Below are 52379 nucleotides of genomic sequence, written 5' to 3'. Positions count from 1 at the left end.
GTGTGTACATTTGGCATGTTATCGTACGTCTCAATCTAGGCCGAATCTTCTGTATAGTACCGTGAAAATTGATTTTGAAACGACCTATTTTATGATTATCTTAATTTATCGAAAGAATCATGAACACATGCGATGTATCTGATCCGATGTATCGTGGTCGCGCGCTTCGTCAGCGGGCGAATCGTGCGAATGAACGTGTAGCTTATGTGCGTGGAGATGTGATTCGTAGCTGAAGCCTTCGTTACAAGTATCGCATTTGTGAGGGTACGATTTCCATAGTTCGTCCGGATAATGCTCCAACTTGTTGTGATGATGAAACTTGTACATTCCTTGAAACGACTTACCACATACTGCGCATAAAAAATCTTTGCCCTTGTAATAATACGTGTTATGCTCGACAAAATGTTCGTAGGATTCGAATAACAAATGGCATATATTACAGATTTGTTTATCTTTCAAAACGCAATCGGAATTCAACGCCAGTCTAGGATTCTCTCCAATATGGAAGTGTCGTTCGTGAATTTGAACTCTCGATTTCTTAACAAATCCTTGATTACAGAACTTACAAAAGAATTTGTAGTTCATCGAGCACGAAGGCGTATGGGTAGCGAGCATGTGAAGCTGTAATAATCTTTTAGTGGAAAACATCGTGTTGCAAACGTTACACTTTTTGGTGGCTGTTTGGCAATAGGTGCGCTCGTGTATGCACAAATTTTGAAATGTTCGGAATTGTGTCCCACAAGTAGTGCAAGGAAACTTTGTTCCGTTCATCTTGTCCGCTTGGTAACCCTTCACGCATGCTATCCCATTAAGTAGCCTTTTGTTCTTTGCAGCTGTATCGAATGACGAAGAGAAAGTATCATCCGTAATAAGCGTACTCGGAGCCAAATAATTTTCCAAAGGTCTTGTCATCCCATCCGGAACATCCAACGTTTGTTCCAAATCAGGCGACTGTACTATGCCGAGTTTCATGTCACTTGGTTCTTTCAACGACCGAGACAGATGGTTTACACGAGGTACACGTTGTTTATGTATCGAGACTTTCATTCGACGACATACATTCTCATGCTGTTTCAAACACGAGTATAGCCAAAATCGTTTGCGACAACCTTGGCATTTGTGTTGTTTCTTGAATGCCTTGCAATTTATTTCAACATCAACCGGTAGAACGTCCTTCTTTGATCTTATGGTCTTCAAACAATGCAATATCATGTGCCGCTTCAACAATGCCGACGTGTCAAACTTCTCATAACACACGCAACATTCCCTTCGTTTAAACACAATATGCTGACGTAGATAGTGAGTTAGTAACTTATTCATGGACGTGTAACGTGCGTTGCATATGCTCGACATGTAAATCGCATGGGACAATTTCACGTGCTCGCGCAAGTTCTCTTTCAAAGAAAACGATTTTTTACAAATATGACATTGAAATATTTTCTGCTGATCGACCTTAGAGTTCTTCTTAAACTCAGCCGATTCTTGTCGAGGTACGATTAGTCTATGAACGAAAGATTTTACAAATTCATTGAATCGCTTTGACGCAATCGTGCCTGTTTCCAAAGGCAAATTACCTGCCGAGCTTGTCTCACGAAAACCTTCAAATTTCTCTTTCACATTTTTCGATACTGCTTGTTTGAAACCGTCTTCGTTTTCGTTTTCCTTCTCCTTTTCATCTTTGTCTCCGTTCGACACAAAACTAGTAGGCTCCAAGAATTTGTCGCATTTCTCCAAACGGACCACACATTCTTTACACTTAGCTTCAGGTGCAGATCTTTCACTTTGGTTAAACGGATAGCGGGACTTGTTTCTTTTAAAAGATTGTCTTGATCTTCCAAAGGCCTCAAACTCCAATAAGTCGTAAAAATTATATAAAGAAGAAGAACATCTTTTTAGTGGCCTAAGGTTGTAAGATATATTGTGCGAGGTATTAGAGCCTTCAGATTCAGCTCCTATTTCGTTCTTTAATAAAGATATCATTGTTTTGGAATTCACATGAATTTGAACAAATGGTCTTTTCCTAACAGGAGATTCGATTCGCTTAACAGAAGTAGACATCTGGATAACTTCCGAAGCCGTTGATGTCTTGTTGCTAAATGTCTCGAGCGTTGAAGTTGGAATAATAGTCGCAGTAACAGGAATATTCTCCGTATCGATAACTTCTTTCGGGCTAACCCATTTTTCATTCGGTTTATCTTTGTACAGCGATATAAAGTCTGTAAGGACGGTCTGTTTCATCCTTTTCGAAGGTGTACCATACGAATCGTTTAACCATTTCGGATGCGTAGACTTGATCTTGCTGTCCGAACCCTTGGTGGGTGTATCGTTTGAACTATTAGATAGTTTCAAAGATATATTTATCGAGCTATTTACGCTTTTTGGGGAGGAATTGTGTGAAGTATTTGATTCTGCCATGACTATATCATCCGAATGATTCGACTTTCCTAACGATTCAGGAGATGTTTTCGTAATTTTGCTTTCACCAGACAATATTGCGTTCCCATGCATATGGAATAAATGAGATTGGATATATCTTTTATAGGAAAAACTTCGGTTACAAAAATTACATCTATATCCAGGCCATTGTTTCGTACGACATCGCGTCTTTAAATGACGTATCAACGCAATATGTATACTGAAGATCGCAGTGCAATTATTACACTTGAATACATTACAGCTATATAATTTATTATGCAGTTCCAATAAATGTTTAGTTCGAAAAGTTAACAAACAAACATTGCAACTTATTCTGTTGTTCGAAGGTACTTTATGTTTACTTTTTCGTTTATCAGGATCCGATTTGTTATTTTCTAAGTATGTACTCTCTCGAGGAAACGCGGATTCTCGATTTCTACAATAAACACTATCCGAAGATTCACCTTCACACATCGCTGTCTCATTTTCATTCTCTGTATTAGTATCAACTGGCGATAAATCATCGCAGATCTCTGGATCGATTGGCTCTTCCTTTATTCTTATTGCATATTCAGAAGGCTGAAAAAAATATACAAACCTAATGTAACATCCTAAAAAACGGAAATTCTATGAAACAGTTCTAGTCTAGTAATTGAAGTCAATCGTGCCATAAATATCATGGGTAGGATAAAAAGCTACGTATAGAGCCACTGCACTAGGTACTAGAAAGAACAGTTTATGACGCCATGTTTATGAGTCAGCCAGGTTCTACCATTAAAAACATGAAATACATAACTGCACAAATCTAGAATACTACATACATAACAAGAGAGGTGTAAATTTTGTATAGATTTACGGTTCCATTAGAATTACTAAGAAACTTTTCCTCAACTCCTAACATTTACCATGGGACAGGGCCGATCGATATTTTCAAACCAGTGTGTAGCGAAGTCGACTATATTCAACTATCAACTATATTCAAATGTAAGAAAAATCAGATTTGCAAACAATACTTTTAGCATGGTTGTTTAACGTTATTTCATGAGTATATTCTTCCCGGTAGCGAATTAGTAAAAAGCAACGAGCGGTCCTTCTACGTGTTTAGCAAATTGTATATTATAAGTGAGGAATAAAATGTGTACGACGGAGTAACAAACACCATGCAGAGCTCTAAAAATTCCATATCATTTGAAAATATAAAGAAACAACTGAACAGAAAAGATGTTTACAAAAATCACCATGAATTGTTTAAAATAGAAATATTTGTATCCAATTCGGTGGAAAATGTCTAAATAAATATGGTTTTTGTTCTTTTATGATGTATGTTGGCTTGCACCGATGCAGAAAATAATATATTTTCTTAATTGATAAGCAAAGCCATTGGCTATATATTGAGTATATATTGATATATTGATGTCATTTCATGAGACTTTGGTCGATGCGAAGCATCATTACAATACGTTTCAGCGTGTACATGCTGCTCAACGTACTTTCTACGCTAGACTATACTAAAACTACTGTCCCAATGCTGTTCGGACAGTAAGGGACATATGCAAAATTCCTCCCTTTCACTGTGTTGCCAATTTGTATAAGAATATATCTGTGCCTCGTTATAACTGTCCGCGGAAAAATTTTGTATATGAACTCATAGCAGCAATATCTTTCATAACGCATGAGCAAAATTAAACCTGAGCATAAGGATACACGAGCGTTAAAACGGACATACGTTTCACAGTAATTTCGCACGTACGTAGAAGTCACAGCATACGAGCGTTGCCTGTTTTGCAGAGTTGGCGGAATTACTCGCGTACTATCAGAGCGTTGGCACGCAGATGGTCGAAGCGATAAAATTCCATTTCTCAAAAATAGCGATTGTTCTTGACTGTGGCGTAAACCATGCCTAACAGAACCTTCGGGACCTTGTGTTGCAAAACTCAAAAAATATTTCTTTTTAATCTGAACCGACATCGAAGTGCGTCAAAAACTGTAAATAATTTGATTTATACAAACAACAAAGGAACTTTTTTGCAATAACAAATGATTTATAATAAACAAATCTAAAAATCTTTGCACAAAATAGAAAAGTTTTCATTCCGATCCAACTATTCGCTATAGAATAATCGCTGGACATACATAAAAAATACGTACTCGTCGAACTGATAACGAATAACTAACGATACGTTCGTGTGACCTGCTCTATTTAAGGTTATATAATACAATACAGAACATGCCTCATCTGAATCCAATGCCCGTACATACTAACATAAATACATCAGTGAAAAGGTAACGGACGCTGCCAGTGACGAACGTTTCTGGTACATGTGTGAGTTTTAATCTATTATACGGCAATATATTTTCCACAACATACGTTGTTTCAACGCTCGTATGCTTCAACGCATTAATATGATAAAAATCTTATCTGTAACATGCATCTTTTTTATTAATTCACTTGGTATCATACGAATAAATAGATAACATTTCACGATACATCAGTGATTTACATTAATATTACATAAAACATATTTATATATGCATAAATATCAATTTTATATTCTACAAGCCTAGGAAAATTAATAAAATTAATAACAGGAACACAAATGGCAAACATAATCAGTATACTAAATATTAACATACTAATGAAAACATACATTTGTAATTCAATATTCCTATTTTTATAAAATGAAATATGTAAATGAAATTTAATTGCAAAAGTAATGGCATTCGTATAAACTTATTATTCTACAACGGGGCAATCATATATTATATTGATAATAATAATAAGCAACAAGGTTGCATCGATCATAGACTTTCTGCATCACTTTAGTATTTTTAATCCACGTATTATTATTGAGCCATAATATATAAACCACAGACCCAAGAGATCATAGCGCGTTGGCCAAAGTAATCTTACAATTGAGAGATACATTATATAAAATTTTATGTACCATGATGGGAAATTCTTTCTAATTCGACAATTAAATTTCATCTCTATTACAAATCACAAGTTTGCGTCACAACAGCCAAAGAAGCAAATCTTACTTCGTCATATTGAAATAGTTACAGAAAGTGGTACATAAACATTAGCTTAATATGTTATATTAACCAAGATTTATAGAAACAAAATATATTATTCAGTACGGTCAAAGTTCTCTTATCGAATGACGTTTCAAAAGGTACTTACATCTGTTTTGCTGCCCAAGTTTATATCCATGAAGATCGCATCAACAGGGCGTGCGTAAACTAACACTCGAGCCATTTGCTTTATGAAATTATTATTATTATTAGACAAACTGCTTACCTGTGCACAAAGAAAATCTATGATTAGTGAGTACTAGACTTTAATAATATCCTCAAAGAACAATTCACGTTTTCCTTAAAATATGTCATAATTGCACAATAACAGTAGCAACTTGTAAATGAATATAGAAATTGTATGAAATACAATCATCAAATATATATTTAACAAAACTGTAATTATTTGATAAAAAGTCGTAAAATCAATGAGAAGCAGAAGACAATGGAAAATATTTCAGGTTAACGTGTCATGCATGATCTTAAAAGTTGTTTACACTCTCATTATTCACTTGTATTCAGAACATGTTTTCCTTTGTTAATAGTTCGCGTCAAAATAGAATGTAAATTTTTTTTATGCATATATAAACATGCACAAAGAGAGAAAATACCGTTCAAACTCGGACACCACCATAAGCAACACTATGGACATCAAAATGGCATCATCCACTAGTAACAAACATTTCGCTCAGTTCAGACAGGTTCGGATCATTGTCGGTAAGGAAGTAACCTTGAAAATATATTTATGGATGGAAAGTGTACAATAAAGAATCCTATATTATTTATAATACATCATTCTTCAACAGTTTACTATTAGTTTTATCTAATTTTACCTAATCCATTTTATAAATTACATTTTAATTACGAAACAATATCATATGGTACGTTTACACGTAACGGTAAATCAAAAATTGATTCGTAAAGCTACAGCGCATGCGTGTTATTAAGTAAATTTTCTGACTAACTTCACGTTATGTCCAATACAATTTTCTTGTTCACGTTTCTATATAAACTCACGTTATATACGTATGTATATCTGTGCATCTAAGAACCTACACCAACACACGTCAATGAATATCTGATTATTCCTGCATCATAAGCATTGTAAGCATCGCATTCGTATACACAGGTTTGGAAACTCCAGTAGAGGGGGTAATGCTCTTAATATTCGGAAGTCTGTTTTACAAATCGGCCGTTAGTCATAGCGCTGGCATCGTTTTGTTAACACTCCTGTCTGCCTTATCATTGAAGGTAAAGAATATAAACTGAACTGCTTTTCATAATTTTCATCAATATACTTAAAGTAAATATACACTATTTTATGTGATACAGAAGAATGTTGTTTAAATAAATGTAATTTTACATAATACAATAAGGTTTAGCTATAAACACGATCGTGCTGCTGACACAAGAAGCGCTGCACGACGATGTCTAACAAATCGATTGAAGTGCCTTACTTGAGAAATATTTTCTGGCCCGTAAGAGTCTTACCCACTCTAATGGAATTCTTAAATTTGTGTATACGAACATGGCAAATATGTGCATACATGTACATAACATGCGCGCTCACACGCACACGTATTTATTGTTGGCTCTGTCAAAGGCTTATGAAATACCACTGGTTGTTAAAATATCTGTCAAAATATCTGCTTTATACTCTAGCGTTAAGGATGAGAATCGTATTGCTCAGGAAATTAAAATGTTATTAAAGAAATGATTATCTGAATCCGATGGACCGTCAATTTTTGCGGTCGGTAAATTACCGGCAACATATTTATATGTAATATCATCTGAGATGCAATGCCACAGACGGAACGAAGTACAGAATAAACATTTATATCAGTATACATAGACGGGACGTAGAATAAACACGTTTGTCGCACGTCTCGAGGCTTTAAGACTCTTTACCATTTTAGTATTATTCCAAATGTTACCGACTCAGCGTCTCGATAATATTTTCTCTTCTCCTCGGCACAATTATCCAGTCCAGCACATTGCTAAATATATAGGTATCTCCTTACCATGCCACATCTTGGGTACCCAAGCTTTTGTGTCAATCGAAGGTCAGCCGGCGTTCTCAGAGTCTTGTCCCAATAGTAATAAAAATAGAGGGAAATATGGGACTCTTTAAGAGGCGGTGCTCTATCTTTAAATCCATCTCAATTTCTGTCGTGAAGTACTGCAGTTCCAAAGAAGTACTGCCCAAAAATTATCCTGGTAACCAAATGATTATTACCTAGCAAAGCTACAAAGGGATGGATTGGAACACACAACAATACTCTATTGAAAGTGCAACAGGTTTTCTGTGCTAAGGAAAACCAAAACTGGCGTTTTCTCGATAATGTCTAGACTAACAATAGAGGGTTTTTTTTTTCGATTTGAACTTGAACATCTGATGACGAAGATGAGGACCTGCTGAACTATGCGTCTCATTTAAAAGATAGACCGGTAGGGAGTACCACGTAAAATCTAGACTGGATGGAGAAAAGGCGGCTCTGAATCGGCGTTTCATCAAATACTTAAAATAATAACTCAAAACAGCCTTGTTACATTTGGAATTCTTCAGAACATGGTAATGGCAGTGAAATCTGAGCTGATGTAGGGTTGTCGTGGCAGTCTAGCGCGGCTTACCTCGCACAACCACATAAATAAATTAGCGAAGGTGGGGATTTACAGTATCTAACTAGGCTTTTTCTGCTAGATGAGATAACAGGCAGTAGCCCTTATGTCACGACGTACCACGACGTTCCACTACATCCCACGGCATCCTACGACGTTCCGCAACGTCCCACGGTGCCCCCGTAGGGGGTTATTAGTCCAATCTAGTTCATCCAACAGTTTTGAATAATCTAGACTAGACTAAACTATTAAAGTAGTTTTTAGCTTGATATATCCCGGAATTATTAATATATGTTATTTATCAATAGCAATCTAATCCTAATATTAAAATTACCGTTACACTTTCAGGATAGTACTTCATGTATCATTATTTGGGAAACGATAGCAATTACCTGGCCCCATCACGGGGAGGTAACTACGCTCGGATTCTATTTACGTAAAGAGCTCTTAAGCATCGGAAGCAGAAGATGTAAAATTATTTGATAGCAAAGAAGTAGCGTGTATTGAAATTTATTAATTCGGATAGGTATAGTATGTGGATCCATATAATCATATTTGAACATTGAACTTACCATCGAAGAAACCAAACCATGCGATTTACCAATTGTAGCTCTCATGAATGGGTGATGAGGTCTCGTTGCCATCGATTAAATTGCATTTGCTTCTTCAATTCCATGAACGCGGTTTGATTCTTTGGTTTTGAGCGAGCACGAAGAATTACATTTCATCCATAGACACTCTACAGTTACACTTTGCATTGGCGCTGATTTTATGTGAAACAGTTAAGTGAAAAATTAAGTACTATGTTTAAAATTAAAAAATAAAATTAAATGGAAACAAAATATCATTTCAAAGACTCGAAATCATATCATTTCATTAATACTAAGTAATTCAAAATAAATCGTTAATTTAATCGCTATGAGTTGGTGGTATTAATTTAAATGAATAGTAGAATTGCTTCCGATTAATGGTATGACTATTATAAATTAAGAGCATAATTATTTTAAATTAATGGGAGGATATTGTTATAAATTATTGGTATAATTGTTAAAAATTAATGGAGTAATTATTTCAGATTAATAATATATTGTTATTAATTAATAGTTCAACTGTGAGGAATTAATAGATCAAGCGTTGCAAATTAATGGCTTAAATGTTGTAAATTATTAGTTTAATTGTTACAAATTATTAGTTAAATTATTAATATGTTCTATTATGATCTGCACGATACGGCAGGTCGAGGGAAAATGAGCTCTCGCGCTAGTTGGAGTTTCTTATACACCTCGTACAAGTCGCAGAGAAGAAGATTCAGAAACGTAAACGATTCCGCCCGACGTTGTGCAAAGAAATGTTTGGTTGAATATTAAACCCACTCGTTACTCATGGAAATCCACAAGAGCACATCGGAAACTGCACTATGAAATTTACGAGTGGAGAGAATTAATGTTTCCTCTGAACCGTTGCCTCCACAATTCATAAATAAAAAAGCGTATGTTCAATAATGTTCATAAAAGGCTTGCACCACGCATCGTGATTGTCCCTACCACGAGTGTCCACAAAAAATACAACGAGTTACGACACATGTTCGATATGTCCTCCGTTTTGTTGTAAACAGAGCCTGACGCTTCTCTTAAAATTTTGCCATATTGAGTGTTACGTCCGACGATTCTTTTCTTAAACCAGGCCCACGCCGCAGGCAAGATGGCAACCCGATGATGCCCACATACTTGTGACGGCACTCGACAGAAAATACCACCGCTCGACATTAACTACCGTCGAACGACGGCAGCGCAGTGGTTAGCGCCTTAGGTTACGAACGTTTGGGACCCGAGTGTTCAAGTCCCGGCGATCGTAGTCCGATTTTTCTTCCACGATTCTTAAATGAAAAGAAAATGCAGCAGTACGCCAGCAGCGACATCTACACCAGCACCAGAACCTCTATCTCGGCCTCCTCCACATACCAGCACACTAGGCTTCCGCACCTATCACGACCATCCACCTCATACTCTTACTTAAACTCTCGATACAAACCTAAGGATCCACTAAGGATTCCTTAGGCTTTAATCTTAAAAAGTTCTTAAAAAGCACGGAGAAAGCGGGAGTTTTCCCATGAGCAATGTCATCCACGATCCACGTGGTAGGAGGGCTTCCTCCACCTATCTTCATTCATTAACGTTGTTCTAATAATTTCGACAAATAATTGCGACAAATAATTGCGACAAACTCTTTTTATTTCAGTTAGATATAGAAATTCTCTTACCGTCCTAGGAGATTAGTATCTGCGATGTTACGGTTACCCGAGTTGATATATTAACTTTCCTGAATTTTACAAATGACTGTACATATTGTATCTAAAGCAATGTAAATACAACGAGTCTTTGCATCCACCATCGTGACTCTATCACCAAGAGCAGTTAAAATTATTCTTCGCTAGCCGTTTCGTTCTCGATGTAAAATTGATTACCACCGTACTTACTGCATTACTAATCGTGTAGAAATTCAAATACAAACCACGATTGTAGAATTATCATTTTTGCTTATACGTTAATCCTATTATAAACCGATCAAGGTGTATAAGCAGAATGTTTAATCGGTTTCTGGCAGTGAACATTTTATTCAGAAATGTAGAAATAATGTAGATTGAATTATATGCAGGAAGTTGGTTAATTGCAAAAACCATTTTAGTTGATTAAATGAGCGAATAATTGGTTGCCTTAATGATAGGGCCGTTGATATAGCGAAAGGCTACTATCCGTGCTGCTAGTAGACCCTTTCACCGAAAAGAAAACGATAAGAGATGGAACAACGATTGTATTCTCGGGCGCATCCATTTCGTCATTGAACGACGTGTAAACTTCCTGGAGATATCCAAGTTTTGTATGTAATTAAAACCACTTAACACTATTTCATCCAACTTCCTGATAACGCAGGGAGAAATCAGTTTAAAATTGTTCCTTAACAAAAATGCTGCAATTACGACGCAATTATGATTCCTGACAATTTTCAATTATACCCTTGAAATATTCTTTGTCAGTTATATTAGGCTATGCACGTCTTACAAGGCAACCTCTCACGTCCGCGAAATCTCATTCTTTTCTGCGCATCTAGCATTCTTTTGTTTGAGGGATCATTTATATACCAGTACATCTACCTTATGCTAATTTTTAAGATGTCATTAAGTAGATAATCCCTTTTTTTATCTTACGCTTAATTATTGGCTACTGTTTCTGATAATTGTTAATTACAAAAAGCTGTTTGGAGAAACAAGACGAAAGACCTAAATACCAGAATTAAACTCTATTTGTGCCTTTCACTGGTATCGCCTAATATTGTACACCGTACAGTTAAATCTCGATACTACACCAATCTCTAGAGACTACTCTAGGATTTGATTTAATCCTTGGTGTGCTTACCTACTGTAAATCCTATTATCTCAGACCTTCGGGCACAATGTTAACTGGCACTACTTGAATCGATCGTTGGAAGTATGATATAGATAAGATAATCACATACAGCTGTAAATCAGATATTAACAGAGAGTTATCTCCTGCTCACTTTGATCGAATAACGATCGATTACGTTTTAACATGTATAAAGAGGTAGAAATTGTTTCGGACATTTTATCGTTTGCACGATAAATTTACAACACGTATAGGCTATATCTACGTACATTAATTAAGAATTTTAAATAAATTTACCGCGGATTATCTTTGTACAAATTTCTCCATTCAACTTCATTCGTTCGATTACAATAATGTATATGATGTGACAATGTGACAGCATAGCGTTCCGGTATTACTAAAAGATTGATTAATATAATACGTTGATGAAATAAGATGGATAGAGAGTGATAACAGTTTAGGTAGGTCACAGCTTTACACATGTCACAGCTTTATGTCATGGCAAAGCTATATGTCACAAAATGTGTGCCATTAAGATTGATTCAGGTCCTATGAGTTTAACTAAATTGAGGCCTGTCTTTCAATAACAGTATTCAGTGGCAAAATATATGCTGTATAATGAAGATAATGTAATAACAAGTTCTAGTAAAAGGCACTTTGATGACTATTATAATGCCTAGATGGTTAGAAGTGGTTAAGATTGACGTATAAATATGGCATGTGTGCATACGCTAATGCGTTTCTCTACAATACCGACCGTTGTTTACATTACAGTTTATTCTCATTATTACCTATGGTGCCTACACTGAGATATAGAATAAACATGATATCGAATGCTTTTTCGTGTTCCACATTTTGATGGTCACTCGGCCCCCTATACCATTTTCGTATCGCACGCGACGTTATCGATTCAGTATAGCAGTAGCACTGATTCGGGATAGGGTAGGCGTGACATTTAAACGGGACTTTGTATCTCATGTTCTGAAATATCGACTTCGAGAAAAATCGGAATGCTTCTCACGTCCTTTACGATTTATGGTATACCACCCCCTCGAGACGAATTCAATCATAGCAAAATTTTAGTTGGCGCTGGATTAAATAACCTTCTGGTCATTGAATTCATTTATCCGAATGTAAAATCTATTATATTATATGAACGAGAAATCGTTGGTACATAGTAAAAACTATAAGATCACGGCAGGTTCAAGTAAACGAACCTCTATCTATATTAAATACAAATTACAGACGTTATAAAATAAATAACGTAAGTAATTAAATTAACAATTAAAATAAAACAATACTTTAACATAATCTTATATTAAAACAGAGTTTTGTGTGTGTGTGTGTGTGTGTGTGTGTGTGTGTGTGTGTGTGTGTGTGTGTGTGTGTGTGTGTGTGTGTGTGTGTGTGTGTGTGTGTGTGTGTGTGTGTGTGTGTGTGTGTGTGTGTGTGTGTGTGTGTGTGTGTGTGTGTGTGTGTGTGTGTGTGTGTGTGTGTGTGTGTGTGTGTGTGTGTGTGTGTGTGTGTGTGTGTGTGTGTGTGTGTGTGTGTGTGTGTGTGTGTGTGTGTGTGTGTGTGTGTGTGTGTGTGTGTGTGTGTGTGTGTGTGTGTGTGTGTGTGTGTGTGTGTGTGTGTGTGTGTGTGTGTGTGTGTGTGTGTGTGTGTGTGTGTGTGTGTGTGTGTGTGTGTGTGTGTGTGTGTGTGTGTGTGTGTGTGTGTGTGTGTGTGTGTGTGTGTGTGTGTGTGTGTGTGTGTGTGTGTGTGTGTGTGTGTGTGTGTGTGTGTGTGTGTGTGTGTGTGTGTGTGTGTGTGTGTGTGTGTGTGTGTGTGTGTTTGTACGCGCGCGAAGACATATTAGAATTATTTTATGTATTTAACGATTAATTATCGAACAACGGTATATGCTTAGAATTAAGTTTAAGAAAATTAAGGAAATTTATAACTTGTAATGAAATATTTAGATGGATCGTAAAAATCGTAAAAGTCGCAAATCTAGTAAAAAAATCCCGAGACCTCTGTAATTATAGATTGGAAATTATAGTGGGATACGTGTGCGTTTTAGCCTTGATTAATTTTAGGATAAATATATCTAGGCAGAATTCATTGTGCGCGGTTTCTGTACAGACATACACGTTGTTCAGCTTGGAGCGAAAAATTAAAAACTCCTTTATGTAATCCTTTCAGGTATCAAATTATTAAATAGAGCAGTTGATTTAATAGAGTGTTCATGGTTTTAGTTTTTCAATTTCGCTTCGGTACGAAGTCTTTGATACGAAAGGCCATCAGCACGACTGCGATAATTTATCAAACAGTTGTCTAAAAATACCTTCAAATACCTACATTAATACGATATTAATGAAGAATATCCGAATGAATTAAATTCTTTCAATCTTAACAAAAATAGTTTCTATTTGTAAAATCATATAATTTTTCCGTTCTATATTTACTAATTTAATCTGATTAAACAAATTAATTTCATAAATTATAAAATAATGTAGCGTGTAATGTATGATGTAGCGTATGTGTAATATGTGTATGAAATTCGTATTTCACGAGTACTGGAGGTATGTTTTGTTATATATTTATAATTTAAGTAATATTATGCAAATACAATCAATTTATCTAAATCATCTGAATTAAATTTGCCTTGGATGCTCATGAGTGCTTTATTCCTGTATTAATTTAGAAAAAACAAAGAATACACTTCGTATAAACTCCATAAACGATCACAGAAGAATTTCACACGATTCCTTCGAACAATATCAAAGAGTTAATCGTCATTGGTGACTATTTCGAATGAAAAGGTCAATTGCTTCATTTGCTCTAGTGACGTACGTAATACCAGTTGAATTCGAATAACAACGAATACGATTGATACGTCTACTAACCGAGAACGTTTACTTTTGCCAGCGCATTAAAAAGCAAATATACATATTTCATTGTTGATCAGATAATTGTTATAGAATCCTCAAATATTAAAATATCTATGGAAAAAAGAACAAAAGTTTCCGTAGATGTATTTGAATATCCCATCAACAAATACGATTCTCTCGTTTTAATCTTTCCTTCGTAAGAATGAATATAATCAATTATAAAGTATGAAATCATTCAACGAATGGGAACAAAATAAATCGAGAAGATAACTACGTATTCTTTTAGCTACATTATATAATATTTGCTAATATATATTATGAAAATAAAATTATAATGAAATACTTGCATGCACGTATAATAATTACATACGTGTACAAATAAATCGAGATACTTTTTGAGAAGAGCTGACATACAAGAAGATGGTGCGAATCGAGTAAACAATTGTATGAGAAATTTTAGCTCGAGTTCTTTTGGTGCCAGTTGCATTTGCATAGGGTATCACCCTCTTTCAGCTCGGATCACGATCATCGCCGATACACACTGTATTTTAACAATAGTTCGTTTCAATACTATACATATACATACAGTACGTATGAGGGAATATTTTGAATATAGCTTATATTCATCCTATAAAACTCAGCTTGTAACCTTCTTTAATTAGACACTTCAAGCAAATTTCAAACAACTGTGCTAAAGATAATCTTATCCGTTAATAGTGCGATTTTTATATGCATACATATGTAGCTACTTGGCCATTGACCAGGAGATACTTGACGATAAACAGTGATCTAGGGCGTCCTTAAATTCAGAGTTATTCATTGAATCTCTCCACTAACATGGACGTACCAAATATACTAACAAGTCAGGCATGCACTTTCACTTTAAAAGCTTTCCTATACATTTCTATATCTCAATGATAATTAATCAAATGGTGTGCACTAACGTAGTCGAACAAATTTCTGGATCACACGCATGACCATGCCTGTCATGAATTGACATTCTTTTCTTCTAAATATCTCTTTTGCGTTCTTCCGAGAACCGTTATTTACCTACGTATTTCGTAACTCGTAACAGCAAGCATTTATTCACTGTCCGTTTTTCAATGAGAATCATACGTTTATCTTATAATTATAGCATAATTCTAATGTGATGTGATTCTACAATATAAAATTCATAACTTTTAATGGTTGACTCTTTCAAATTTTTCTACTTTTCTCTATTTCAATAATAGACTAATATATAGTAGAGCAATATTCAAAGTAGCTTGCAAAATGTTACCCTGTTTACTGAAGTTCTAAGGGCGTCACCAACCTTGCTAGTTCTTGAAATTACTCGTGAACGATGAAAGGAATCATAGTACATATTATGTATTTATGCATTTATGTATGTCACGTATAGATATGCTTTCAGTCAAGGAATTTTCTTTTAATTTCGATCTTGTCAGCGACGATCTTTACATTGTTTTCTAACTTCATCAGATAATTTTTTAGATGCATTTGCGCGCCACTTTATTTTGTTTAAAATTAATGATCTTAAACGTGCAAACCAAGCTAACATGGTATTATGATACACTGAATCATGTATTAAATCACTATTTATTATCTAAAAATTATTATTAAAATCGTATTATTTAGAGATAAATGAAAACATATGGTCTAATATATTTTACTCTCGACTAATATTCGATATTTTAATGAAAACTTTCTTCCGAAAGTTTTAGCAGGCTTGCTTTCACTAGAATTGTAAGTAGCCTAGATAGAAAGAAAGTTTGTAAATTTTGTTCGGCATTCGTAATGAAAGTCATATAAATTCTTCGGTCCCTCTATGAGTAAGGAGGCCATCGTAATAAGGACATACTCATTATCAGTTGCTTCCCAAACACGAGTTTATGTATGCTCGTGCATAATATATACTATAGGTACGTTCGATATTGCTACGAAGATAATCATTTCATTCGCAGTCGTGTTTGAATACGAATGATACAATAGTAGGCACAGGAGGAGACAAGTAAGCAAGGAAAAGGAATGCTTACTTACTCCGGTATATTATCGCAACGCAGTAAACCGATATCGGGTAACGTGTTTTGCTTCTTACAAGTAAAATGAATATTTTATATCAACACTGTTCTATAACGTAAAAAGGATATTTTCGTACTAGCAGAAAAATTGACTTTGCATTTTCTTCAGATGGTTTTGAAAATATAGTTTTTCTATTTCATCGAAATTGGATATAGCCGCGTGAAAATTTGCTAAAATACTAAAATCGTGAAATACTACGTTATAATTGTTCAACGATTCCGGATATTTATATGTCGGAGCGAGGTTGGCATTTTGGGGCGTTCGATGAACCTTTACTTACTTTACCGCCGCGAATGTAGCCAATATTTATCAGTACGAATGTGGACACTACAAGAGGCTACGAGTAATGGTAATAGGATGGTCGAGATGATGGTGACAACGAATTCAGGCTCGATAACGAATCCACGATCCACGGGAGGACAAGTATCAACGTACTACTCGATTCGGGTCACTCGATCGGCAATTCGTCCAACGACTCTAACGCTCTAACTCTAACTCTCTTAATCCAAAAGAGGCTGCCCTTATATACCCCTGTCCCCGCTTCTCGGGTTAATCTTTGTTTTTAAGGAGAGCCATATAATCATTTCATACCTCTGTCAGGTACATGTCCCTCCCGTGACCGTGGCTACGTCCGGTGACCTGCTATGTCACTTCGAGCCCAAACCCATCGTCATAAAGTCAGATTGGCACATTAAGACTATTTCTTACTTTTATTACTTAAGGGCGGCTATAGTAAAAGTCTGGACTAGCGTATTGGGGTTTTTCCCAACATTCCGGACGGAAAATCCCGCTGTCTTTCCATCTCCGACATATACATTTACACATGTGGAATCTTAAGTGGAATAGTATACAGAATATACATTTATAACACTTGAATCTTGGATAATAATCAATAGCCAATGTCATCATGTTAGATTAACTGTTCTTGCTTTCTCTCTCGGTTATTTTGATTTACTCTTAGCTAAGTATATTTATTAACTTGTCGTACTTTTCTTGAAATATTATACATATAAAGATCATAGTTATATCTCTAGATACATGCTTTTCAAGAAGCTTAAAGTAATCGTATATAAATTCTAATTTGTGTAAAGTGTGGTAGAAATAAAAAATAAAAAATAAGAAAGATAAAAAAATAAAAAAGGTTCGAGCAAATTTTATGATATTCATTATGCAACAACCTGATATAAAATGTAATTTTTTTAATATATGTGACAGAATATTAAAGAAACTAATGTCTACCATACGTTGCTGTTTTACACATAGAGAGATGGGAAAATAATTAGATTAGAGACAATCTCTAATAATATTTTCATTTAGAAAATAAAATTATCTTGTTAGAAAATGAAACGCACATATTCTTTTTCTTCTCAATACATATCTCTATTATTACAATATTATATAATATGTAATATAATCACAATTACGTATATAGAAATATAGGAAAATTTTTTATAACGTGTGATGGATTCGAAAAATCACAAGTATTAGGCTACGGTTTACGGTTTTTTTGCATGAAATTATATTCTTTGGAATAAAGTACTGTAACTGTGTGACTTCTGAAATAACGTTGTGAGAAGTATTAAAAATATGCTACAATTAATTCGACCATACTTTACTCTGCGTAACTATTATACTAGCTTCCTATTTTTGCTACAGATATGAATTGACTGTTTACGTTTATGCATTTATTGAAAATGTAAACATGCAAATATGAACAGAGTGCACATAATACCTAAAGATATATAAAATATCAAAAGTATACAGCTCGTTATAGTATTCGCTAGATATAAAAGAAATCCTTTCTCAGTTTCTATTTCTTTAATTGTGTTTACAAAAACGAACATACGAATATGAATTTGCATAAACTTTCGCAGTCTACATATAACATACTATATTATGAGTACACATGTACTATGTGTATGTATGTGTATATATATATATATATATATATATAAAACACATACAACATATATATATGTTATATATATATATATATATATATATGTATAAGTATTGTATTATAATCATACAAGTACATATAGGTATATATAGATATTACTATTTGTAGCTTCTTACTTAACAAGCACATATTACTTTAAAAATCGTTAACAACATAAGGAAATATTTATATATTGAAATGCGTTTTAGTCTCGATACTGTCACTAATGACGCACTATTTAAATACACATTCTAAAATCCTGGAATCTAGACGATCTCAAGACCGATCAACTATTAAAATTTTTATTTCTTGCTCACCGCTTTTTATCTCCGCACACGTAAAAGAAGTGTCGTGCCTATTTTGAGCGTCACTCGCCCGGATTATTTATGAATCGCTGATTACGCATAAGGAAACGGCTTGTACATATATCATTCATTAACGATGTATGCATAAGAAAGCGATTGTACGTCTTTCATTTATGATTTCTCGTTGTACAAGCGCACTACGAACGATGAAGATTTTAATACCAATAAGCAGCAGTTAGCGCACAGCAAAGAAATCCAACAAGATGTTATTAATTTGTTGCGCGCTAACATTTAATGATATTGACCAACTAAGCGAAATTTACACGACCATATAAATATATACATAATCTTCGTGTAATAATATTAACAAGCTAAATAAAATCTACGTTGTAATGTAAATATACATGTACAGGAAACGTTGGATAATCGCACAAATATCGGAACCCAATTATTGTAATTATGCTGAGATAAAAACGATTCTTCTATTCCTCGAAACTGAGATTTTAGACGTGCCGGGCGCAGAAAGAGGGAACGCGAATGAAAGAGAAAGAAGCAAACGTTAATGCTCGTGACAAGCTGAAACCTTTAACTCAAAAATCAAAATTTGTTATGCGATTTTACATTTCTCTGATTGAAAATAATGCCATGACTTTAATACATGATAATTAAATACATATCGATAAGTAAATATAATTCAAATTATATCGTGATTTGTCTCGTTTTAATCAAGAAGATCTCACAGATACATTAGTAAAGGTTCAATTAAAAAGAGTCAAAAGCAGAAATGTTTTATATTTTAATTAATACCTAGATACATTGTTCCAGCGATATCTGATATTAGATCAGATATTACACTGCTTGATCGCGGTGAACCGTCGAGCTTATTGGTGCATCGACGGTATAGTGGGGATAACGACTTTACAATTATGCACAGGATCTTTTTCTGCAATTATCGAATGTTTCCTGTAATGTGAAATCATTCGCCATTTACAAATGAAGACCGCACGGACAAGATAGATACATACATATGGTAATTTTCACAAACAAATTGCTTCTTAAAATACAGTTGTTCACGAAATTATTTCAAAAGTTGAGATAAAAAATTTTTATGTATACTTATTGGATGTGTTACATAAGACAATTTGGAATTTCATTAGCTGTATGATTATATTGGTAAAATTGAAAAGTGATCTGAAAAAATGTATATAGGGGTTACGAGATATTTCTTACTAATGGTATGTTTCGTAAAAAATTAATGTACAATATGAACGTATGTCTTAAAGATATGTATAATAAGTGGTTAGTGCAAGTGTATTAAATCTGCACTTATAATGGACAATTGACTGTTCAAATATATTTGTGATCTCTTCGCGTTATACGTATACCTCCTTCAAGATATCTCTTTCAATTGGGGTGATGTGAAAAACGTTTGATTTATTGGTTTTATTCAATGATATCAAGGGATCGATATGCTACAAGAATATTTTTCTTACGAGAAAATATCTTCTATCGCACCAACGATAAGAACATCTGAAAGACTCGATTGTGAAATTCGTAAGGCCTGTGAATATAATAAAATAAATAAACGTGTCTACTATCGGACTTGGAACGACCCCTGACGTTTTAAAGACGTCATTCTCAATTTCATGATAAATCATAATAATTATATGTTGATCCTTTCAATTTTTTCATTCTGATCCTATTGAAAAAAATGTAGCTAAATTAAATGTGATTGAATATTGAAACACCAAGAAATCTGTTCAAGATTTAAATTTGCATTGTAAAACCATTTATGGTAGAGAGTAGATATCTATGAAACTGAATAACACCAAATGCAATAATAACGCGAATGTCAAAACCTATCAAAATAGTAATCGAAAGATGCGATATTTCATATTATCAAATTGATAAGATTGTTATTGTAATATTGAATGTACGGGTCCTTTTAATTTGTTTTAATTGTTTTAATTTTTAAAAGTTTTGGCAATTCCCTTACAATTTTTCAGGTTTACTTAGGTTTTTGTAATCATGTTAATACTTATAAACCGCCGGATGACGGATGCAGGGTCATTTTGACCAAACGGTATTCGTTTCTCTGTTTCTCGTTTCAAAGTGCTACAAGTATGCAATAATAAATAAAGCAACATAGGGGCATCGTATGTGCACATTTGTTCAATGAGTTAGCAAGAATTATTGGCTATCTGAAAATACATTATGAAGGAAAACTGAAGCATCGAATTCGTATCTTATCACTCTAACACTCGTGTTTCGGTAATGTGTTTATCTCGCTACCATGCTCGATATGAGAATAGTGCCTCGATATGTAGTAGGCGCATGTTTGCCTCGATGCTAGATGTAGAGTTATTCCCACCATTTCCTGCAACTGCTTTAGTCGAGCGAATCTCTGAGACTTTTACGCTTTGCTGGCGACGATACTCGAGCTATCATGCGACACAAGACACCGCGACGACAATGTCGAACGACAACGATCTTTCTATTATTTCACCCAGGTTTATCGTTTCCCGCTATTGCTAAGCAGCGGCTGCATCAAAATTATCAAGAACGATGTAACACCAGCAATTCTCGGAATATACATCTATGTGCGTCTATTATCGAAACACTGTCAAATTCAATTAAAGCTGTAACATATTTATGTGTATATATGTCGCAATCATGCAACATGGACAACAATTTTATGTACCAACTGTTCTTCGATATATGTAACAAGTATTATACATATACGTCTATGATATTTTAAACCAGAATTTCCTTCTTAACACTGCGGGGAAAAGCACTTTCTTGCAATACATTCGCTCTGCCCAGTGTCGTTGTTAAACTTGATGTAAAGCTCCAAAAGTATTAAAACATCAAAAATCATAAAAATATCGAAAGTAAAGTACTCGTTGTAATGTGTATGAGATGAAACTAATCTCTAGGTTCTACTTTTTTAGTTGTACTTTTAATGATATAAATTCGCAAAAAGATTTAAGCGTTACGCTTAAATTAAAGAATATTTATTAACTGGAAAGATCCGAAAGATTAAAATTCTTCTCTGCATTTTTTTTTTTGCTTCGCTTTTTTTAATTTTTTTTTTCTTTTTAAGCGTGGAAAGATTCGTAGAAACTTCGGAGTACAAATCAATAAATACAACAAATACAGAACAATAAATCACAAGCTAAGAAACGAAAGACGCGGATGCACGAAGTTGGTAGATACATACATATAATATGATACAAAGAGAAGATTTTGCAAGAGAATTTATTGGAGGTACAGTATAAGACAAAATGATAGCTCAGCCAACATTTTTATTTTATTCCCAGTCGATTTTAGCTTCTGTTTACATTTCTTTTCACACGATTTGATAAACCATGATTCCACGAAAACTACTTTCAGTATGATTACAGATTACAATATAGAGAGTAGACGAAATATATATTTTCTTGTGTATATTTGCAAAGACACATGATAAATGAAAATATTGAATGGGCTATAATTTTGTCTTATACCGTATATCTTTGTTTCATAGTGATGAATTATCCAAATTTTTAATAAAAATAACAGCGAAAAGGACAGTGTCAGATAACTGAATAATTGTTCTCAATTATTTGCCATTAATATAGAACATATACATGCCATTAATATAGAACACATAATATTCGAAGGAAATGTCACCTCTTAAATCGACTATCTTCTCGCAATCTCGTTTTACTTCCCTCGTGTTTCTTAGATCGAGTATTTACAGTCGTATCCACCGTTATAATAAGTTATTAGCAAATTATTATCAATTGAAATCATACTTTGAGTTTTCTTAATTTTGGAAATGATTGATTTGTTTCAGAAATTTTAACAGTTGCACTGCTATTAGGTTTGATTAAAATTTGTCAAATCCTCTTTTCTAAAAGAGAGATTGATATTTGAAAATATTTCAATTACGAATCGAAGTTTGAAATCATACGATAACTGCGCAACATTAGATTACGCTACCTACGAGCTGATTCATATACAACGATATCAAATATCTCAGTACACATCAGTATCTACCCACTAATAAAAAATAGTATGTAAATAAAGTACAATTGACTTACAAAAATTAACTCATAATGAATAACGAGGTTTAAAAAGTGCGTAAATCTTAGCAGCTTCTTCGAAGAATTTTGAGTCTGCTTTCGTCGTGTAGCTTGTCGTAAAAATCAAATTACCATATTCCCAAAAGAAAAAAATCTGGATACAGTGAATATATTGACATGGATAACAGAAAATTAATGTGGTTTCGAGAAATTTGTCACACTTTGTGAATAAATATGACGTATGTTAAAACTTGGCTGGAAAATTTCCATTACGAAAGACTTGGCCGAGACGTCGTGTCGTGTCGCGTCGCGTCACGTCATTTCGTATATGCAGGATATTAATATATGCGGTAGCAATCGATCGTATGACTTTCATAGCAGTCACGGTTGACTCAACGCGATACTTTTTTTTTCTCTTCTTTTTCTTCTTTTTTTTTTTTGGAAAAGAAAATGATCAGTTTCTGTCGAGCGTTATGGGATTAAGGTTACTCTTGAGAAGAAGCTATACATCGCAACAAGAAAACCTATATCGCAAAAGGTTTCACCGGTTAACGGATTACGTGGCAATGTGTACAATTTAAATTGTATATTATATATACGGAATTAATACGACAAATACGGTAAAAAATTAACGAACATATCAACAAAATTTGAGGAAGGAAGCATCCTACCGTACACCTCACTCCTAAACATATAATCAATTATGGCAAGTGTGATTTTATTAATTGTATCATCTTATTTTATAATACATATCATGTTTGTTCCTGAACAATTTCACTTGTAATAGAGATAAAAAATAACGATTTGAAGTAATAAATTATCTTCACTGTTTTCCTATTTTTATTGTAAAAATAACATAGACAAAGTAACCCTACTTCGCGTTAGTATCAAACAAATTGTTATCAACTAATTTCCCATTTTTATTTCAGCTCTTTCAAATAAAATAACGCAGATTTTAATGTGAATTGAAATTTGAAATATTGTATTTTGCATATATATAATATAATATATAAACAATATAGCTAACTACTTCTTTAATTGGCTGATGCACTTCTATTGTCAATCGACTATTATGCTACAATATAAAGTAGCACTTGTTCTCAGAACCTTGGAAGGTTTAACGTTAATTACTCTATAAAATCCGTTGCTACCATACAATCGGAAATTACTTGAAATATTATTTCAAATATAAAAATATTAAATATTATTTCAAGAAACATCTGTACATAAATAATTTATCAAATAAAATAAAAAATTAGTACATTTGGTAGATAGACATCAAAAAATTGTTCCAAGAAAAATAATTTTCTTTTCGTTTCCAATCATTTTCTCTTATTCAAATAAACTAACAGATAATTATCTCAAAATAACATCAATTTACACAAGATAATATGTTATTTATGTAATATCGTGATATAATGTGTGTGTACAAAGGAATGGAAGATAAGAAAAGACGATTGTTGTTCAACCTGAACTATTCACGCCAAATGTACAGAAAGCAGCACAACTAGATGATTAGAATACGACTCGACTTTCGCAAAACGCAATCAGCACTCTCTCGGTAACGCCACTCGCAAGCTCTGCTTCTCCGCTCGCACGCTGCTTCTCGACTCGCACGCTGCTTCCCGACTCGCACGCTGACCGTTGTAGCATTCCGTTGTCTTTTACCAGGCCCACCGCACACGTGTTCTGCAGACGCTCGTGGCCAGGGTCACGTAGGTCTTTTCTACGAACTATGCACTTGAAAAGACCGACGACACTTTGATGGGCCCGACGGTGCCTCGGCTCTCGCGACATTGTTTATGGTTCGCCCGATATCTCTTAGGCCTTTCGTCCACGATACTACATTTAGATAAACATTTTTCAAATATTTTATATAGGCAATCACCAACCCTGATACGTACGTACATATGTATGTCGGAGAAGAGTCAGGAACAGGGTTGTGGGCGTTTGATAAACCTCCCTTGAAGTTGGCCAGCGCTTGTGGACGTTTGATAGGCCTCCCTTGGAGTTGGCCAGCGTTGCGTTATAACGAAGGTACAGAAGGCTGATACTACGAGTATGAACACTACCGATTCGACAATCAACAGCGGCGATTAGGCACTCGCGACACTAGTGATAATGGTCTTCGATAACGAACCGGCCAACGGGAGGATAGATATACTTGCTCTAACTCAAACGTGTACTAACTCCTCGTAAGGCGCTACTCCCTTCGTCAATGAGATCTCAAGAAAGAATGAATTTTCGTCCCAATGACGCTACCGAGGCCAAACTATGGTGGGGTGTCTAAGTACACAAGATCCTCGGATCGACGTCGCTGTCGATTGGTCAATTTCAGACAAAAGCTGCCTGTCCGTTTGCACAAATCTTAATTGCCGAAAGCCACAGGTTTTATAGCGGGTCCTCGGGTTAACCAGACTTGTACTGTGTACGTGCCTCAACATCAGGTATTCATTGTCCGAAGGAACCGTTGGTATGTGTTTTACTGCCTGGTATCTCTATGGGTATTTCCTTTAATGAGGGTCATAACATCACTCCGCACCTTTGTTAGACGGAGCGCCCGTCCCGTTGACTGCGGCTACGTTCGGCAACTGATGGTCGCCTTGAGCCCAAGTTTATTATCACAAATCGCAAACAAGTACAATTAGGCAGAATGACGGCAAATTGTTTAATTACAACTGTAAACTTTAATTACGATTTTACGGATTTTCCCGAAGTTCCAGGGGAAGGCTCCGGTGTCCTTTCATCTCCGACATGTATATTGAGAAAATCTACATTTTCTGAGTAGCGATAGGGCTTATTGAAAAGCAATTGTAGCGAGTCTTTTGACAAATATTCCTTTGTATGTAACGAAGAAATAAAGGTTCGAATAAATATCGGATTTTTTATATAACACGTGTCAAATTAAAGATTCGTATGAAGGTTAATTATATTTATTTAAAATACTTTGATTAAATATCTTATATTATAATATTTATTTGATTCGATTTTTGATACGGTACATGTTCAATCTTATATTTAATTTTATTTAACTAAAAATAATAAATACCGCAGAAAGTGAATTATCTCTTTATGATATATTAATCCTATATGTAGTAATCCTGGAACTTTTATATTTCAATCTCACTCTCATTTTAGCAAATAGGCAACGCAATCGAAAATACTCAGAACAATAGTAAACGCGCCATGGTACGTTAGGAACGAGGACATTCGGAAAGACCTGGGAATACCAACGGTCAAGGAGGAGATTAACAAAAGTGCAAGAAGGCACGGAGAAAGAATGGCAACGCACCCAAACCGGCTGGCAGCGGAAACGGCAGCGACACATCAAGCATAAAAAGAAGATTAAAAAGGAAACACCCAACAGATCTCACAAAGGACATAACCTAACAAACACGTATTATCTGAGATAATTAAAGAAATAAATCAATCAAATTCGAAGATGGTATCCCACTGGGGGTAGCCATCCACATGTTATAATACTATATCATTAAGCTATAATATTTTACCAAATGTCCTACTGGACAAATTGTAAAAAGGTAAATAAATAAAAAAAAAAAAAATTTTTAGCAAATGTAAAATTGAAACGAGAAACTCGCAAGGATTCTTTTTATAATAACATTACGTTCAAACTCCAAATATCTTTAGCGTCAGAAAAGTACTATTGGATTGGAAATGACCAAAAGGGAGCAGCAGAATTAAAATAGTTTCATAATTACATAGGTTTTTATTTCGTCTTCTTTTATTATTCCTGACTATTATATATAAGGTTCTTCACTTTAACCAGCAGAATATATGCATAACCTTCCCTATAAATAACTATTCATAAATAGATAGGCCAAAACTAAAAATCTTTATTGGATACTAAATTCGCTAATTCTAAGAATCTTTATCAGATTTCAGTCCGGAATATCTACATTGCATTTATAGGTCATCTTTTCGAAGCAAAGTTCTTTTTCCTTTTTCATCTTTTTTCCTTTTTCATCTTTTTTCCTTTTTCATCCTTTTTCCTGTCTTTACAAGATCCGTTGGCTCTTCGTGCGAGAATCAACATAAAACCACTCAGATGTCTAATCACAAAGCAACACAATGTATTTCTTGCCTTCCTTTTTCCCCTTTCTACCGGTGCGTGTGCGTCAAACGTGAACGGCGCGACACTCATAAACAGTAAGCATTGAATATGCATGTTGCGGCACGTGGACAAATACCTATTACCCTTGACTTTCACCAGTGTATCTTCTCTGGCGGAACCAGAGGTGACTGCACTTGCCACTTGTCGTAGCATGTGTGTACATATCTCCTGAATCTCATGCACCTGTAGATCGGCCGTTTGTCGTTTCATTATTTTAGTCGTTTGCTCGTAACGAAAGATAATTGTGAAACGGCGCGGCAAGCCGATCTCATCCGAGCTCGGTCGAAGGTTACCGAGCGTCGTGGCTACATAAATACAGCGAGTGACGGGTAGCGACCATTCGAAGAGCGACCGAGGTTAAAGTAATTTCAGTCCAGTGCAGTCGTTCAGCTAGTTTTCACTGTGAAACGTACATTCGAATTATAAAAAGTGATACGCAAGCGCGTCAATCACGCGACCGAGAAAACGTTTTCTCTTGATAAAACCGATTGAAGAGGAACGCGTATCGGAAGAGATTCGTTTCGAGTTTGAAAGTAAGCCCAAAGAGAAATCAAACATGTACACCAACCCGTTTAACCGCAAACACAGTACTATACGACAGATGTTGGACAAGTTACTCGATCCGACGAAAAGATCCATCAGAAGATCGGAAAGTGTGTCGAGTTCCGACAGTGGCAGTTCCAAGGGTAGCAATAGTTCCCTGACCAGATGCACGCACAACCACAGGGGGGTTTTACACTGGGGCAGGAAGTGAACCACCGAGGAAGATAACCAGTGAAATGCTGTGATTCTCTTCTTTCTCTCCGTTTTTGCTTTTTTGTTTCATCCTCTTTGCGTGTCCTCGCGGGAAAGCAAGCCGATAAGAGAAGTCATTAACAGTGCAAGAGATTTCGATCGAGTTTGTTAGCAGTATCAGCAAAGTATGCCGTGAAAAATACCATTGCACGGCATGAAAGGCCGACTTGTTATGACCCCATCGCCGCGGAGGTGACGCGTTTTGAACCAACGCGGGAAGTTGCGACGCGACTTGGTGAAAATACGAAGCCATATATCCACCAGCGAGACCAGGTGTTATTACACCGCGCCGCGCTTAGCCGCGCCGTCGCGTCGTCAAGATCGATCGTGGCTATTTGCTCGGATCGATGATCAAAGGATATCGTACGAGTCACGGCTACTCGAATGTACGGTAAATATCACAACTGCGATATAAACGTCATTTTTGTTTAGAAGGAATCTAAATGATATTCACTGCGATCAAAATATATGGAGTTGATCACTGAATATTGTCAAATCCATTCAAATGTTACCGAATATCGTATCGAAATACATATAACAACCATATATCGAACTGTAAATTCAGCTTGGATATACATATTACGCACGCATACAAGCGCTATATTTATTGCATATCACATTATTTATTTTGTAGACGAAATTTAATTATACATATACACGTCTATAGCATTGTTAAGACCACCATGTGCCATAATCGTTATAATTTGCAAACGCTTTTCAGTTGGCTCTTAGTTTTATGTTACTAGTCAAAAGTCAGTATTAGTCGCTGAATCTGTACATGAAAAATATGTACATGTTACATGAATCTGTAAATCGACGATAGTATGTTACTTCTAATTTATTTGCTTCGCATGATATTCGAACCAAATAAAAGATATTTATTGAAAAATTAGTTGTTTCGTCTTTCCTCAACTCTTTTCTCATTCTTTTGCATTAGATAACATCCCTCTCATTCTTCTACATTTTAATATAAAATTTTTCACACGATATATGTACTCACATTACAGTCAATAATTGTATGTTAAGCCGTTGAAGAAATATTTTCCATCTATAAATTTAATATTTTACCCATTACTATATTACAAGTTAAACTATTTAAGAAAGCATTTTCTTTTCTTCATACTTTCGCAAATTACATACTATTCGAAACGTATGAAAACCATAGGAAAGATCATGATAACTACATACATATTTGTTAATTTCTTGATTGTAATGTCACTTTGTATCTATACAAAGAAATATTGAAATATATCTCAATATAGAATAGATAAAAATAGGAAGAATCTTTTAAGTCCAATCGAAAGAATTTTTAAATAGACATTTTTTAAATAAACGACATTTTAATATCTTCTTTTTCGTATTCTGGTAACAAAATTACTTGACAACGTATTGAAATTTCAAAACTGCTACCCTATAACATACAAAAGATGGAAAATGTAACTATGTATCCCCATCTCCTCCTCTATCCCCATATCCCCTGTATCCATGTATCTGAACGTTTTGATTGACTTGCAATAACAGTGAGTAAATTTGACCAAATTCGGTAAGTATGCAAATCAAAGAGGAATTAATAACAAAGAGTTACACTATCTTTTTATGAAATTACCAGGAACTATAATACTGAATTATATATTAAAAAATATATCAATATATATATTATATATTACTATTTAGTATATAGGTATTTATATAGAAAATTATGGATAAATTAACTTTTATAAGGTAATATCCAATAATAAAATTGGTATGTATGTATCTATGTATTTTGTAGTCATCAAACTTTATAGCATAGATCTACACTCTGTTACTTAACAAACTCTTTATTTTGAAATCCTTTAATTTTCGACACGGAAGACAGATTAAAAGGGCCCCCTATACTTCTGTTTTCACTGTTATGAGTGGAAAGACGTAAGGCAACAATTTGGTATATATTCCTTTTCCCTGTCTTTCATACGATAAATTTTACACAATAAAAGTTGAAATAGCCACTACTAAACTAATAGTTTCTTTTCTATAAAAAAAATTTCGCGCTGTATCGATTAATGTATTAAAAGATACATGATTCTTTTTAAAAGAGCAAAGTTTATCCTCACATAATTCACGCCCACATACAGAATAACTAACATCACAATATGCCTGCCATCAATTCATTCAACTTCTATCTGAAACATTTTTCGCTGCGGGTAATAATAGTAACGTAAACCGATATCTCAATATCAGGTGAGATACTTGGTATGTACGCGCGCGCGTGTGTCTACGTTATATTGTATATGTACATATAAGTTGCTTAAATGTAATAGTCAAAACTGAAGTCACTTATTATTAATAAAAATCTTATGGTCAGATACATCTTTCGATCATATTGAATTACACCGTTGATTGTAAATTTCCAAGGAAAATTCAGTTGAATGTAACAAATATGCTCGATTAAATGATTTTATGTGAAGAGGCGTATACGTTGAGTCAATTAAACAGCTATAGTTATAAGTTAGTGCTCTGGAAACGTACGCAATAATAGTAATAATAATAATTCAATGCTGAAATATTTACATATTACGTTATTGGCTTAATTGGAATTCAAACCGTTGCAGACGATTGAGAGACGTTAGTGAGGTCAATAAGATTTATTGTCAATAGTTACCTATAAGTGTGCTTTTGCAACAGCAAGCAATTTTTATTCAAATGATAATTAGATAATTGTCAACTGCAGTGTTGTAAATTCTTTTGTTGTTTTTATCATGGATTATCATGGATTACAGTTGTTCACATCAGTCTTGCTACATAAAATATTGTTTCGAAATAAAATATTATCTTTTTCGAGTTTGTAAATATGCGTGTATGGTAGAATAAATATCACTGTGTTTCTCTTTAATTTAAATGTGATATGTGAATGGGATTTGATAATATAATGTTGAAAATAGCGTTTCTGTTATGGTACACAGGTTGCAATTATTTCTGTGGTCACCTATACCTAATCACCAATACATCTTTTAATAAATTTTAATAAACATTTGTCCTCCAGGCCTCCAAACAGGCCTCCTTCCCTATCGTTAATCATTTTGTCAATGAAGATAATACAAGATAATGAGAAAGGAAGAATTTATGCAATTACACATTTTTATAGGTTTAATTAGAGAAATGAATTTTAAACAGAAATTCACTACTAATCGTAAGTATTACAGTATAACAGTAAATTCATTTATACACATATTTTTGCACATTATGTACATTTTGGTAACTTTGAATTTTCTACAAATACATAAACATTTCCAATCTAATTATAGGGTAGCTATTAAATTAAAAATTTTAATTTCGTTGTATTAAATTTTGATTCGGAATAAATTCACGGTACATTGGCAGGAAATACAGCGAAATATGTAATCTAAAATTCTTATTACATTTATGCATGCATAATACATATTCATACGTAGCAGTCTCCATATATTATACCACCTACCGTTGGACATAGAGATAGAAATCAGTTTTATATGAACAGAAAATTCTGCTTAAATATTAGAAAAATTGTATCGGTCCTACCTAAGAATGTGTTACGAAATATTGAAGAACAAAATTTCATGGTACGTACGAAGGAGATTTTTTGATAAAACATGGTATTGATCCAACACACGTGTGTAAAGGTTCACTTTCCCGGCACATTATAGCGTGTACGAAGGCAGTTCGATCAATCTTGCTACGAGAACGTTCTGGATATCTTTTAACCGGACATTATAATCACGACTTATTAAGTTTAAATACATATCGCAATTTCCACTAGAAGAAAAAGGAAGAGAAAGAAATACTTTCGTACAAGATATTTAGATTGCGAGTGTCTATTGGAAACATTTCTGGGAAATTCCAATTACGCAAAAATGTATAAGATTATAATTATCGAAATATAGAAATTTCGAGATATTTAGATTACAAGAATGCTCGAGTACGGAACGGTCGACTTTAAGAAAATAGTATCATAGGCTGTATAATTATCTCATGTTAGATAACGCTATTTAAAAAGTAGCGATTTCGTTTGGGACTTGTATAAATATCCGTGTATTGTAAAATGGGAGCGCAACGTAATTTCAAGAAAATAAAACTAAATCGCTTATCGTTTAAAAATGACCATGGATCATCTCATACTAGACTTTGATACATCTGTCGCTATATCATACTTTAATACTGCTGTAATATTAATTCTTCTTCTACATGTATAAATAGGTCTTGTTTAAGTTTTTGCAGATATCTCGGAAACCAAGACGGATTGAACGACGATAACATGCATAGGGAAAAGTTGTCCAGAATGATGACCTTCACAATATATTTCAAGATCATCAAAATCGGTGAGGTGCAGCTGATTGCGAATAATTGACGAATAAACTTACCACGTATTTAGTGAAAGGAGGTACGTTCAATCGAAGGTTAGTGATTTTTTAATTTCATGGACTTTGCCTTAAGGGGAATAACAGGTAATAATTTTAAAAACAAGATTGATCATTCTTTTCCCATACTGTTCAACAATATTTCAGAGAATTACTTTTACTCATATGTAGCTCTAAGTTTACATATTATATCCTATTATAAGTATTATAGGATGATCGAATTTTGATTTGAAATTGATGAATTATTATTTTCGCATGGGAAAGTATCTTTTATCTGGAACTACTTTACAAACGTAGCTAAAAATTGAATAATTGCACAAAAAATAGCAATTTGTTTCAGTTATCTGTACGATTCTCTCTCTCTCTCTCTCTCTCTCTCTCTCTCTCTTCAATATGTTCACAGATAACCGTTTTATAACACGAAAATTTAGTTGAAAATATCATGTTGTATCAAAGGAATGTTGTGCCTTTAAAATACTGTTGTACGGGAAGAGAAGGTGAAGTTGTAGAAAATCTACTTCCTCTCAGATTTCGTTAGATGTATCAATCAATATCAATGTCCAGGATGTATGAAAAATAAATGTGACGATTATCAAAGCGAGATTGTACACTGTCTCTGGCTCGGTAGAGATTTGTTCCAAAAAGTTGCAGCAAATTATGTATTGGCATGCTGGTTGGCTTTTGAGGCCATCCTGGCCAAAATCGACACACATCGCATTCGTCACACTGCTACATTTGTTTGGCACCGCCAGCCAAGAATGGCAACCAAGGTGGCATTGCCGCCTGGCAAATGCCGACGCAATGAGGACGCAGCTTAACGGAGATGTCAACTTCGTACTAGTGCGTATACGATTATTATCGTGTATGGCGCACAAAAATATTTTAATTTTAAGTAATTAACGCATATCGCGCACATACACTAATAACATACTATATAGTTACTATGTAGTTATATGTACTCTACTATGTAGTAACATATAGAAAACTTTTGTGTATCAGATCTCGTAGATCTACAATCCTTCTGGCATTATAAATAAACTAGAAGATTTTGTAAATTTGGTGTAATTTTGTTCCATGTTTTTTATATGTTAAAGTAATTCGATATCAAAAAATATTGTTCAAGTTAACGTTTTTGTCATAACCATAACATTTCAAATTTATTTTCAGTACGGTTAATTACATTATTCATTGTTGTGATTCAACATCGTTCCATTTTGTAAAATTACAGTGATTTTTCGTTTCGTCTATTTCATAAACTTTCCTTTATCTGTCATTGTAAATGAAGGTAAAAAACATAAATTGTATAAATATAAATTATCTCATAATTTCACTCTTTAGCTGTCCAAATGGATTATCCGTTTGTATTATAGTTAATTAGTTTAGGTAATAATCAGGGTGCTAAGGTATCATGTTCTTCATCTTTTTCACTTTGCACGTCTATTTACGAATATCTGCGTGCATGTAAACGTGAAAATTGACACGGTGGATTTTTCATTGAGATACGTATCAGTAATTATCACAAGAGAAAACGTCGCTGTCAGTGTTACTCCGTTTGTTATCTGGGTATGGTCTCATCCTGGCGTCCTGTCATTCGAAAATATCTCGAATTTACATTCGTGAAAATGTACGGCGCTCTCTCGTTCGGACACAAAAGCCTTTCAAATATTTCTGGTAGCCCATGCTCGGTTTTATTCCCGACTGGTTCCAGCATATTGTTCCACAGTAAATTCGCCCCTAAAACCAAACGGCGAACAAATGTCACTTGCTGCGCATTATTAAAACACTGAAATATACGTAATCGTAGAACAATTGCACGCGTTATGAAATGAAGCTGTTATTGAATTAAATTTCTGTTAAGTCCTCGATTGATTTTTATTAAAATGTTTGTGACGATTCAAATGTATCATTGTATATTTTTGTATAGTTTACAAATAATGTAATATAATACAACATAATATCATGCAAAAATGAAAAAATGCATCGAATACCTTGATAATGTTAAAAGAAGATATTCAAGTGTCGATTTAATCAGTCGGAGCATGATTCTGAACAATCTTTTGCTATATGGTACATGTAACTGATGCGAACGCCGTTCGGCTCTGGTTTCCCAGAGACATTTACATACAAACAACTGTCATTACCGCTACAGTGAATCTAGAATTGTGGCGTGGCCGAATACGATGACTTAACTCTAACTCGAAATCTATGTAAGCAGACTAACTAAACAGGATATTCCACGGATGCTTTGGATGGAAGCGCATCTGCACGGAAATATTTTCCCAAAATCGATAAGAGCACTACCAATAAGAACCTAAACTAAACTGATACAAGAATATAATATGTATTATAGATATAAGAAAAATAACAGTTATTACGACCGTTGTTATATCCACAACAATTATAATATTCTTTCGGTTCTCATGACTGTTTCATGAACCAAGACCGATTCCGATTTCATAATTGCTTTTAAACCCGTGTAAAACATCCAAACGTAAAAAATGCAAAGGAAAGCTTGCTATATAAGCTTAAAAAATTTATGTTAACGATAAGTCTCTATCGCTGCCATATATACATATATATAAAAAGATTGATGCTATATATAGAATAAAAGGAATGTTTCTTGCCAAACATTTCTACTTTATATTAGAGATATCGAATTTTTCGTAAATTAATTTTTTTACGTTTATTACGTAAACTTTTAATAATTGTTTACATATTACTAATAGTTATACAAAGAAAGTTGTATCGGGGCCCCCCCCCCCCCCCTACAACCATTTACTTTATATCATTTATTGCGTTTAAATTAACAATCTTTTTATGTACATTATCCGATTTATAATTAATTGCGTGAATGAGATTGTTGCAAAATCATGACCAACTTCATGTTACGTATACATGTACAGCAAGCGAGAAACAGACACCAGATGCGCTGCCTCGTTGTCAGACCATCCATGACTTTTGATTAACTTATCTTATAAAAAGACTAACTAGTACTTGACTTTGGTATGGTCGTTGTTAACCGATTTGTACTTTCGTTTAGGATGAATGACGTAGAGTGCAGAGAAAACACAATCGTCGTGTAGGCTTCCAAGATGTAATTTATTCAATTACTTTTTCGGCATAAAATTGAGATACAGATAGCTGAACGTTGAATAGTTACAATGTACGAGCGTTTATTACCACTACCATACATAAACCATAATTAAATTCATTTATGATATTGAATTTTTGCAAATCTTTAATCAAACATTTGTAAATGAAAATAAATTCCAGTTATAAATAATACAAAACCTATACTAAGAGGCGTTTATTCACTTAGCATATACTAGATTTTATGATAGAATAGAATTAAATATTTATAGAATTTATTATAGATATAGAAGAAAAACATAATAAGTATATTTTGTTGATTGTCTGATTTTAATAGATTGTAATAAGAATGAAATCATAAAAAAGGTTTTAAATAATTGTGAATCAATGATTATTATGATATATATTTTTGATGAATAATCCTTAGGTACAAGTTTCCCTTTCTTATGAAATAAACAACAATCAGAAACTTTTGAGCGATATTGTAACGTATTTATGAAGTAGGACATTACTTTGGAAATCTCGTTATCTGACACTATATTACAAAACTAGATTATGGCCGGAAACTTTGAACAATTTACCGTGAGTCTATTAAAATAGAAATTTTATTTCATTATAAATGTTCGTAGTTGTATTATTTGTTATTTATATTCCTACCTAATGCATGTCCCTTTTGACTGAAGTGAAAGCAATCGTACGTCACCAGACTAGGGTCAATCGGTGGTGCTCGCTTTGGGTTTGCGTTCGGAGCATTAAATAATTTAATGAACGGTTGCAATACCACCGTAAAATTCGGAGACGTGTCGTATCTAAAATAAAAAAAAAGTTGGGCATTATTCGAATTGTTTCCAATAAATATTTATCTGAGATAATTATCCGAATAAATTCGTAAACTCGAATATTCTATCAGTCGTATAATTTAATTATTCGTTATTCGATGAAAATTATTCTTTTTATTTATTCGAGTAATTCATTATCATTTGTTTACTATATATGTTCATTCGAATACTTTATTCAAACATTAATTCTAAAATTATTTGAATAATATTACAAATAATTGTCTTCGCTAAGTTTTATGCTGGAGTCTTTATACAAATACATTCGATTATGCGTGTTACGGATAAAGTTCGTAAAGTACGTGTATACAAACAAAGTCGATTTTGCCCGGGCAATGTCAGCATTTTACGTCACATTGCTACGCTGTCGCTGCACTACCTCTACATTGCCGTTGCGCTGTCCAGCAAAATCCGAAGAAATAGTTGAATAGCGAATCTGCCCGCTGTAATCTGAGCAAAATCGCCATTGGCCACCATTAGGTGGACAATGTCGGTAGCTACCATTTCTTTGCGAAGTTTGCTAGGTTTGAAATGGGCTTGAAATGGGCTTTGTGCTTAATGATAAAACCACGTGGGCAGCACAGCGCCAAGTTGTTTCTGTTTTATTAAACGTAAACGCCTTACTACCGCGGTTTATTATATTAGAAAAACGTTAATTTGTGTTTTCATTTCAAGATAATGTTCTCATTTTCGAATGCAAGCTTGATATCTCGTAGGGAGATTGAGTTTATCACTTTCTGGATTTTATGTTTATCTTGCTTTAATTCAATGAATGTACCGTTAATACTTTCTACTAGTTCTTGCCGCAAATTGACTCTCGTACGATGCACAATCGCTTTCACTGTTCCTCACAGATCTAAAAGTCTAACAGTGATTTAAGATCTAGCGAACTCGCGGGCCAAACAATCTCTCCTCCCGGACCAATCCATCTTGCATTTTTCTTTTTTTTTATTATTATTTATTTATTTACATTTTACAATTTGTCCAGTAGGACATTTGGTAAAATATTATAGCTTAGTGATATAGCAATATAGCATGTGGATGGCTACCCCCAGTGGGATACCATCTTCGAACCATCTTCCATGATAAGGTAAATGAATAATATTTCAAATATTCTTAAACAAAGTTTCATATGCTAACGCAAGTTTTCTATTAATTCTATAATTATAAGCAGTTATAAGAAATATTTACTGATTACTCAATTACAAGCGTACCTTCCTGAATATATTAAAGCTTCGACGGCTTGCTGATAAAGATGCGACATTTTCGAAGCCGCAATGTCCGGTCGATTACCTCTGTGCATGCAAGCACAGTAAAGTGGATGTAATATATGGCACATGGTACTTTGTGGTAACCTAATAGAAACTGTAACATCTATAAGTTAAAGTATTTTAATTAGTGAAATATTTAAAACGACATCTATACGAGATATGTACATACATGTTAGCGACATCGCATTTTCTTAATGATATTACGGCAGATAACCCGCCGCTATTTATGACTGGGCCTGAGTAAGGATCTTGGCAGAATGAATCTTGAGTGAATGTTCAGAAAGTGGATAACTGGCTGCTCGATGTCGCCGAGCAATCAAGTGTCGATATGAATATGACTATTTAGAGGATGCATGTGGTGAGTTTGCGGGTGGCAAGCGATCCGACGTCGCATTGCCAAAGAATAGAGATTTTGTCTAGAGGAGCAACGGATTGATGCTCTTTCTTAGACTTAGCGGACTGAGGGGGACCGCATGACATTTATCCAGTATAAAAAGATCTAACATATATATACCTGGTGGCTTACGGAAGTATTTGAATACTTACTGTAGAAATCTTTATACGTACATCATGTGTGTTATATAAAACATATTAAAATTTTAATGATACCGTGATGAAATACGAGAAGTTACGAGATATTTGTTATATGTATGTATGTACTTGATAAATAATTAGTATACAATATGAACAGCCATCTTCAATATACACCAAGCCAAGCTATGTTGTGCTACGTTAAGCTAACGTTAAGTGACCATTTGAGATTTATCTACGCAAGTCATACGCTGACTGTTTATAGTCCACTTTAGAATAAGGGTAAGGTAAAATGTAATCATGAATCCACAAAGAACAAATAAGCGCGCTGATTATTGCTTATTGACCGATGACTATCAATGTTTACAGTCCCTGTACAAAAACTTACCGTTTGCCCGCTCGATCTTTAAGCGTTCGAGTATTTTTATGGCCCTGTTAGGCATACCTTTCCAATTTTGCTTATTTTCTTAGTTACAGTTTACAATTTTTTCGCAAAAAAAGAAAACGTCCGGTGATTTGATTTATCGTGTTGGAAATAATAGTATATAGCTATTTTCCTAGTGGTCCGTTCAGTTTACAAGCAAGTAGCTGTTGATAGTATACACATGTCTGATTAACGATTACCAGTGCATATTTAGATGGTTCAGGTTCTTTGTGTGCAGTCTTCTTAAAATAAATGTATTGCATAATCCAACTGCTAGATTGCATGGATGGCTTTCTTTTACTCGCTGTTTTTATTTCTCGGCGGAGCATGTGGCAATGCAAGATTGAAATGATTTCGATTTTCGAGAATTTTCGACAAGTTAGTCGTCTACCTGAATACATATCCAAGTATTTTACCATGTTCGCTTGTGATATAATTTTATCGTTTAGCAATATAGCAGGAGTTGATTGTTTCTTCAATGCAAATGTGATGTGTTTGGATTTATTTGTTTTCTTTGATTTTAATATTACACTTCTTAAACGAAATTTGAAGTATGCGTAATGTTTGTTGTAAAACTTTCTTTCGTTTTCATTTTTAGCTATTTATAGCAATATCATCTGCAAAAGTTGATAAAGATGTATCTGCTGACGTTGGTTACATACCTGCTGTGTGAAGATTGTACAGCACATATTTACATATGTACAAGCTATGAAAGCAAGAAGTAGGGAACAGCAAGAGGTGACATCTTGATAACGAAACCATTTCTAGATAGACATATAATTTAAATGTCCATACGGCAAACTTCGATAATGATCGGTAACTTGCAGCAAAATCCCGCTTAGCTGAACGTATAGCCACAACCAATTTTTAATAAAGGGACAAGGCATCGTCGAGTAGCATCAAAGGTATCGCTTGGAGTGTCGCCTCTTGCTGTGTCTTATTGCTTATTCCTTGCTGTAATCGTGCTGTGTTGTGTCTCGTATCGGAACAAATAATATGCATATACATAAATCCACCTTCAACCGTGTATGAACGTTTCGATGAAACTCATCTTTCCTTCATTAATGTTTCACTTGTACAAATATTATCCGATTCACTTCACACGTTCTATTATGCACTACGTCATAAAATTAAAGAATCACTGAATTTTGATCAAAAAAAATTGTCGATGTGTATTTGAACTGATGTAACTTTATGAAAACAAAGAGATCGTACAGTTTATTTCATTTTCAAGGCTAAATGGTGAAATCTGCACTCTCACATTCTTGAACTTCACTTTTTTGAAGATTGTTGCAAAACAGCATGGGAAATTCAAGTCGCTTTTTCCCTTTCCAAATTTTACGAATTCAAGCGACTCTACGTGGTTTGAAAAATTCTTTTCTAGCAATTCGTTTTAAGGACACACGAGACACAAGATCGACCGTGCAACGTGCAACTTCTTCGTGGTATACCCTGGGATGTTCTAATGTTAGCGGCACACTTTTCGTTTAAAGTGCTATAAATCGTTTAAAAAAGATTGTACAGTAATTTATTAGAGGTTGTTGTAGAGATCGTTGCATCGAGAGGGACTTCTCTTCACAAGGTCACCCTAAAACGCTGCTATTTCATGACGAAGGCGCTCATAAGTTCAAGCAATTGTACGTATTATAAAAGCTCTATTTCTATCATTTTTTTTTTATAATATAGGATTTAAAAATTTCCTTATACTTTAGACTATTATTATAAACGTAGAACTAGAATATTATATAGAATATTATAATATTATAATAATATGGAATATTTATTTCAAGTTATAATTTTGAATTAAATTAATGTGATTTTATGACATTCCCTATTTATATATTCACCATTTTTATAGTTGTGTTGTATCCTGATCCTTGCAATAAATTAGCCGAGTTTTTCTCTTTAATTTTTTAAATTTTAAGTTGCACCTGTTTTAGGTTGCAATATTAGACGAAGATTCCATTTGAAACATTCAAACCATTTTTTTTCAGAATTATCGTAAACATTACCTATGACTGGCACAAGATTGACTAATGTACGAGGTAGAACAATTTTCAAGAAGTCCAACGTCCTTCGCAGATGAAGAGCGTAGCGAAGAGGCGAAAATTGTGCACGATTGAAACATTCCGCGGAGCAAATATCGTTTGCGCCGAAGAAGATTGTAATCAGCTATAACACAGAAATATTCAAACTTGTTATTTTAAAAGCAAACGTATCAAGTAAAGTTTATTTTGTTCTGCATACATATATTTCCTACTTATCACTGTAGTAAACACTGCAAAATATCTGATATACTTCGTCTATTCAAGGTTATGTGTTAACCTTTTAAGAATGCGATTGATTCATGCAAGTTGTCAAGTATAGCACTATAAATTTCGCATCTTAAATGTAGTAATAGCTCATCCAATTGATTAATATTTGTTTTCTATAAAATGTTGAAAGTATGTACGTATGTCCTTTTTCTTTTTTTTTTTCTTTTTTAGTTGACACCAGAAACGCAAAAATAATTAATTTTTAAATCGTTCATTTGGAATTTTTTGTCATGTTTCATTAAATTATTAAGAGGTAAAGCTTTGGGTTAGGTTCTTTTATTACTGCCTGTCACGTGAATATTATGTAATATTTCACATACCTTCCACTGCTTCTTTATGTTTATTCTTCGATCCCTTTTGATCCTCTGAACAAGAATCCGAGCTTGTTGTAGCGCATCTTCCGTAGCAGCAACAGGAAAGGCTACATTTAGTTTCGCCTTCGTTGAGATAAATTCACCTGTGCCCGTTGAATATCCTATTAAATTGGGATTGAACACCTAATACAATAATACAGAACAATTATATGCAATGATACAGTACATAGTAATTGTCGATTTTGTAAGGAATTTTTGCAAATAACAGTTTCTCGACACATTAGTCGACCTGCCACGATATCGACAATGAGAAAAGGGTCACGGCGCAAAGGGTGCGGTGTCGCGCCAGAGCCTGGAATTATTAGTATTTGGAATACTTTGGAATAATCCAGAATCCAGAAAATTCCCGAAGATTCGTAAATCGTTCACGTATAAATAGGGCGCGATCAACCGTCGGGCAACGCCATGCACCGCAATGTGCCGACGATCGATACATACGTTAGATATTTAATTTCTAATATAAATTCTAACCATGTGTTAATGATATTTATTAATGCTACCGTACTATTCATTGAAATTACGATAAAACTACAGTGTCGTAAGGATACAGAGAATCGTAGATATTTTTATTAAATTCATACGCACTAAAAAGAAAATTTTTCTTGAAAAGTGAGTTTATAAAAGCAGCCAATGATCGAAACATAAATATATTCCTAAAGTATTCGAAACAATTTCTATACCAATAATTATATCAGAGTTTCATTATCTTTAAATCAGAATAAATGTCTACTGTACAATAATAACAATGCGTGAGCATGCATCGTGAAAAACATGCGTACATTGCGTTTCCCTTCAATTTGCTAAATTGGATTCAAGGAGAACGTAAATTTAATGCGTTTAATACCTTTAGCAAATTAGGAACGGTTAAGAATCGTCTCCAATCACCTTGACCACCCACACACCAGCTAACTCCACGTGCTTCTATAAATGTTCCTACTGCAAACTCTTCTAGAGCTCCGCTTCCTGCGACCAACGAATCGCCCAGTCCACCGACTACATCTATATCACCAGGTCGTAAACGATGAACACTGTCAGGGGGTGATAATGATCTAAGGTAAAAGAATAGGGAATAAGAAGGATAATTGAAAATTATTGCTACTATTGTTACGCATAACGATTACTATACATACTATGTACTATGTGCATTTGTAAGTCGCAACAAAATATCTTGTATACTTAAATATTATAGACTTGTCTCGAAATAAGTAACACGCTCGTCATTAACCAACTGTTTATTACGAGTCAGACAAGCAAGAGAGAAAGAAAAACGAAGTCTCCAGAGTGTCGAGATAGCGGCAAATCATAAAGTGATCGGCCGGGCAGTCTTCTATTTTAAACGACGTTTCTGTTTACTCGATCGTAAAAATTTGTGGTCCCTCGCTTTTACGGACCTCTTACTCGTTCTCGGATATCTCACTTTCTCTCGGCGACTTTAAATAAAGAAGAGAAAACAGATAGTTGCTTATTTCGAGTCAGGAACTAGTTGTTTACTTCGGGGCAAAAACTATGTACCGATATTATTTAAATAATGATAAACCAGACTGATACCTAAGCTGTTGAGGATTAAGAAAATATTTCTGTATTACGAATTCATTGGAGTTCATTTATCGAAATATTATTTGATGTATTTTACTAAAGATTTATCGAAATTTATCTACTAAAAATTATTTTTTACTAACCAAACAAATTTTCGTAGTAAATTTTTCAAAGTTTCGGCCTTCTGTTTTGAAAATTATAGGAGGTAAGTAGATTGTTAAATAAATAAGTAAATAAATGAAGGTAAAAATCTAAATATTTCAAAATAGGAACTATATTTAAAGATTGTTGTAATTTAAATAAAATACAAACTCGTATATCATTGATTTCCATTGATTAATTAATTCTTGAAATTACTTACTATTACAATACTTGATACGATAGTAAGTAACGAAACTGAAGAAATATACTAATAAACTTTAATTGCTTTTATGCTTTTAATGACTTTTGCTTTTAATATTTTCTGTTTCTCTTCTTTCTATCTCTTCTTTCGTTTCAATTAATGATAATATATTACACATACATACGTACGTAGTTATACATTATACATACATATAAATAAGCGATCCATAATAATTGTAATAGCACTGATGCGATAAGATGCTATATTAACATTATATTATATTATAGTACATAGTGCGTTATGCTGTACTATGATAAGGCATGTTTCGTTGAAGGATCTTAATTAAAAAGGTGTTGATCGAACATACCTCCCAAATTGTACATTACACGGAAATGGCACATGATCAGGAACATGAGGTTGACTTCTTATGCCACCATATATCACAGGATACACAATTCCATTTTTGTCGACATCATCCTAAGAAGATAGTCTTTTTTATATTTAATTATTTAGTCTATGTCCAGAACATCTATCTGCACTTTTCTTTATTATTTGAATGTAATTACTTTTAATAAAATGCGTCTATACTTATGCATTACACATACACGTATGTATAATATACATTCGTTACACAGCATATTCGGTAACAGGTGTCAGGAAATTTAAGGATTGATTCTTGCAGTCGAAATAAGACGAATGTCAAGAATAAAAAAAATTACATCCTCGGCTTTGTCTTTGTAGGTATTAATAATTAAACATTAGCCGAAATATCTTGAGTGTGCGAGCAAACCTCCTTACACGAACTGCCCATATTGTATCGTTCGATTTGACCTATGATCCCTATGCACCCCGTTGCTTAAGCTGTCTTACTTTCGTTCGTCGGACAGAAGGTCTGCTCGCGTGCAGGGGTATTTTGGCCTGTTTCATTTTGGTTATATTCCCTGACACCTGTCACCGAACACCTATTTATACATATAAATATATGTCGGAGAAGAGTCAGGAACAGGGTTGTGGGCGTTTGATAGACCTCCCTTGGAGTTGGCCATCGTTGTGTTATAACGAAGATACGGTCTGATACTACGAGTATGAACCCTACCGATTCGACAATCAACAGCGGTGGTTGGGCACTTGCGATGTTAGTGACGTTGGTCTTAGGTTCGATGACGAATCCACGGTCAACGGGATGAAAGATATACTTGCTCTGACTCAAACGTGTACTACTCACTTATCGTAAGGCGCTACTCCCTTCGCCGATGAGATCTCAAGAAAGAATGAATCTTCGTCCCAACGACGCCACCGAGGCAAACTATGGTGGGGTGTCTAAGTACACGAGGTCCGAAGGAACCGTTGGCATGTTTTACTGTCAGGTACCTCTATGGGTATTTCCTTCAATGAGGGTCATAACACCACTCCGCACCTTTGTTAGACGGAGCGCCCGTCCCGTTGACCGCGGCTACGTTCGGCGACTAATGGTTGCCTTCAGCACAAGTTTATTATCACAAATCACAAACAAGTACCATTGGGCAAATTGTTTAATTACAACTGTAAACTTTAATTACGATTTTACGGATTTTCCCGAAGTTCCCGGGGAAGGCTCCGGTGTCCTTTCATCTCCGACATATATATAACATCTTTCTCTATTAAATTTATAAGTTTTCTTTCGCTATAAAATTTGATATAATTAATCGCAATTAATTACAATTCATTATTAGACCTGGGCACAGCCAGAAATTCATATGGTTTAATGATCGATTCAACATGTGAATTTGCTTGTGTCTAGTAGTAGTTGTGAATTAAATTATAATTAATTAAATAAAGTTAGAGTTAGTTACTCGTTATATATTACGTATACATATTATGTTACATATTAGGTTTCCCTATAACGATAACGCGAGAGATACGTATAGCAGTATAACGGAAAATAACATGCATCTTATTTTATTTTTAAAGAATAAAAGCGAAAACCTCCTCGAATTACTTTATCCTTTATAATCTATAAAACGAATTGAAAACCGACCGAGAATATAACAGATAGATTCTATAGAATGAATAAAAAACGAATAGAAAATAATGAACAACCAAGGAAAGATAATGACTCTGTTGCTAGTGATAAAAGTGACTATTTGGAGATTACGAACGAGAAACATAATAAATCATATTTCTTATTTTTTGACAGGAGAAACAACTGTTCTCAAGGGTTCGATATATTCGATATGTACTTGGTTTGGCAGTTTCATCCTCTTTAAAATATTGCTTGTTTTAATAATTATATCTTGAACGTTCATAAAACTTGGTCAAGTCATCATAGTTATTGTTAGAAAACTTACATCCTTGGACCTGACAAGTTTGTTTTCGTTTCCACCTACGTCGTATTCAAATACTCCCGTTTAATTTTAAAGACACATTTTAAAATGCAAAAATAAAAGAAAACTGTACTTATCACGTTTCCTTCGTGTGATTTTCATTCCATATCATTTCAAATATGTAATTACCTAAATGTTTCTGATTTAAATTAACAACTTCTCGTATGACTCTACTGTATACGTATACCGATAATTTACTTCCAACGAGCATCATATAGAAGATAGAAAATTTTCAGTTAATAGCAAAGAAGAAATTTACGTGCGCGCGTTTGTCACACTACTACTTACGGTTAGCGAATTTTTTATTATATTCTCGTTCTTATTCTAGCGCGAGTTCTTCAACGAGGCATAAAAGTTCCGATGCGTACCATTTTGCGAGCATTTGCGGTATCATGTTCGATGTAAACATGGCACCATCAGTTTCGATAGAATTTCATCCTATATCAACCGTCATTTTAGTGGCAACGAGTTTAGCACATATAAAATACAATGCACGTCGCGGCGGTTGCTTTCCTTCATTTGCATTCTATCGTATCGTGGCTTAAATACAGGTCGCAAATAATTTACGGACGCCCGTGCCCGTGCATGAAAATGGACTGACTGAACATGAGACCGAACAAACACGGGGAATCCGTTCTAGTTTGTTCTTTCAAAGAAAAGTACTGGCCTTTCACTAAATTACTCGGCATGCAAAGCACTCTTTCGTTTCTTTGGTTGTCTAGTCGTTCTTCCGGTTTAACGTAACATGTACATAGGTTGCACTGTCGCGTTAACATGCAACATTCTGGCGCGGAAACAATGAAACCGATCAAAATTCAGCAGTAACATGGTTGATAGTCAAGTTGATATCATTCAGTTGAATCAACCGATATATTGTAGAATAAATAATACTTTTTGTATTAACCGAACATTGATCGATCAGTGGATTAGACGAATGAACGTGACACGAATCTATGGAGCGAGTGGACTTACTGTTAGTATAGTAGCTGCTGAACGTGGTTGCGAGGAGAAAAATAGTTTGCGGAAGTAAATAATTGTAATTAATTGTAATTTTGGTTTGTGAAAGTAAATATTGTATTGCACAAAAGATTGTATTGGTTCAATCTAATTATCATCTATATTTATTTCATTATACTGCTACAATTCGAAATCTATTTCAACTTTCCAAGTATCTACAATCTACAATATTTGTATAAACAAAAAAAAAAAAAAAAGAAAAAGAAAGAAAAAAGAAAAAATGCATTTATTGGAAATTTGGAGGCTATTTAGAAGCGTATAAATGTACCGAATGCATGTAATATCCAAAAATATGTTCTTATCGGAAATATGACCACCATCTATGGCATTAGGCATTCGAAGTCCAATCATTGCATATTGCTATCTAAATATTAATTGATCGACGCCTTTCAGTCAGTTCCCAGTGCCAATTAATTCTTTTACATAACACAGTAACAAATTTGATAATGAAATAAACAAGTTGTACGAGTCAATTTTATAAATTACCAGCTGATTGTTCTATTCGATATCAAGTCCAAAAACTGAGCAATTAAAATTTATAACCTATAACTTGTCATTCGTTATTAATATACCATTATCATGAACAGCTGATAAAGCGCAAGAGGACCGGGATATCCCATTATTTATAAAGTGAGAGCGTAATTGATGTTTATTAATTACAAAAAAAAACCTCGCAAAGACGATATTTCTACAATTTTGTAATTAAAATTAATCTAAAAAATTAATTTTGTAGGAGCAGGATTATTCAAGTGTTTTAGTGGGCCTTAGCGAAAGGACTTACCCTTCCTGATTGAAGCATGTTTCGCAACAGGTCCACGAAAGAACCCGCGACTGCTGGCAATAGTATTAAGATCAACGGCGGATACTTGGTTTCGATTCTCATGATGCAGCGCACGAGAATCAAAGGATTTGCTAAAAATTTCGTGCTATTTTTTCAATGCTTTCCTTTTGAGGTTTCAAGGTTTATAGTAGCTCGAGAGATTTATTTCAACGAATGAAACTTTCTCTTCTTTCTTTGTATCGATGTCGTTACCGTTGCCGAAACCTTGAACTCGAGCTTCCTTCAAGCATGTCCTGGTTATTTCACGTGACATACGGTCTTCGAAGTAAACTGCAAATTGCATTATTATATGCTGGAATTTTATATACAACAGACGAGGGAAAGTATTCAACGAAATGAAATTTTACAAGTTACAAGCCATCTGATTATCCTTCTGGACAAAAAAAGCAAAGTAAAATAAAATTGATACTTATAATCTATAATTTGTAGTTTATCGATTCACTAACATTATTAGTTAATAAATTATCGTGCAAGAGTCAAACTAAGATCAAAGTACTTAAACTATCAAACTGAAAATTAATCAAATTATGCAAACCTTTCGTGCTTGTTAACTTTTCTTTTGTTAAACTTTGCAAACAATAGAAACAGACAATCTACAGAAAATTTCGTGTCCTATAAATTGTTTATTAATCGAATTTGCGAGTTGATTAAACGGAGCTAATAACAGTTTGGCATGCGTGACGCGTAAAACTTTCTATTATTCCTGAACTATTCCTAAACGAACAATCGTGGAATTCGATGAATCGCGCTGACCCTCGAATAATGGAATAGAACATCAAACATTCAAACGATATTACATAACGTATATAAAGATATAACGAGAATTATAGAAGACGACGTTTTTTGCCAACATTTAACATGCTTTACGATACCGTACGAGTACGAAGTGTTTTGTTTTTATGGATGAATATATAGAACTTGGTCATTTTACACATTCACTGTCGCATCTTAAAGTATACTTAGTTACTAAAACCTTATTGGTAATTTGGTGAAAAACTATTAACTTCTATATCAAATACTGAAGTAGCTGCTACAGTAAACTAACTATAAATGCTTTCTTAAACTGCTACCACTTGTACAAGCTTAAAGTCAAGTACTTTTTCAAATTACTGTATCAAATTATAAATTCAGTCGAAAATTCTTTCGACAACCTGATCTCTCTGGAATTTTGTCGGATAATTTTTTAACAAGAATGGATAAGATAATCCGTTGTTTCCATATGGCACGATGTGTCACGAAGCGATACAACCAGTCGCCTTAACCGAAGGAAAAAATTGTTTATATGTTTGGAAATATTAACTTTTTCCATCCATCTTTGTTAGAATCTTTTGGCATCATTCGGTGAGTGCTATCTAATCTAAAAGTTACAAATCTTTATTCTGTCACCTTGTACCGTTGTATCAGCAATAATTGCTCGAAATGTTTTTTCGCATAAATGAACGGGACGAATATGATATAAAAATTCGATATGTCCATGATTTATCACATATTCTTAAAGTAATCTTGTTGCACAGTGATGTTATTGTGAAAAAAGTGTACAGTAGTTACAAATAGTGTCTAAAATGGGCATTAATATTTGTAATATTTTGATGAATGCACACTCAAACACGACATTAGTAGACATTCGAGACAGAATAATTAAACGATTACTAGATTCTGAGTTCCTGATTATTAATTTCATAAAACATTATGCTCTGTCCTAATGAAAGATTAAAAAGGCATTTACATGGAGAAACTACAAAGTTTATATTTAAAAAGGAAATGACAAAAACGATACATTTGTGTAGGTCCATGGTAAATTCCAATTTTCTTGCTTATCATAATTGTTTCATAATGCATTAGCATATTATCTAATGCAGTTTATAAGATATACTTTAATATTTTCTATGTTTAATATGTTTCCTTTTTAGTTTTCTTTTAGTTTTTGCATACACGTTACTTCTTAACAATAGAAATTCTCAATTTCAAATTTATTCGATTCAATTATATACATACATACGTACGTACACGTATATGTATGATATTCATAATATGTGTATAAAAGATCGTGTTTTTCATTTAAAGGAAAAACTAATATGTATATACAACGTAAGCAATAATACTTTAAAGCCGGAAGTAAGATTTACTTGTAAGAGATATGAATTTAGAGATAAATATCGTTTTTATAAAACAATTTCGTATCATTTGTTGAATTATTATGAGAAAAGAATTTATGTATGTACTAAATTTAAGATTGTAAAGCCATTACTGTCGATAAATGTTATTTTTAGTATATACATTACTTCATAGGAAAAGTTAAAATAGGACAAACCGTGCAAATCTCGTTTAAAGGATAAGAAAACATTCCACATCCGCACCTAAATTAGCGTACATAAATTCTACAAACGGTGACTTACACATCAATGAAAAATGTAACTTCTCCGTGTATCAATATCTTGCAGTCGTTTCAACCAAAACTAGGCCCGACGATGCTTCATTTTAATTTACACCCGAGCTTTCAAGAGAAATTCATTCGTGATTCCTTAAGCTTCTTTACACTGTTTTCACATCCATGTTCTTTTAATTATAATACTATACTATACTATACTACAATAATAATAATAATAATAATAATAATAATAATATATAATACCATCGGCTTTAACGCAATGATTGATCATTTTCACTTCTTCTTCACTAAATTTTAATCGCGCACTTTCTCACTGTTTTTAATTTTCTTTATACGAACTATAATGTTGCCTGCATTAAAAAATTGCAAAGAAAATATCACAAAAATATAGAGGGAAAAAATAATCTTCGTTATTTCCACTACAAGCAAGAGATCGTATACGACATGAACGAAGTCAGTGAAAGAAACGTACATATGTACTACGTATATCCGTCGTCGGTAACCCCTCTACTTTTCAACTAAGCGAAACACCTGCGTTCTTTTGTATTCTTACACGGTAGTAATCGTACGTGAGTACGAGAGCTATGTAACCATCTATCGCGTATCCTCGTATCGTATCGACAACGCGTATCAATTTGACGGGCAAAAATGCATACCCGTTTTTGACGTACGTATTCTCCCGATTCGTGTCACCATTGCGTATCAATTTACTATTAATTTATAACTTATATAATTTATAAACTATCAATTTATAACTTTTAAACTATTCATTTATAACATTTAAACCATTCATTTATAACATTTAAATTATTAATTTACAATATTTAAACTATTAATTTTCAACATTTAAACTTCTAATTTGTAATATTTGAGCCATTAATTTACATTTAAACTAACCATTTACAATATTTAAACTATTAATTTACAACATTTACACTATAAATTTACAACATTTAAACTATTAATTTGTAGCAATTTACTATTAATTTGTAACATTTAAACTATTAATTTACAACATTTAAAGTAGTAATTTGTAACAACTCACCATTAATTTATAACTTTTGAACTATTACTTTAAAACATTTGAGACATTAATTTATAACTTTTAAAAACCACTTCTTATGGTATCAGCAAACCTTTTCTGTTTGATCGACCGTCGGCAGCTCGCTAAGTGTATACCAACAAATGTATGTCGGAGATGAAAGGAAAGCCGAAACCTTTCCTTGGAAATTTTGGGAATATCCTCTAGTACTTTAGCCTAGATTTTATCATAGCTGTAATTGTTCGAGATTTGTGATAGCGAGATTGGGTTCGAGGTGACAATTGGTCGCCGAACGTAGCCACGGTCACGGGATGGACGTTTTGCCTGACGGAGGTCTGGAATGGTTGTATGGGTTTTCCGAGCAATTTGGTTGTGGCGGCATGCGGCCTCGGGAGCGGGCCTAGCCACGTGTGATGTTGCCTCGGAGCAACATTAATAATTATAATCGAACTCCAGGCAGAAACTGCCTAGCAACGGCGTTTGGAACCTTCTCGATGCTTCCAAATGGGTATAGAAAACAAATGCAATCGTACAGCGAGCAAAATCTCCACGAGGCTGGCATTCGTGCGGCTGCCTTGGAGAGTGACACATCGAGCATTTTCAACAATCGTGTTTTGCGTCTAAGATTAGTTTACGCTTAGTAAAGAGTTATCTCGTTGACCGTGGATTCGTTTGAACCCAAAAACATTGTTAATAGTGTTCATTAAACTTATTATTCGTACAATTTATTATTCACTAACTTTATTATTCGTCAAACTTATTCGTTAGACTTATTATTTGTTAAGCTTTCTGATAGTCTTGTATATGCGTGTAAATATAATCTCGGCTTTGTGAAACAATGGCTAATTCACGTGAAGAGTTGTTACGCGCCCAAAATTCCAATTATAACCCGACATATATACGGAACACATGACACGTGCGCGAGCTCATTTCCGTTTCAACTACGGTACCGTGAAGATCAAAGAAATGAACTTTTATGAATTATATTACCAGTTTGTAACATTTGCGCTATTAGTTTATAACACAAACTATTAATTTACAAAATTTAAACTATTAATTTGTAACAATTTAGTATTAATTTGTGAATTAACGCCCGAATTCACGGTTTGCTTCGTGGGGCGGGGCTGGGTCACTTTAGACTGTTCGACACGACCCGCAATTTTTCAACTTTGACCTCAATTTATAGCAAAATCGCCAAAGCTATATGATTCTTGTTGGTTTCAATGAATTCTGTGGATTTCAATTAATACATTGATATACAATAGTTTGTCAATATCAGTTTGCATATATCTGTCGATAATGCTATCCCAATTTATTATATATGTCGGATTAGCACTGGGAGTAGGGTTGTGGGCGTCAAATGAATCTTCACGAGAATTAGCCATTGGTACGGTACACACGGGTAGTTGTGGGCGTCAAATGAATCTTCGCGAGGATTAGCCATTCATACGGTACACACAGGCGTAGTTTCTTGCAATGATAGAATTATTACAGTCTTTACAATTGATCACGGCGGTTTGGCACTCGCGACACTAGTGACGATGGTCTCAGGCTCAATAACGAATTCGCGGCCAACGGGATGACAAAAGAACGTACTCACAAAGTCTAAGTCTGATTCTTTGTTAGTAAAACGTGAAATAACCACTGATCGCGAAGATATTACTCTTTAATCGATGATATCGCGCGAGAGAATGCCTTCCCGTTCCGATGATGCCGCAGAGGAAAACTATCACGGGGTGTGTCTAAGGACGCGAGATCATCGAATTCGTCGAGAAAAGCCTTTGTTCGGAAAGTAAGGGAAATTGTCGTTGCTGGTGGTTAGAAAAAGATGCTAGCCGCCCTCGAGGGAAAGTTGCTAGCGGGAGACGCCGTTCGTTGAAAAATAGGTCCCTCCTATTTTCCCGTAGCTGGGACAAAGACTGTTTGTTTGAAGGACT

At 34.2% G+C, this 52379-nt stretch overlaps 2 protein-coding genes and 1 long non-coding RNA gene across 10 annotated transcripts; 1 reads left to right on the top strand and 2 right to left on the bottom strand.

Annotated features, from left to right (window-relative positions):
• Positions 1 to 6: 6 nt before the first annotated feature.
• On the bottom strand, positions 7 to 6624 carry LOC105680648 (zinc finger protein 14-like). 6 transcript variants are annotated; one of them, XM_033320317.1, is made up of 4 exons: positions 6505 to 6624; positions 6099 to 6217; positions 5597 to 5713; positions 7 to 2994 (listed from the first exon to the last, which is right to left on the bottom strand). In XM_033320317.1, the coding sequence occupies exons 3-4, from the start codon at positions 5669 to 5671 to the stop codon at positions 118 to 120; spliced, it is 2952 nt and encodes a 983-aa protein (XP_033176208.1). In that variant the 5' UTR covers positions 5672 to 5713; positions 6099 to 6217; positions 6505 to 6624; the 3' UTR covers positions 7 to 117. The 6 variants fall into 6 exon arrangements, with proteins under 6 accessions (XP_033176208.1, XP_033176209.1, XP_024222857.1 ...); XM_033320318.1 differs by lacking the exon at positions 6505 to 6624 and having other exon boundaries at positions 5964 to 6217; XM_024367089.2 differs by lacking the exon at positions 6505 to 6624 and having other exon boundaries at positions 5985 to 6217.
• Positions 6625 to 16351: 9727 nt separating this feature from the next.
• LOC112212697 lies at positions 16352 to 32701 on the top strand. 2 transcript variants are annotated; one of them, XR_004461572.1, is made up of 2 exons: positions 16352 to 16454; positions 31922 to 32701. It is a non-coding gene; the product is annotated as an uncharacterized LOC112212697 (long non-coding RNA). The 2 variants fall into 2 exon arrangements; XR_004461573.1 differs by lacking the exon at positions 16352 to 16454 and adding an exon at positions 29400 to 30866.
• A 506-nt stretch (positions 32702 to 33207) lies between these two features.
• Positions 33208 to 49898, bottom strand: LOC100748605 (phospholipase B1, membrane-associated-like). 2 transcript variants are annotated; one of them, XM_012384694.3, is made up of 10 exons: positions 49644 to 49898; positions 49408 to 49548; positions 46952 to 47281; positions 43158 to 43267; positions 41756 to 41960; positions 40858 to 41034; positions 40235 to 40394; positions 37211 to 37370; positions 35818 to 35969; positions 33208 to 33804 (listed from the first exon to the last, which is right to left on the bottom strand). In XM_012384694.3, the coding sequence occupies exons 3-10, from the start codon at positions 47051 to 47053 to the stop codon at positions 33626 to 33628; spliced, it is 1245 nt and encodes a 414-aa protein (XP_012240117.1). In that variant the 5' UTR covers positions 47054 to 47281; positions 49408 to 49548; positions 49644 to 49898; the 3' UTR covers positions 33208 to 33625. The 2 variants fall into 2 exon arrangements, with proteins under 2 accessions (XP_012240117.1, XP_024222855.1); XM_024367087.2 differs by lacking the exon at positions 49408 to 49548.
• Between the last annotated feature and the right edge of the window lie 2481 nt (positions 49899 to 52379).

The sequence above is a fragment of the Bombus impatiens genome, unplaced genomic scaffold (genome assembly GCF_000188095.3).
Source record: "Bombus impatiens unplaced genomic scaffold, BIMP_2.2 scf_0272, whole genome shotgun sequence".
Lineage (NCBI taxonomy): Eukaryota > Metazoa > Arthropoda > Insecta > Hymenoptera > Apidae > Bombus > Bombus impatiens.
This window is presented reverse-complemented; position numbering and strand designations above follow the sequence as displayed.

Coding starts and splice junctions, on each gene's coding strand:
- LOC105680648 (XM_033320317.1), bottom strand. CDS start 5,671: ATGGCTCGAGTGTTAGTTTACGCACGCCCTGTTGATGCGATCTTCATG. Junction 2,995..5,596: donor ACTTGGGCAGCAAAACAGAT/GTAAGTACCTTT, acceptor TATTTTTTTCAG/CCTTCTGAATATGCAATAAG.
- LOC100748605 (XM_012384694.3), bottom strand. CDS start 47,053: ATGAGAATCGAAACCAAGTATCCGCCGTTGATCTTAATACTATTGCCA. Junction 40,395..40,857: donor ACATAAAGAAGCAGTGGAAG/GTATGTGAAATA, acceptor TCTGTGTTATAG/CTGATTACAATCTTCTTCGG. Junction 37,371..40,234: donor CAATCTTGTGCCAGTCATAG/GTAATGTTTACG, acceptor TTTAACTTATAG/ATGTTACAGTTTCTATTAGG.